The following is a 72,089-nucleotide window of genomic DNA, read 5'->3' as shown; positions in this document are numbered from 1 at the left end:
AAAAAAAAAAAAAAAATGCTCTCCGGCTCACTTCCAGCTCTCCTCACGTCAGCGGAGAATTCTCAGCCCCGCCCGCTGACTGTCACTATCAAATCAGAAGAGGCGGGCGGGGCTGAGAATTCCTGCTGACATCAGGAGAGACGTGAGCCTTGAGAGCAGAGAGGCAGGCAATGTCAAGACACAGTAGGGAGGGACTAATGAGGGAACTTGAGATACCCATTGGCAGAGGAGCTGCTGCCTACTCAGCCAATGGGTGCACAGGGTGGCCTGTCCATCACATTATTTGTACCGTGATCTTCCTCTGCTGGGCTCTGCAATAGATGATGTCATCAGTCAGAGCCTGACAGAGGAGTGAGCAGAGGAAGTTTTCTTTTTTGAAATGTCTGAGCTATCACTGCACTGGCATCCCCAGCATCCCTTTATATGAGAAAAAGCAACAGACAAGAAAAGTGAGAGGGGGATGATTCTTCTATAGAATTCCATATGGATCAAGCAGCCAGGTAAGGAGCACCAGTGCCCCCCTCCCCCACTGACTGGCAGTGCCTCCAAACTGCCCTATTGGGCACCAGGACCCCTATCTCCCCTCACTAAGCACTTTAGCCACCTATCTCTCCCCACAAGGCCCCAGGAACCCTCCCATCTCCCCTCACTAAGCACCAAGACCCCATCTCTTCCCACTAATCACCCCCATCTCTCCCCACTAAGCACCAGGACCCCCATCTCTCCCCACTAATCACCCCAATCTCTCCCCACTAAGCACCAGGACCCCCCATCTCTCCCCACTAATCACCCCCATCTCTCCCCACTAATAACCCCAATCTCTCCCCACTAAGCACCAGGACCCCCCATCTCTCCCCACTAAGCACCAGGACCCCCCTAATTGAGTACCAGTGATCCCTTTTGTCCTCCTTGAAAAAAATGGGATATTTGTTATAGCAAAAAGCAAAAAATATTGTGTTTTTTTCAAAAGTGTTGCTTTTTTTTTTGTTTATAGCGCAAAAAATAAAAACTACAGAGATGATCAAATACCACCAAAAGAAAGCTCTATTTATGGGGTAAAAAGGACATCAAAAAGGACGTTTGGGTACAACGCCGCATGACTGCGCAAAAAATGGCCTGGTCATTCAGCAGCCAAATCTTCCAGGGCTGAAGTGGTTAAAGTGGTTGTAAACCCTTACAAACCACTTTGACCTACAGGTAAGCCTAGATTAAGGCTTACCTATAGGTCCCCTAAGCTGCAGATATGCCGCTAGTGTCGGCTCCCATGCACATGCTCCCATGCCCATGCACCGGAGCAGTGAGACCCACGGAGACCCACCAAGAAGATGGGCGCTCGGAACTACAGGGGACAGCGGTGACTTCGCTGGCTCCTGTGTCAGGTAAGTGACACATAATGGACTACTATGCGATGCATAATAGTCCATTATGCTTTACCTTTGCAGGGAATCAAAGAGGAAGTAAACCCATCAGGGTTTACTTCCTCTTTAAGGGAGTGAGGTTATTTTTAATTCAAAGTTCCAGTAAATCTCTTTATTAAAAGTCAGCAGCTACAAAAAAAGTGTATCTTCTTTTAATAAAAAGTCACTTACCTGTCCCACAATCCAGCGACGTGGCCACCCAAACCCTCCATTCTCTCCCCCGTCTGTCCACGGCGCTGGCAATACTACTGTGGGCATCCGGCTGTGACAGCTTGCAGCTTCACAGGCGGGTGAGCATGTCTCACTGCGCTGTCCTGAATGGCCGCGCAATCTTTTGGGACCTGTGATATGTCCCAGAAGATTGCAGGGTGGAAGGGCCGCCCAAGCAGAAATGGGAGTTTGTCAGTAATCGTGATGCATCGTGGAATCGAATCGAATCGTTGACCAGATAATCGTAATCAAATCGAATCGTGAGACCAGGGAAGATGCGCACCTCTAACAATTACTGTATTTTTTGTAAATTTAATTAGAATATTTTTTTATTATGTTCCCTAGGGCAAATCCTAGTCTTGAACAATTCAGTTATCAACATGACTTGATTAAAGTATTCTATGCTATCTTGCAAAGATTCTGTTTTAAAATTAGCAGAGGACACTTTTATATTTGAGGAGTAAGCTTCTACTATATATTAGAAACATAAAACTGATGAGGAGACTGTACCACATTATTATTACCAGGGGTGGCCCGTCCATTAAGGGCCTGCAGGCACCTCCCCCATCCATAGCCGCCTCCCCCTATCCATGTGTCTGACCCCCTGCAGGATGATGGATTCATTAATTACAATGGTGGTGTTTTTTTGAAGCACCTGATTATAGCCAGAGACTCTAATAGGCTTCAAAATGGGATGGACCTGGGGTGCAGAGAATGCAAATGGAGCCCACCCAAGTGCGTTACAACAGTGTATGAATAGTCTCTATTGTAACACTGATCCTCCTCCCGGCCAATCAGGAAGCAGGTTTTGAGAGCCCATAAAGACACCATAAGCTTTCAATGACAGATTCAACCTTAATTATTTAAGATTTTTGGACGAATGCATTTTTTAATGAAACTAAATAAAAACTAATTTCGGGAGTAACTAAATACATTTATTTTTCAGACGAAAATGAAATTCCGAAACAAAATATTTCAGTGTGCACATGTCTAGCTTTCAGCGCTGTCACTATTTAAATGAAAATTGTGATGTCGTGCTACACTGTATCCAAACAAAATCTATAATTTTATTCCCACAAATAGAGCTTTCTTTTGGTGGTATTTGATCACCTTTGCAGTTTTTATCTTTTGCTAAACAAAAAAAATACCCCAAAAAATAAAGTTTTTCTTTGTTTCTGTTATAAAATTTTGTAAAAAAGTAAGTTTTCTCCTTCACTGATGGGAACTGATAAGCTGTATTGACAGGCACTGATAAGGCGGCACCAATGAGGTGGCACTGATAGGCACTGATAGGCGGCATTGATGGGCACTGATATGCGGCACTGATGGGTGGCACTGATATGCAGCACTAATGGGCATTGGTAGGTGGCATTGATGTGCACTCATAGTTGGTACTGGTGAACACTTTTAGGCAACACTGATGGTCACTGAAAGACTGCATTGATTGGTACTTATGGGTGGCACTGCTAGGCAGCACTGCTGGGCACTGATAGGTGGCACTGCTGGACACTGATGGGCAGCACTGATGGGCACTGATGGCTGGCACTGATTGCACTTATAGGCCTCACTGATGGCACTGGCAGGCATTATTAATGTGCACTATTTGGCAGCTGCCTGGGCACTGATTGGCATATCGCTGGTGGTCTAGGGTGGCATACCTGTTGGGGTTCCTTTGTGGGCATCCCTGGTGGTCCTGGCGGCATCCCTGGTGGTCCTGGGTGGGTATCTGCGGGGGCTGTGCTGATAAACAATCAGCATAGACCCCCATCAGGAGAGCTGCCAATCGGCTCTCCTCTATTCGCATCCGTCAGACGCACGTGAGGAAAAGCCGATAAACGACTTCCCGTTTACATCGTGATCAGTCGTGATTGGACGCAGCTGATCACATGGTAAAGAACCTCCGTCAGAGGCTCTTTACTGAGATCAGTGATGCGGTGTGTCAGACTAAAGAATATTAAACTACCGGCGCACAAAGGATTACCAAATTCAATTTTCCTAGTTTGCTGCAACCTGGTATAAGAATGTCACTTTGTGGACCAATCTAAATGGAATATATATGTAGCATGGGTTGCGCTAACTCTACTTTTTATTTGATCTAAAATGCCATACTCAAGCACTAGACTATAACACCTGCTTGCCTGTGAAAATTTTTTTTAAAAATAACAAAAAACCCCTACCACCAGAAAAATACCAGATGTGAACTAAAAATATTCAAACAATATTCAAAATATATTAGGGATATAAATAGGGATGTTGCATCCTCAGGTAGCTGTCTGAAGATGCAACATCCCTATTTTGCAAAACGCGTTGTGGCAGCTTGGACCCCCATTGATCGGGTTCGGTGGAGGAGGGAGAAGGACTTGAACGTATGTTTGGGAACCATGGATTATTACTGAGGACTCCTGACTATAGCAAGAGGTAGACCCCAGCCATACTCCCACGTGCATTGCTGGACATGCTTAGTGCCGGCTCTGGCACAGGCATATGTGAGTGAGCATTTAGCTGTTGTTTTTAATTCTATTTTTTAATAAACCTGTCTTGATTTACTGCACCATGATGGTCTCCTATTTTTTGTGAGCCAAATAGCATAGAAGGTTTCTACCTTCCTACTTGGAGAGGCTGTTGATGAGACCCTTAAAGGAGTGGTTATCCTTAATGAACTAAAGGCGCAGATACAGACTAGGTCTGGTGAGTGGCCATTTTATCTGGTTGTGGTGTAAGCACGTGATTGGTGATTGCAAGAAGCACTTTAAATTTAAAACAATAAGCACTTTTGAAACAAGAGAAATCAACCATTATTGAAGTGATTGGTTATCTTTATGCACTGTGCACTTTCTTCACAAATGATTACTCATTTGGGACATTTTTTTTTATATACTGTAATTTGTTTTTTATATTGTGATTAGTTTTTTACTATGTGGGTGTCAGACTAACTTGGGCGTGGGATCACGGCTTATCCTGCTGGATGTCATATAAAGCCCAATAAGGATTACTGAACCACCGCCCGGCCGTCATTTTGCTATAGGCCGGGTGGGAAGTGGTTAAGCAAGTCCACAGTAAAAGTAGTTGATACTGAAGTCCTATGAAGTCCAAATAATGTGACTTTGTGATGGTGCTCCTAACAATGGTACAGTGACTTCACACACATGCTCCCCCTTGTGTGATTGTACTCACCAAAGGGTTAGAGTTGCCACATCATCCCTTTAATCCAGGACACACATTAATTAATTAAACAGGTTCTCTAGCTGATTAAGGTGGTAATTAAACTCACTTAGTGCCCTGTCTGCATTAAATCAGGATCAGAACCTGTGTAATTAATATGTGTCCTGGATTAAAGGGATAATGTGGCAACCCTACTCAGGGTATGTGATAACAAATAACAAAACAGTAAAGTTAGCCCAATTTGTTTGCATAATGTGAAAGATTATATTATGCTGAGTAAATGGATACCCAACATGTCACACTTTAAAATTGCGTACACTCATGGAATGGCGCCAAACTTCAGGACTTAAAAATCCACATAGGCGACGCTTTAAATTGTTTTACAGGTAAGCAGTATAGAGTTACAGAGGAGGTCTAGTCCTACAATTGTTGCTCTTGCTCTAACACATGTAGTGATGCATATGTAGGCGGGACTTACATGTGTATTCACTTCTCTGCGTGAGCACACGGGGACAGGGGCGCTTTAAATTTTAATTGTTTTTATTATTGTTTATTTTACTTTATAAAATATAAAAAATTATTTATTTTTTACATTTTCTCTTTAACTTTTTTTTGATCACTTTTATTCCTATTACAAGGAATGTAAACATTCCTTAAATAATAGTAATAGGAATGGTGCGTGACAGGTTCTCTTTATGGAGAGATGTGAGGTCTAAAAGGCCCCACATCTCTCCTCCAGGTTGGAAAGCATGAGATAAAAAAATAAGATAAAAAAATTAACAATCCCATGCTTTCCAGCCACGATCGTGGCTTTGTTTACAATAGAAGCCCGGAGGTGACGTCATAACGTCACACCCGGTCTTCTGACGGTCATAGAGATGACTGGTGACCATCTGGTCACTAGAAATCTCTATGGTCCTCATCCGGCGGCAGCAGATTCTTTCTCTGGGTCCCCAATGGCACGAGAGAGCCCAGAGAATCACCGGAGAAGCATGTCACCTCCCGTTTGCCTGTAAGAACGATCAAGCGGCAGAACTGTTGCTATGATCATTCTTATGGTGCACAGAATCGCTGGTACTAAAAGATGATATCTGGATGATGCCTGTAGCTGCAGGTATCATTCAGATATCCCCACTGAAAGTTAAGGACGTAATATGACCTCCTTAGGCTGTAAGTGGTTAAACCTTGTATCTATCAACAGCTGCTCAAAAAGCATGTATGCTGTCTCCTCCACCATACTGGCACCTCCTCTACGCGTGGTGACACAGGACTGTTAATGACCGTCGACAGTATATATTTTAGCATTGTCAGCCATCCAATCATAACCCCCTGAGGAAGACATGTGACAGCCCTCTGTCACCACATGTAGGGGAGGGGCCAGGTCATATTATGATGTCCTCCCAGAATCACGCTCCTCTATCCGTATCATGGATCATGATAAATGGGCGATGACAGTGGCCATTTCCCATGTGATCGCTCCGTCAAATGAAAGAACGATCAGTTGTAAACAAGCCGGCGCATGCCCAGCTTAGCTTCCCCTCTCCATACCAATTGGTACAGTGTGGGAGGAGAAGGGAAGAGATTGGGTGTGGGCTGGATCTGTAGTGGCCACAGTGCTGATCTATGTCCATTCCTGCCTTATCCATCCATCCATACTCAGCCATCCCCATCTATGCTCAGTCATCCTCATCCATACTCAGCCATCCCATCCATACTCAGCCATCCCCATCCATACGCAGCGGGTGAACACGGGAGGTCCGCGGGTAGTCCGCGGCTACGCGGGTGGTCCACGGGCGGCTCCGCAGGTGAGAGCGGGCTGTCCGCGGCTCCGCGGGTGAGAATGGGCGGTCAGAGGCTCCGCAGGTGATAGTGGGAGGCGGTTGAGAGTGGCCGGTCTGCTGGTGAGAGAGTGGGCTGGCCAATCAGGGAGCTGACGGGTGGGGGAGCATAGAGATGACATCATCTCTCGCCGCCCTGCATCCCTGCAGTGCAGTTCCCCCCTCACTGTGAACGCAGCCAGGAAGCAGAGAGATGACATTATCTCTCTGCTGCCTGACTGATAATCTGCTGCCTGACTCAGCAGGAAAGTGGCAGAGCAAGTGACAATCCATAATGTGTGGCAGGTGACGTGGCAAGTGACAACCCGGGACGTGGCAAGTGACAACCCGGGACGTGGCAAGTGACAATCCATAACGTGTGGCAGGTGACATGGCAAGTGACAACCTGGATGTGGCAAGTGACAATCTATAACATGTGGCAGGTGACATGGCAAGTGAAAACCTGGATGTGACAAGTGACAATCCATAACATGTGGCAGGTGACGTGGCAAGTGAAAATTTGTGACGTGACAAGTGACAATCCGTAATGTGTGGCAGGTGACGTGGCAAGTGACAACCCGGGACGTGCAAGTGACAATCCATAATGTGTGGCAGGTGACATGGCAAGTGACAACCTGGATGTGGCAAGTGACAATCCATAACATGTGGCAGGTGATGTGGCAAGTGAAAATCCGTGACGTGACAAGTGACAATCCATAATGTGTGGCAGGTGATGTGGCAAGTGACAATCCATAATGTGTGGCAGGTGACATGGCAAGTGACAACCTGGATGTGGCAAGTGACAATCCATAACATGTGGCAGGTGACGTGGCAAGTGAAAATCCGTGACGTGACAAGTGACAATCCGTAATGTGTGGCAGGTGACGTGGCAAGTGACAACCCGGACGTGCAAGTGACAATCCATAATGTGTGGCAAGTGACAACCTGGATGTGGCAAGTGACAATCCGTAACATGTGGCAGGGGACGTGGCAAGTGAAAATCCGTGACGTGGCAAGTGACATTCCGTAATGTGTGGCAGGTGACGTGGCAAGTGACAATCCGTAATGTGTGGCAGGTGACGTGGCAAGTGACAACCCGGGACGTGGCAAGTGACAATCTAGGACGTGGCAAGTGACAATCCGTAATGTGTGGCAGGTAACGTGGCAAGTGACAATCCGGGACGTGGCAAGTGGAAAATCCGCAACATGTGGCAGGTGACATTCTGCAACGTGTGACAAGTGACAATCTGCATCTGGTGGCAGGCGACGTGGCAAGTGGACAATCCGCAACGTGTAGCAGGTGATGTGACAAGTGACAATCCTTAATGTGTGGCAAGTGACGTGGCAAGTGACAATCCAGGACGTGGCACGTGACAATCCATAATGTGTGGCAAGTGACAATCCATAATGTGTGGCAAGTGACGTGGCAAGTGACAATCCATAATGTGTGGCAAGTGACAATCCAGGACGTGGCAAGTGACAATCCATAATGTGTGGCAGGTGACTTGGCAACTGACAATCTGGGATGTGGCAAGTGGACAATCCGCAACATGTGGTAGGTGACATTCCGCAACGTGTGACAAGTTACAATCTGCATCTGGTGGCAGGCGATGATGGCAAGTGACACGCTCAGGGATCCCACTGATTTTGCATTATGGTGAGTTGAACTATTTCATTTTATATAACAGAACAGAAATTGGTTAGAAGGCCTGTAGGTCTGCAATGTGTTCCCTTCAGGGGCTGCATACAGTATACTGCATACTTTGTTGTTCAAAATTAATATAAGCTGTTGCCTGGGTACTGCACCACATGGGTGTGGTAGTCTGTTGTTCAATGGTTCAATGGCATTAGTTCATTTTTTTTTTGGTGGGGGGGGCCCATACAACATTTTGCTATGGAGCCCTGTGATTTCTAGTTACGCCCCTGGGTTACTAATTTGCTAAATTGTATAACAGAAACAAAGAAAAATGCCTTTTTTTTACAGAATTTCTGGTCTTTTTTCATTTATACCGCAAAAAATAAACAAAACCCAGCGGTGATTAAATACCACCAAAAGACAGCTCTATTTGTGTGGGGAAAAAAACGACAAAAAATTCATACGGGTACATTGTTGCATGATTAAGTAATTGTCAGTCAAAATGTGAGAGCACCGAAAGCTAAAAATTAGTCTGGTTAGTGGTTAAAGCAAACCTTTACAATCAATGAAGATTTTAGAGCAAAAGTACATGTGCCAGCACACACCTTTATCAAGTATCCCATAACGCCCAGTACCCAAGGCTATCTTGATATTCAAATACTGAATTCAGGGTCCTTCAGGAACCCAGGACGCTCTACAATAGATTGAAAGGAACATGCTTCATGTCTCTATAACTGATTTACAATCTTTATTGATTGTAAAGTTTCCCTTTCACTGTTTTTATGAGAGAATTTAAAAGGTTTCTTATCAAAGCAGTACAGAATGTGCAGGGTTTTTTTATGTCTCAATTTCAAAAATAAATAAACCACTGAAAAAAATGTAATAAATTCTTTCAAACCTCAATTTTTTTCTTCTAGTGAAAATGAAGGGCTTCATTTCTAAAGACCATTTTCTGGACTTTGTTTACTTAGATTAGAAAATAGCCTTTAGAAACAAGCTTTTGAATTTTTGAAGTTTAGATGCATGTTTTCATGTTTCATAATGGTACATTATTCATAATGCACTGTATTTACTCTCTCACTTATATTCATGCACCTTTCATTCCATTTTTTCCATATTCTGTTTCTCCTCCTATTGTTCCAATGTTTAATGTTTTGCATACATTTCTATACACATTAGTGCCCCTTTTGTTTACAGAAAATGGTTGCTGAAAAGCACTTCCAGGCATGCACAGCACCCTTAGTAGAGGAGGGTACTATTATGGAGTTATTAAACAGATACAATAACTCTATTTGTTTATGGTAATATTGCTTTGCTGGTACTTCCTGTTTCCTGTTTTTGCCTTGACCAGGATGTAGTTATACAGTTCAAAATGACTCTTCAGACTAACAGTTTGCAATGTCTTGATTTCTTTACTTCAAACAAGTACTGGAATGTGCAAAGTTATTAAGAACAAATTGGTAAATGCTAGGTGCATAGAAATATGTGTAATTGCCACGCTTTTCTATTTTTCAGGGCAGGAAACCTGCTGGCTACTCACTTTTGTGGTTTACTATTAGCAGATATAGATTGCATCTTTAATTGCCGGGCACATTGGTAGCAATACTGCAGCTTTGCACACATCAAAGCCAAAAAAACGTTTCCTTAGTACTTGAGCTAAGACCCAGAAACATTGAGCTATCTCTTGATTGTCTCCAGATGATAGATCAAAGCTCGTACATGCTGCAGTCAGTAGCTAGTTTATGTGGAGTGGTGGCACCAAGGCAATGGACACCAATTAAATTGAGTTTCTTCAGACAAAGCTTAGAGAGTGAATTGGATTCTTTGAATTAGCAGCATCATGTAACAAGTATGGAACAAAAGTCACTTAAAGTGATTGTAAAGGATTGTTTTTTATTTTTTTTTAAATAATATACATATCATACTTACTGTACCTCCATTGTACAGCTCATTTTGCACCCGAACATTCTCTTCTGGGGTCCCCCAGCAGCTCTCGCGGCTCCTCTCCACATCAGATAACCCCCTAGGATTACAGACACGAATGTCAGACTCTGCCCCGCCCTCCGGTGCCCATGTCACTGGATTTGATTGACAGCATTGGGAGCCAATGGCTGTGCTGCTATCAATCTATCCATTCAAGAGCCAGGACCCTGTGGTGAAAGGGACAGCACATCCCTGCTGAGGAGGTGAAGGTGCTCAGGTAAGTAAAACGGGGGCCTGGGGGGCCGGTGACTGCCAGTTGTTTTTTCAATACATAGGATGCATTAAGGTGAAAAAACACAAGGGTTTGCAACCCCTTTTTAAGAGGCTAGTGGTTGGCAGCACTGTGCACAAACCTGGACAAGTGGATTGAAAAGAGTTGGATAGTAGTGCATGACCAAAGGCCCACAGGGTTTCTCCATAATGCAGAGTGTGATAAAGTATGAGCTATTATGTTATATTTACACACTCCAAACATAACACCTGATCTCCACAGAAGTCTAAGCCCTTGTACACACGGTCGGAGAATCTGTCAGAATGAGTCTTATCGGACCGCGTCGTCAGATAATCCGACTGTGTGTGGTATGCATTGGACTGATTCCGTCCGAATCTCCGTCCGATCCAAATTTCCAACATGTTGGAAAGATTTCCCGACTAACTGGGCCGGACGGACCTAATCCGATCATGTGTACAGCATTTTAATCGGACCAAGTGCCACGCATGCTCAGATCAAATTCCTACATGAAAGCTATTGGCTACTAGCCTGAATATAGTCCCATCGTAACGAAATTACGTCATCACGTTCTGAAAAATCGGATTTTTCGCCAACTTGGCCCGACCGTGTGTATGCAACAGTTTCGGACATAATCCGTCGGACTAAATTCGACGGGCAAAATCCGACGGATTTGGTTGGCAAAATCTCCGACCGTGTGTACGTGGGCTAAGAAAGATGAATCTTGTTTTTTTCTGGTCTTTTTCAATGCTCTTTTTTAAACACTACTATCACCTGCGCTACCCCTCATTCTCACCTCAAAGGACGGCAGGGCGGTGCAGCACTTGTTCTGGGATGCCTCCATGTGACGGCATTACAGAATGACCGCTCTTGCGTGCCTGCGGTGGCACGCAGCATGGAGATCTCGGCCGCACCACATTGTTAGGACAGCTCTATAAAGAGCTGCATCTGCAGCTCTTTAACCATGTGATCGGCTGTGTCCAATCACAGCCTGTCACATGTAAACAAGGCAGTGCTGGTAATCAGCGTTCCTCACCTCACACTGACAGAGTGTGAGGAGAGGGGAGCCGATCAGCGGCATCTCCTCAAAGGGGGGCATTTAGGAATGTAATCAGGCCACAGATCATCAGTGCCCTGATTACAATAGTGCAAAAAAAGTGTCACAAAACAATGCCCACAATTGCCCACCAATGTCAGCTATCAGTGCCCACCAGTGGCAGAAATCAGTGCTCACCACTGCCCACAAGTGCCACAAATCAGTGCCCATTAGCGATGCCAGTCAGTGCTGGCAATCAATGTCACCTATCAGTGCTGCCCATCAATGCCCATTACTGCTGTCAATCAATGACCATCTGTAATGCCTATCACTGCCACCCATCAATGTCCATCAGTGCCCATCAGTAACGCCTATCTGTGCATCTTTTCAGTGCCCACCAGTGCCGTCTATCAGTCCCCACCAGTGCTGCCTATAAGTGCCCACCAGTGCCACCTATTAGTGCCAACCAGTGCCACCTAGAGTACCTATCAGTGCTGCCTGTCAGTGCTCATCTGTGCCACATATCAGTGCCACCTATCAGTGCCCATAAGTGTGGCATATTAGTGCCTCTTCATCAGTGTCAACTAATCAGTTCCCATAAGTGTCACCTCATCAGTGCCCATAAGTGCCACCTCATCAATACCCACCAGTTCAGCCTAGTGCCTATCAATGCCACCTCATCAGCACACATCAGTGAAGGCGAAAAATGTACTTAGTTACAAAATTTACTGACAGAAAAGAAGTAAAAAACTTTTTTTGCAAAAAATAAAAAACCCAGCAGTGATTAAATACCACCAAAAGCGACAGCGCTGAAAGGGCAGGAAGGGGGTGTATATGCCTGGTAGGCAAGTGGTTAATAACCAGGCCATTTTTTGCGATACGGCACTGCGTCACTTTAACCGACAATTGCGCGGTCGCGCAAAGCTGTACCCAAACAAAATTGATGTATTTTTTTTCACAAATAGAGATTTCTTTTGGTGGTATTTGACCACCTATGCGGTTTTAATTTTTGCGCTATTAACAATAAAGACTGACATTTTTGAAAAAAAAACAATATTTTTTACTTTCTGCTATAATACATATCCAAAAACAAAATATTAAAAAAACAAATGTATTCATCAGTTTAGGCCAATATGTATTCTTCTACATATTTTTGGTAAAAAAAAATTGCAATATGTATATATGGTTTGCTTTGTGAAAATGTTATAGCGTCTACAAACTATGGGATAGATTTATGGACTTTTGTTATTTTCTATTGTTTCTACAGGTAATGCAGTGATCTGCGATTCTTAGCGGGACTGCAACATTTTTTTACACAAAGTTGTCAATTTATATGATATTTCTAACACATAGCATGTAGCTAGCAAAAATGACACCCCAAAATGCATTCTGCTACTCCTCCTATGTATGGCAATGCCACATGTGTGAGACTTTTACATAGCCTGGCCATATACAGAGGCCCAACATCCAACAACCCCAGGCATTCTAGGAGCATGAATTACACATATAATTTTCTGACTACCGATCACATTTTTGAAGGCCCTTCATATTTCCAAAAGATAGCATGTACATACAAAATAACAAAAGCTTACCTGTGGTTTTAGTGGTGCAGTGGTCCAAAGATGAGAGTGTCGTCCAGGCAGCAGGAAAATATGTGGTCAGCGACAGCAAAAGTTATCGTCCAGGCAGCAGGCAGGAATACTGTCCATAATTAGTACAGGCAGAGATACTGTTAGCACAGCCCAAGCATTGGTCCAAGTAGCAGGTAGAGATGTGGTCAACAGCAAAAGCAAGGGGAATTGTCCAGGCAGAAATACTGTCCATAGCCAGTAGAGGCAGCAGGCAGAGATGTGGTCTTCACAGCCAAAGTATTGATCCAGGCAGAAGGAAGAAACATGTTCCATAAAGTCCTGGGTCATTACAGGCAGCAATATGGTCAGCACAGAAAAAATATTGGTCCAGGCAGCAGGACTATCAAGATTAGGGCCATTGGGAAGGGGGTAGAAGAGTCTCACACCCAAATCTCTTCGAAGCCTCTGGACTCCAGACCCTGTTCTGGGAACACAGAAAAACAAAAACCTGATTTTCTCTACTCAGAATGCTCTTTTGAAGCCCCTCACATATGTGAGACCCCTGTGTACTAAAATAGAAGGGCAAAAGCTCAGTCCAATTGGCAAGTCAAAAAGCATGGTCGATTAACAGGCCGAGGTCGATGCACGTGGAAGTAAGAAACGTGGTTTAAAATGCAGGCAAAGGCATCGTCCGTAAACAGGCCAGGGTCAGTAAACGTGGAAGGTAGGAACATGGTAGCAGGCAAATGATTGGCCCAGGTATTTAAAAATGGGGAAAGGACAATCTGTTAAAAATAAGGGGATCTAATATCTCATGGATGTGTGATAATTTCTGAAGCAATCTCTGATGCACAGGCCAGGTTAGAAGGGACATTGGGGACAATAATAACTGGTATCTCTTCTAACTCCTCCTCTGCTGCATTCATAACATTTATTTTGGGATCTACTTCCTGATTCTGTAGAGGGAATATTATAAGGAAAATGTTGCTCATTAAGTCGATTCACACTATCAAAACAAATGTTTCCTGGGGCGGATTCTTTGGGTTGGGTGTGTAATTTCAGTACTGGTACTGGGCACCTCTTCCTGGGGTGTTACACTATTGGTGGTAGCCAGGTCTTCTGATCGTGGTCCTGTTCTCCTTATTCTTTTAGGAGGGGCAGTTTCCTACAATAACTCGGCCTCTGATCCACTACTGTCTACTGGCTGGAATTCCAAACCAGAATCAGATGGTGAGAGCTCCCCGCTGCTCTCTTCATCCGACATAGTAAGGAGGATGTTATATGCCTCCTCAAGTGTGAAAATCTTTGGGACATGATGGCGGGCCTGTGTGATGGTACTGATGGCGGGCCTGTGTGACATACTACTGGTGGCATTGACAGGTCACTGATGGGGGGCCTGTGTGATGTACTGATGGCAGTACTGATGGCGGGCCTGGGTGACGGAACCGCTGGTGGTACTGACGGGTCAGTGATGGTGGGCCTGTGTGATGGTATTGATGGTGGTATCAGTGGTGATACTGATGGCTTGGTGTGACAGATCCAGATGGACTGTGTGACAGATGGGCTGTGTGACAGCTCCAGATGGACTGTGTGACAAATCCAGATGGACTGTGTGACAGTACTCTGGTGACAGGTTCTCTTTTTGGGGGGAGGAGTGTGGTGCACAGTAAAGTGTAACAGTAACTGTAAAATAGCAATCTACTCACTGATCTCCTGCTCTCTCATCACACACTCGATGTGTGAGAGGAGAAGAAGCCGAGATCTCCTAGTAACTTCTCTTTGTTTACACTTGTGACCGGCTATGATGGGACACAGCTGATCTCGTGGTAAACAGACAATTTTATTCAGCTATGTCCGAGGAACACGCCCCATCCACCAATCACTGGGGTGCATGCATCTCTATGTTGACAAATGTGACAGCTGTGATTGGACACAGTTGATAATGTTGTAAACGGCCACATTCATTGGCTGTTTACCCTGATCAGGGATGGGCTGTGACCAGTGGATAGCCACACTGCCCCCTCCACGTAGGCACGTGCTAGCGGCTTATCATGCTGGTTGCATATGACGCCCTGTCAGGATAATGCAACCACTTTCTGACCATCATTTTGTTAAATGGCGGGTGGGAAGTGGTAAAGGAGTGAAGGAGTATTGTAAATCTCTGGTGGATATCGAAAGGGGTGGTGGAAACCTCTGGTGTAGATGAAAAGGAGGAGTGAAGGAAATGTCTGGCTATTGAGCCCAAGCTGACCCAGGATTGGTGGGTGAGTAGAATTGGTGAGTGAGCTGTGAAGGTAATTCACCTGGAATAAACAACCAAAGATAATTGCTGGTTATGTGAAGTAGAACACCATGGGAGTTATTTACGAAAGGTAAATTCACTTTGCACTGCAAGTGCACTTGAAAGTGCACTGAAAGTACACTTGGAAGTGCAGTCACTCTAAATCTAAGGGATAGATCAGAAATGAGGGGAAGCTCTGCCGATTTTATCATCCAATCATGTGCAAGCTAAAATGCTGTTTTTTATTCTCCTTACATGTCCCCTTTGGATCTACAGCGACTTTACTTTCAAGTGCACTTGCAGTGCAAACTGGATTTGCCTTTAATAAATAACCTCCCATGTTTGAACACTAAATGTGAAAAGTATACTATAGTCCCATACACTTTATTGGGACATTGGGCATGATCACTACACACATTTTTATTATACGCTTTACAGTTTTTTTTGCTACGCACTTTGTAGTTTTTTTGCTACATACTTTTTGCAAAGCACTTCATATGGTTTATTAGGCACTTTATATATCAGATTAATTTGATATTTAAGCATGTATATGAAATTGCTATTTATTATTTTAGGTTCATTTAATTATATATGAAATTACTTTTTCAAAGCCTGCTTCCAAGTCTTAAGTAAATACAGAACATGGGTATGAGCGCTGCCATTGTAAGACTTGTACCAATAAAAAAAATATTTTAGTTTTTTTAGATGCTTTTCAGTATAAAGCAGGTCCTTTAATAAGTTTTAAACATTTAATGTTTAAACAGGGCAACATTGAACATACACAATTCCTTTATAAAAAATGGATGCCTTAAGGCTGGGTGCACACCATTGCGAATTGGATGCGAGATTCGCGATTTTGACTGGATCTCTATGGAGCTGTTTCACATATCTCCGCAGCAGGTCCGGTGCGTTTTGCAGAAAAATATGGTGCATCTTTTGGTCTGTTTCAGGTCCGAATTCAGCCCAAACTTTGGTCTGAAATTGGACCTGAAACTGTGAACCAGCATGCACCGGACCCCTGCTGTGAGTCAGATGCAGCTCATATGTGAACCAAGCCTTAATCTGCATGAGAAGTGTTGTACTTGGAGGATGTACTTCAGCAAAAGTGACATTTAGAATAAAAATATGATTGTATACTGTATAGTCAATTAAGTCAGCTAGCATCACTGGGTGGAATATTATTATTGCCATTCAGCAGCAGGACAGGCAGGGACGTGTCAATTTTTGGCAAGAATGATGTGTGTTTATTTACTTTCTAACTTTTTTCTTGAAGGTTCTAGGAACTAGAACTTTTCTTGGAGGTTCTAGGAACTCCTTACTCATTTACATAGAGGTGGGTCAGATATCTGTGGACTAACTTATCTCTCAAAGTGACATCAAGATCACAATAAGTCTTCCCTACAGACCCCCACATCCACCAGCCAGGGATGTGAGGAAGAGGTCCTTGCCCACAATAACATGGTATGCTTCCCATGTTGATCCCATTTGGCCTGGCATGGTTCAGGAGGGTGGCGCACACACTCCCTTTCCTGGCCAACCAGACAACCTAGCCATTATGGAAAAATTGATGCCAATACCCATATCTAGGATCAAGGTCTGGTATAGATTTTGTCAGAAACCCATATTAATTCTTTTTTTTTGTAATCCCCCTCAAAATACACCCCAGTCCTTGTTAGAGGCATGCAGCTTGGGTGGTGTAGAAAGGAGTGGGCAGGGAGCATACCCCCGGTATGGATTTTAAAGGGGCACCCCACAGAAATAAAGGATACAAGATCTTTATTATAGATATGGTATGGTTTGTCAGGGGGTCCCTGGAAACCCTTATCCTGGCTTTCAGCTTGGCTAGCCAGAAATAGGGAGGAGCAGGCATGAACCATACCAGACTACAAGGATGCTATCCTGTCCACATTTTGATAGTGACATGCACTTCTTTCCCACATTCCTGGCCTGGTGAATGTGGGGGGGGGGCTTTAAAAAAGGTGACTCTCTTATACCCACCCCCAACCTGAATGAGCAAAGGGTACATAGTTCCCCTTGTTACATAATCACAAAAAAATTACAACATAAATAAAATAAACACACCCACGCATTGTAGAAAAAGTTTAAAAACATTAAGTACCGTGTTGTAAATGTAAATGTGATGTAGATGGCATCATCTGGATGCCACTGACAATCATTGACCACATATTGTCATGACCATATTTTGTCATAAAACTTTAGCTGATATGCCTGAAGCTCATTTATAATTTTAAATGAGCTGGCGGGTCAGTGGCTAGAAGCTTAATTTAGTAGTAATTACCACAGTTAAATGAATGACTTCTGGCTGAAGGTTCAGGTGGGCAGGCAAATTGGTCACATCTGGTCAACTATTTGCCCTTTAACAGTTCAGGTTTTAGTCGAACTTAGTCAAGCATCTTACTAATGTTAGTTAGGCAAGCGCGGCCCCCCTGGCCTCAGACCTTCATTAGTACTGGGCCCCGGGACATGAATTAGGAAAGCCCGGGGCTCCGGCCTTGCCGGTGGCCATCTTGGTCCACCCATTCACGGTGGAAAATTATCAACTTCCCACTCCTGTTTCAAGCAACCCTGAAGAACCCTTAAAGTGGCCACACCGCAGCCACCCTGTCATCACCCAGAATGGGCTAAACATTTAGCCATGCATAGACTGGTGGCTGCGGCAGAACTATATCAAAACAAAAAACAAAACAAAAAAAACAAAAAAAAAACATTTTCTCCTCCCGCTATCCTACCTCCATCCTCCCCTCTATCTTAAAGATCTCACTGCAAGGGGAAACCGGACCGCTCTCCAGAAACATCAGGCTTACAGGAAGCCAGATTCACCGGAACCAGACAGTTAACGGGGACCACCGCAACCAGGTAAGCTCGCACCTCCACTCCCACCCCCCCTAGTGATTGTTCCAGGGACTCCGTCCGACCGCCTCCAGGGGTCAGGAAGGAATTTTTGCCCCACTGGTGTGTTTGGCTGCTACTGCCAGGGTTTTTTTCGCCTTCCTCTGGAACAATCAGGAACAACCGTAGGTTAGCATACCCCTACCTCCAGCCTCCATTCCATTTTTCACGATATCCTAGGACGACGACTCCAGATCACAGCCAGACTTCTTTTCTGAGCTGGGATCTTCACCTCAAGTAAAGGTAGCTGGAACAGCCAGCAACCCAATACAACAACTCCGTCCGCATCCATATAGGCATCCCCCGATCAACTTGCGCGCTAACAGCCTCAAGCACGGCGGCAAGTCTGATACCTAGCCCCTCCTCAGGGTCAAAACCCTGACCAGGATCATCATCTTTAGGCCCATAGTACCATCAACCTCATCGACAAACCATGTGCTACTTTAAATACTCAGCAGAAGTTCTCCACAGACTAAGGGACATCAACACCACATTGCCATCTTCAATACAAAAACTTCAAAGAGAACAATTATTAAAAACCGGAAGACAAGCAACTCCCAACCACAGGAAGAGATCTACTCAACCACTACAATTAGATTGCACCTTGATTAACGCCAGGTCTGCAGTCAAACACAGACTGGAAGTACACGACTTCATCATCGAGAACAATGTAGACTGCCTCTTCATCACCGAAAGCTGGCTAACCTCTGACTGCAACACCATCCTCACGGAATTGGTGCCGAAAAACTACGGGATCCTAACCGAACACCGGATAGGGAAAAAAGGAGGAGGCCTAGCAGTGATCTTTAAAGCTCACCTGGGGCTCACCAAACCATCATCACAGAACCCAGTGCCTTTTATGGAAACCCTGACACTACATCTCCAATCAACACCCCATGACACCACTCATATTGTACTGTGCTACAGACCACCGGGACCAAAGTCCAATCTTCTTTCACCCCTCACGGAATCCTTCGCAATACACACCCTAAAATTCAAAAATTTCCTGGCACTCTGAGATTTCAACCTGTGGGCAAACGAGCCCAAAGACCCCATCGCGACTGCCTGCATCAATCAACTAGAAGAATTGGGTCTCCAGCAACTGATAAAGACTCCCATGCCTGGCTCAGGACACACCCTGGACCTCATTTTCAAACAGAACATTGACGTCAACATACTCGACAACATAACATTGCCATGGACGGACCACCACGCCATCAAATTCAAAATCGCTACCAACATCACCCACAAAAAATGGAAACCTGTAACAACAACGCACTGGACCAGATAACATAAAAAACTGTACTCCGAATCCTTCAAAACCACTCTATCCAACAAGATAACTACAATAACCTTAAACCACTCTGCGGAGGAAACACTCAACTCCCTGAACAGGGCATTACTGCAATCAGCAGACTCGGTAGCTCCAAAACGCAGGGCTCTCATCAGGAAGAAAAATTCTGGATGGTTTAATAGCTCACTCTCCCTGCTAAAACAAGAACGCAGAAGAGCGGATAGAACATGAAGAAGAAATCCCACAGAGGAAAACCACTTTAACTACAAAGGTCTCACAGAGAATTATCGGAAAGCAATCTTTAAAGCCAAAAAGGATAACTTCTCATATACAATCTTAATGGCCACAGACCAACCACAGGAACTGTTTAAACTAGTCAATCAATCAATGAATCCGGTATGCCTAGAACCCCCAGAACATGAATCCCAGGATTACTGTGACAATTTCAAACTGTCTGATTTTTTCATCGATAAAGTCAAAACCATCAGGGGATCAATTTGTCAGAAGAAAACATCCAACCTCAGTCAGCAAATACACAAAGAGGATGTCTGCACCAACATTCCCCAACCGACGAAATTTTCACTAACCCCAATTACCGCAGACACCACAGAAAATATCATTAATAAACTTTGTAATAAACCGATCATTCCAAGAAGGGATTGTTCCCAGCATCCTCAAACAAGGCATTGTCAAACCTCTACTCAAGAAACCAAACCTGGACCCTCAGGACCCAAACAACCATAGGCCAATTACGAGCCTCAACACCATTTGGAAGATCATGGAGAAAGCAGTAGTACATCAGCTACAACTCCACCTGGATACTCACAAACTCCTGGACCCACTGCAATCAGGCTTCTGCCCGGGTCATGGAACAGAAACAGAGTAGAACAAGTTCCCCCACAAACGGGGTTTTAGGCAGCAAACAACAGTAATAGATGCATGTTAAAGTAATATGAAAAGTATTTTAATGTTTGGTAAAAAACATGAGCTCCACCTGAACAATTAAAAACGGACTCTTATATACAGAGTACAATGGTATCGATGGACGTACACTAACAGACACAGCTATAAATTACACTGTATAATATAATAACAGTAAAAATATATATAGTCCTAACGCGTTTCAACCCCCTGGGGGGTCTTCTTCAGAGAGATGGTGGTCTGTTGATAAAACAAAATTACACTGAATAAATAAAGCAGGTGTTATTTGTATTGGGAATACCTCATATTTGTTAGTATAATTTACCCAATGGTGTACTTCCAAAGAGATAAAATGAGTTGTAATACTTTTGATGGAGTTCCCCCATAGGATGGTGCCTCAATTTCCTTCACACGTCTGGAATGTTACCCGGTCCATATCTACCGCCAGGATGCCAAGGGGAAAGAAGGTAGCGTCAGAGAACCAATGGAGTGGCTCGCGAGAGGTCACACGGATACCACACCCCCCATAAATATAGGAAGTGGGTGCAGATATGGGTAACCGGATAGTGTGGTAAGTCACACCTGCAGTAGAATCCCAAGATAAATAGAATTAAGAACATATATTTTTTGATATATGAACACAGGGTGTATATATGGCATGAAGTTATTATCATCATATCCATAATCTATGTATATAAAGAATACAACCCTGAGTATCTAAATGCCTATGTAAGGTGCTTTAAAAAAGAAAGAAAAAACAAGAAGAAAGGAGAAGACCTTACCCAGATACGGTTTCTAAAGTGCCTGAGAAGGGATATGTGTTTGTGGGTGAACCTAATATTGACAGTGCATGAAAAATTACAGGATTAATGTGATAAGTAAAATACTGAAAGAAAAATAAGTGTATAATGAATGAACAATGTTCCTAACTGTGTGTGAAAGATAAATTGACAGGTAAGGGAGTGCAAAAGATAATAGAAAAAAATATAAATAAATAGATGACTCCAAATGGTGAAACAAATGAAAAAAAACAACAAGAATGCATGCATAAAAGAATAACCAACTGAAAGAGGGGGGGAATCACTGAAGGGGTGATGTAAAAAACAAAACCACCATATACATTGCTAAAGTAAATAGGTGAAAAAAGGGATATGTGTTGGTGAAAAATACGTGAAATTGAAGTGCCAAAAAAAAAAAAAAAAAAAAAAACAACCGAGCGGGTATGTTAGCCTAATTTAATAGACAGTGTCAGTGGTAAGGATGGAGGCTATTACCTGAATTGTTGGGATTGATCAAAAGTTATCCGAGTAGAGAAGGGAAGGACTGCGACCGAAAAACTAGCCCAAAAGGAGTGACAGGCGCAGTCGCTAACTCGTATTCTATAGAGTCACCCAATCTGAAATTTAATAAGTCAATCAGAATGCTGCTCTACAGGTTTCAAGGAATTATTTGAATGCAGTAAATCAACAAATACAGATCAAACAAAAGGCAAATAGCCATGCTTACCATTACTTGCAGGTGTGGGCCGCCCACCTAATGACCGGTATTTGCCCAATACCGCATGGCCGCCTGATCAGGTCAGCCACGTGTGGCCGCCCCAGCGTCCCGGAAGGCCGCAAGACGGCCCCGAAATGACGTCACTTCCGTCGCAACTGCGTGACGTCAATATGTATGCGTCCGGAAGTGTCCAAGGATGCCGCCGGCAAGGGAGTACGTATCCCTCATACCTGGGCGGGACCAGCCCGCCCATTAAAAAAAGGGAGACATGCGGAGAGGCTCGTGTGTAAAAACAAACAAGAGCCTCTCCTACCCTTGCCGGGGAGTCATGACAGAGCGCCAACCCACCCCCCTCCCCCCCACCATTTAATGCAGCTGGCGGAAGGACCATGCTATTTAGAGGAAAGCATTCACCCAGGGGGAAAGAGAATCCTGTGATGCAAATGCCGAGACATGCCGCATCCGTCCAAAACCCCCCCCAGGAACCACTGGGACTTGGATAGGGTTAGGGGGTGTGGGAGTGAGGGACATGGGGAAGGAAAAAAAAAAGGGGGGGAGGGAAAGGGAAACCGGGGGGGAGGGGAGGGCGGGCGGCAAATCAAAGCACAACATCACAATAAACTACATTTATTTCACCAGTCATATTATATAATTACACAACACTTCACATATATGACATGCATTTATTGACATGCAAATGCATGTCTTTATTTAGAACACAAACACAGTAGATATACAACTACAGCAAATATGTATAGCAACTAGATGAGTGACATTTCTAGGTAACTGATCGTATAGGGGTACATTCCATTACAAAATGGCCATGAATGGTGCATTATCTAGAACCTATATGATCATAATGGTTAGAAGTTTCAATCAATTTGCAAATGGGGTATAATCGGGACATATTGCCTTGAGAGATGATAGAGAAAAAGAGAAAAAAAGAGAAAAAGAAAGGGGAAAGATTGTTTCAGAGGTGATGGTGAGGAGAAAAACCAAGCAAGGGGGGGGGGGGGTCAATGAATGGTCTCTACTGTGTCCTTCCAGAGGAGAACCCCTTTAGGAAAGGAGCAAAGGAGACCAATTCATTTAGACCTGGAAAAGAGGTGGCATCCAATTTATGTATCCACCTCTGTTCACGTTGTAATAAGGTCTTATTCCAATCACCCCCCCGAGCTGGTATATGTATACGATCTAAGGCGGTGAATGTGAATTTGGGCATTCTATAGTCGTGTGCTGTTACAACATGTCGTCCAATTGGTAAATAATGATTACCGATTTCCATGCTATACACATGTTTGGATATACAACGATGGAATTCTTGTTTGGTTTTACCCACATAGTATGCCCCACATTCACATTCCATGAGGTATACTACACCTCGTGTTTGACAATTTACAAAATAGATAGGTCGAAAAGTACCACCATTCGGTAAGCAAAAGATCTTATCACGTCTAATGTATTTACAGCACGAGCAGTGATTGCAAGGAAAAGAGCCAAAAACTGAACAGTGTTTGGATCTTTTAGTTTCACTTTTGTATTCACTCTGCACTAGTTTGTCATATAACAAAGAAGCCCTTTTAAAGGAAATAGAGGGGCGTGCAGAAACAAAACATCCAATTTTGGGATCGTCTTTTAGAATGGGCCATTATTTCTGAATAATATTACAGATGATATTATGTTGTTTAGTGAAGCGCATCGTGATCCTAAGTGGATCCACAGTAGGATCGCCGCGTTCCCTCTTGGAAAACAAGAGGTCCCTGCGGGGTAGAATCACAACTTTGTTATAAGCCCTGCGCAGGCATGAGCGGCTGTACCCTCGTGCGAGAAATCTGGTCTGAAGCTTGTAGGCCTCTTCTTTAAAGAGACTGTCATTTGAACAGTTTCTACGGAGACGTAAGTATTGGCCATAGGGTATAGACCGTTTTAAGGCAATGGGATGGAAACTATCCGCATGTAGTACCGTGTTTCCCGCGGTACTCTTCCGGTACAGTGAGGTATAAATTAAATTTTCTGGGGTACGGCCTATTACAACGTCCAGAAAGGTGATGTTCTGGGTGTCATATGTCATAGTGAACTTCAGATTGTATTTGTTTATATTGATATAAGATTTAAATTCCAATAGAGCAGTCTCTGATCCCTCCCAGATGATGAGGACATCATCGATATACCGCCGCCACATAGCAATGTGACGCGTGTACCCGACAAGATCCCCATCATCCAGGAGGGATTTCTCTCACTCCCCCAGGTACAAATTGGCGTAGGCCGGGGCACAACAGGTACCCATGGCCACGCCTTGCACCTGGAGGTAGTGGGAGTTGTTGAATAGAAAGAAATTATGATGTAGGATATAGTTCAATCCATCCACAATGAATTCATTCACCTCATGTTTGTATCTCCCACTTGCTTGGAGTAAACTCTGTATAACTTCAATCCCCTTAGTGTGTGGGATGGAGCTATAGAGTGCCTCCACATCGATGGCCACCAGGATGGAGTTTTCAGTTAAGATGTAATTCTCAATTGTCTATAGTAAATGTGTAGTGTCCTTCACATAGGAGGGAATACACATAACAAATGGTTGTAAAAATGAATCAATAACTTTGCTGAGATTTTCAGCTATTCCCCCTCTCCCTGAGACAATCGGCCGACCTGGGGGTCGTGATTGACATTTATAAATCTTCGGTAAACTATAAAAAGTGGCTGCCCTTGGATATTTGGTTCTAATAAAGGCATGTTGATCCTTTGTGATACCTCCCTTGACAAGGGCTGTATCTATCAAGTTGTAAAATTTATTATAAAAAGTCTGTATTAATCTACTTGGGATAGTCTTATACCACTCTTTATTGTCTAAAATGTCTTGACACATACGTACGTAGTCCGAGTTGTCTATAAGGACCACATTACCCCCCTTATCGGAGGGTTTTATTGTAATGTTGACATTTTTCATCAGCATGTCAAGGGCCTTAGTTTCATCTTCACTTAGGTTGTCAGGATGGAATTTCCTATATGACAGCTTACGAATGTCCCTCGATACTTGTTTTACAAATATATCAATGTTTGAGTTTAAACTCAGGGATGGAAATTTACCAGAAGGTTTTTTGAAAGTCAACCGAGTCGTGCATGTGGGTTAATTTGCATTGTCTAATAACGTTTCCAGATCTATCTGATCTATCAGGTCCAAAGTGTTATTTTCTTCGTATAGAAGTGTCAAGTCCCGCAGGGCCTTGAATTCTCTCATACTAAACTTGGACCAATCAGTGGCATCGATGTCAGTGGTATTCCTTGCATGCAGGCTCTTTAGTAAAAGCCTGCGTGCAAAAAGTTGTATATCTGTAATGGCCCCAAAGGCATCAAAACTTTCTTGTGGGCAGAATGTTAGGCCGCGCGCCAGAACCCCAATTTCAACCGGAGATAGAACGTGGGACGAAAGGTTAATCACACTGAGGGATTCACTTGAATCCGTGTGACAAATGCGTCCAAGTTTCCTATTCCCTTGTTCAATCGGGGTGAGGGGAGTCCCCGCTTCAAGTTTAAAGAGCTCTGACATGGTTCCAGACTGGGTACTGGGATTTCCCTTTCTCTCTCACTGCGTGTCGCATTACCACGTATGGCATCAACGCTCTGACTTGGTTCCAAACGGGGTACCGTGGTTTCCCTTTCTCTCACAATACATGTCCCATTACCACAGATAGAATCAACCATCCCATCGGGGTGCTTGTATGGGAGATCCTCCGGCATAGTCACACCGTATGGATCTATTTGCAGATCCATATAGTTGTCAGGTCTCTCTGTTGGATTACTATCAGTAATACGTTTCTTGGTATTACCCTCCGGGGAGTCCTTATTGCTACGGTTTCTGGAACAGAAACAGCACTCCTTAAGATTTGGAACGACGCCCTTGAAGCAGCGGATGATGGAGAGCTATGTCTCCTCGTACTGTTAGACCTAAGCGCAGCGTTTGATACAGTAGACCACAATACTCTACTTGTCCGCCTCACGGAAGTAGCCGGAGTCCAAGACGTAGATCTCCAATGGTTCACGTCCTTCCTAGGAAATCGGTCATAGACAGTGAAACTAGGAAAATTCCTCTCTGAATCCCGGGCAGTCATCTGAGGAGTCCCTCAAGGCTCTCCTCTGTCACCTGTTCTCTTCAACATGTACATCCGCCCACTCCTCCAAATCATCAGATTCTCAGACCTTTGCTTCCACTCTTACGCTGACGACACACATCTTTATTTCCGGATCAATGGAAAAAAAGATCACCAACAACAACTTGAAAACTGCCTCAAATCAATAGAGGACTGGATGACCACTAACTCCCTCCAACTCAGCAAATCAAAGACAGAGCTTCTTATCTTACACCCAAATCATAATCCCGTAACCAAAACCTCCTGGTCTCCACCCACCGTCTTTGGGCAGACTATCTCCCCAAAGACCAAGGCCAAGAGTCTCGGGGTTATTTTAGATGCACAAATGTCAATGGATGTGCAAATAGGAGCAGTAGTCAGTGGATCTCACCATCTGCTACGCATGCTTCGTAGACTCATCCCTTTTATCCCAAAGAATGACAAAGCAATTTGAACAATCATTAACTCACGACTGGAATATGCAAACTCGCTTTACATAGGATTATCACAATATCAACTTGCGCGATTACAACTGATCCAAAACACGGCGGCAAGGCTGATAACAGGGAAAAAACCCTGGGAATCCATCGCTCCTTCGCTGAGGAGCTTACATTGGCTAACGGTAAAAAATCGGATCACGTTCAAGACCCTTTGCCTCACCCACAAATGCGGAGCTTCTCTATGCATGCAATACCTAATGGAGAAAATAAATCATTACACACCAAACCACAGTCTTCGATCAGCCAACAAAAACCTCCTCATCGTGCCCAAAGCCCCGTATAAATCCAAGGGGGATCGGAGATTCGCTGTTCAAGGTCCTCGGCTATGGAATGCTCTACCAATCAACATCCGCCTGGAAGAAAATCACCTGGCTTTTAGGAAAAAACTCAAGACCTTCCTCTTCTAGCTGATGATCAAAGCTCGCCACAGCGCCTTGAGGCGATTCAGTTTGCATTGTGCGCTATACAAGTATTTCATTCATTCATTCATTCAAGTGCACATGAACCCTGCCTGTGAATTACTACATTGTTGTTGCTGAGGTGCTAATATCTCATAAAGGCTTTTTAGCTTCTTATTTTTAAAGTATTATGTTATTGGGCAGTGTAGTGAGGAAATATAGAAGAGTGCCATTGTTCTACTAATAATTTACTCTGCCTGCCTATGTAGCCTTTCTAACCATGCATCTAAAAGAACCAGACATGATGGGGTTATCCAGACTTTATTATGTATGCTTTATCTGGCTCTAAATTGACTGCCTAAAATGACAAAGGGGCATACAAAATAGCAGCCTATCAAGAGAACTTATAAGTGCCGTATGTCTTTTATCTAGCACAAAACGGAGATCCTAATCCACTAATTTTCATTTAGTTCTTCAATAAATTTCAAGTTCAGAAAGCCCTGAAACATTATTCCAGGTGCTCGGCTATAAAATCAGGCTCTATTCAACTTCAGAAAGAGGAAGTATCTATTGATAGTTACTGCTGTCACCTGTGATGAAATTGATCATCACACATTACAGCATACACAGATAAAGACCATAAATTATAATCAACTTGTATTCAAGAGTTTTAATGGTGCTTTTCACAGGAGGAACAACAGTGAACTATTTCCAAATTCAGAACCTGCCTTAAAAACAATGCAGCCTTATTTCATCAGACAGGGATGAAAGATTTCATATTTTAGTTATAAAATCAAAGTTATACATAGCAGGGGAAAAAAAAGAAAAAATGAAAGAAGAAATTTTATTTTATATATAACATGCATGCTAATTTGGTATGGCATAATTGTATTTAACAGTGTAAAGAAACAAATACACCTTAAGCCCCATACACACTATCAGAGTTTCGGCTGAATTTTGTCTTCAGATTTGCCAAAACCATATAGTGCAAGGGCCTGCCTGATTGCATACAAATTTAAACTATTAAGGTTTGACCTCATATTATATGGTTTTGGTAAATCTGAAGACAAAAATCAGCAGAAAATCTGATAGTGTGTATGGGGCTTAACTCTTAAATGCCCACACACATTAGATGACAGGCTCATGATCAGGGCAAAAAGGGTTATGACAGCACAATTGTGAATGATTGTTTTCGGGGTACAACTAGATCAGGCTTGTTAGAAAACCTCATCTGATCTGAACTGTGATCTGAACTGTGTTTCCTTACACCGAAACTGTCTTAAGGCCCATACCCACTATGGTACTTTTTGACAACAAACATGCAAATTAGCTGTTTTGGAGATACATCTGACTGTGTGTACGCTCCATCGCTTCAAATGCTGTTACTACATACAGTCTAATATGAGAGAAAGAGCCATCTTTTGGGATCCATACAACCATAGAACGCTGAACCAGTGCCCGTGAATTTGGAATCTTAAGCGATTTGTGACCCCTTAGATATATGTCTAATTGGGTCATTTTCATCTGATAAGCCTGCGCTTCTTATGGTGGCGGGACTCACACAGCGGTGAATTTTGTGGATACATCTGATTCGGATTCCTCTTTTCACTATACATTTTTTGGGACTTCTAATTTTGCACTATTGTTTTAGGATATGGACCTTACCTACTTATTATCTATGTTTATATTCTACAACTAATTCATGGGTACATGAAACACCTATAGGGTTTCTTATACCCCCTTCAATATTTATATATGTACACTTCTTTTTTCATTTATGTATTCTTTTATTTTTGTACCACTTTGGATTTAATTATCTTGTTATAATATATTTAGCGCTTACACTTTATATTTAACACTGTACGCTCCATCGGACAAACTTTTTTGGTTTTTATCTGACTTTTGTTGGCTGTGCGAACAGACAAACTTTCTGGCAACAAAAGTCAGATGGAGCAAAGTCTGATCGTGTGTACAGAAAACCATAGGACTTTTGTACAAAGTACAAACACGCATGCTTAGAACCAATGCAAAAGATCAGACAACAATACAGAAGTTGATCAAAGGTGGCGGAAAGGGCAGAAAAAAGACGTGATTTGGTGAAAGTTGGCCGAAAAAGTCCTGCCGTGTGTATGCAATACAAGTTCTCGGCCGACGGCCTTTGTACAAAAATCCACGGGAAAGTTTGTACAAAGTCCGTTTGAGGCTTTATGCTGGCCATACACTATACGAAAAATCTGCCGAACCCATTTTAGAAAAAACAAACATTCTCCCATGACCGCAAACCATAGTGCCATCATGTAATGACTGATACATCGTTCAGTGGCCATAAATGAATGCATTTTTTGTTCGTTTTTTTACATATATTTAGTGCAGATAGTTCAGAAACATATTAACCTTTCAATTTATCATTTGTTCGACATAAAATTTCCAAACTTGTCCTTCGTTTTTTAGGCTCAAAAACATCCCAACGATTATTGATTTCATGCTCGTTAACTGGCCGAAAAACAAATGAACTGTCTAAGTGATCGAATTTCGGATAATTTTTTCATATAGTGTATGGCCAGCATTAGTATTGATACTCCTTTCTTCCTTATCATTTTCGGTACACATGTCCAAACTCATCTAATGTCTCTAAACATCTTTACAGTATGACTACCAATCAATGATCTAATTGTATCCTTAATCAGATTTATGATAGAACTATTGATGTTCTATATTTATGTAGAGAAATAATAAGTTGAATGGGGTGCACAGAACTATGTTAGAAGAGTAATCATTGATGATCAATATGTTTCCCTGCAAACTGGTTCATCTGGAGTCATCTGCTGTAGTATCATTATTTCTTCATACCTTACTATTTGTCAACAGATTTACAGATGCATCTCATAAAATTATAATAACATGAAAAAATTTATTTATTTCAGTAATTCAATTCAAAAAGTGAAACTCATATATTTTATACATAAGCGTTACACACAGGATGATATATTTCAAGCATTTCTTTCTTTTCATTTTGATGATTATGGCTTACAGTATGTGAAAACCCCAAATTCAGTATCTCTGAAAAGTAGAATATTACATAAGACCAATAAAACAATAAAAAATACATTTAATACAGAAATTGTGGCTTACTGATAAGTATGTCCACATACAGCATATGCACTCAATACTTAGCCGGGGCTCCTTTTGCATAAATTACTACATCAATGTGGTGTGGCATGGAGACAATCTGCCTGTGGCACTGCTGAGGTGTTATGGAAGCCCAGGTTGCTTTGATAGCAGCTTTCAGCTCATCTGCATTGTTGGGTCTGGTGTCTCTCTTCTTCCTCTTGACAATAATCCACAGATTCTCTATGGTGTTTAGGTCAGGCAAGTTTTCTTGCCCATCAAGCACAGTGATAACTTGATCATTAAACCAAGTATTGGTAATTTTGGCAGTCTGGGCAGCTGCCATGTCCTGCTGGAAAATGAAATCAGCATCTCCATAAAGCTGGTAAGCAGAGGGAAGCATGAAGTGCTCTAGAATTTCCTGGTAGAGGGCTGCACTGCGTTTGGACTTGATAACACAGTGGACCAACACCAGCAGATGACATGGCTCCCCAAATCATCACTTTGACTGTGGAAACTTCACACTGGACCTCATGATGACTGCGGGAGATATGTCATCTGCTTGTGTTGGTCCACTGTGTTTTATTAAGTCCAAAGTCAGTGCAGACCTCTACTGGGAAATTCTAGAGCATGTAATCCTTCCCTCTGCTGACTGACGTTATGGAGATGCTGATTTAATTTTCCAGCAGGACTTGGCACCTGCCCACACTGCCAAAATTACCAATACCTGGTTTAATGATCATGGTATCACTCTGCTTGCATTCAAATGCACCTGACTTAAACCCCATAGAGAATCTGTTGTGTATTTTTAAGAGGAATATACGAGACACCAGACCCAACAATTCAGATGAGCTGAAGGCCACTATCAAAGCAACCTGGGCTTCCATAACACCTCAGCAGTGCCACAGGCTGATCGCCACCATGCCACGCCACATTTGATGCAGTAATTCATGGAAAAGGAACCCCAACCAAGTATCAAGTGCATATCATACTGTACTGCATTTGGTCTATTAAAGATCAGGTGTTTTAATTCTGAACATCAGTTGCTGTCAGTATGGCTTGTCAGAATGTGCTGAGCACTGACCCCCCCCCCCCCCAAAGCAGGGGTCATCCAACAGGGAAAACACCCCATTAATGGAAAGTTATTCCAGTTTATCAGATTATCATGCTGCATTGATGTAGTAATTCATGCAAAAGGAGCCCCAACCAAGTATTAAGTGCATACTACAATACATGGACATACTTTTCAGTATGCCAACATCTCTGCATTAAAAATCCTTTTTTATTTATTTATTTTTTTATTGATATGTAATATTAACATTTTCTGAGATACTGAATTTTGGGTTTTCTCTAGCTGTAAGCCATAATCATCAAAATTTAAAAGAAAGAAAAGTTTGAAATATATCACTTGGTGTGTAATACATCTATATTATATATGAGTTTCACTTTTTTAATAGAATAACTGAATTAAGGTTTGTATATCTTTTGTTTCTCTTTGGAAGTGTCTATTTGTGTTTATTAGGCTAGTATTTATTTGTTTATTTATTTATTCTTGACGAGAACTCTGAGTAACACACAAGCATATCTGAATAAAAAGGCCTAAGATATGTACGGTTCTCCAAGGTAATCACAGCACCTGCAAATATTAAGCAAGAGAAAACCATAAAAAAGACCCAGTCAGAGATGACTAAAAAAATCTGTTTATTTGGGCAAAAAATGCTAATTCAGTGCCCAACATTACCATGGGTCTTACTTTTCAGTAAAAATGCTTCCATAGCATAAGCAGCTTGGAACGTATAATACATACAGTACACAAAGCAGTTTAATTCTCTTTATCCAAAAAACGACGTGATTTAAAATTGATGGTAGACAACCATTACTGAAAGGGTTAGTTTATACCAGCAATCCAAAAGCAATCATTTATGTACAGTAAAGCCCCATACACAATATCAGTTTTTCTGCAGATTTTTGTCTTCAGAGTTTTTCCTTCAGATTTACCAAAACCATATAATATGAGGTCAAACCTTAGGAGTTTCAATTTGTATGCAATCAGGCAGACCCTTGCACTACATGGTTTTGGTAAACCTGAAGGAAAAACTCTGCAGAAAAACTGATAGTGTGTATGGGGCTTCATACATCCCTGGCTGGGAAGGGGCAATCTAGGGGCAATCAAGGGGTTAACTATGTGCCTAACAAAGTGTAATATGCAGAATGTATGCTGCTTTTACATTCTGATCTGGCTATTTTTTCCCCTGCTTTTCAGGGGGAAGAAACAACCAGATTGCTGTTCTCTCTGTGCATGATTGCAGCCGATCAGCAGGTTTTAGCCAAACTCATTGACTGGAATCTTCTGCCAATCTCATGCTTTTTCCAATCATGGCATAGGTTATTAATATGGGGTGGGGGGCTCATGCATGCTCCAAACCCAGAAGAAGGAAAGTCCCGTTCATGTACGTGACTGTGCCTGTACCTGCTGCCCGCTCACAGTATATTTACTGTCAGCAGGTGGTTAAACACAAGACGATGTTTGTCAATGATAAATATATCCAATCACCCACCGTATTGACCACAGAATGGGGCTTATCAAACAGCCAAAAAGGATACAGCACGGCAAACAAAGGCCTTGTATAATGGTATTTTACCAGGCTCCAAAATTATTTCCTTAGGCCTTTTATTAAAGATCCCTCTAACCTCTGATTGTGTTACCTATCCCACTACATTATTAAAGTTAATTTGTCATATCATATACTACTACTTTATTTTATATTGTCCTATTCTTAAGAAACTCTGTAATGATTACATTAGCCACTCACAGGTGGTTTGTCAATGTTGCCACGCACAGATTTTAAAGGTATCGGGAAAAATCGGGAAAATCCCGTTGCGCATACCATATACTAATTAAACATAGAAATATAGGTGGTGTGACCGTACCTGATCTACAGGATTATTATGACGCAACTCTTTTGACCCAATTGCAAGAATGGTTCTTGCCTACTCCTAAAACTTTATGGGGACAAATTGAGAAAGACATCACATGACAGCCTAATATGCAATTCTGGTTACTTAGTAGGAAAATTAAGTCCACAATTACAGCTCAATACCCACCAACGGTGAGAGCGACGCTACACTCTTGGCAGAGAATCATCACATACAAATGGGATAAAACTCCAATCACGGTGTTAAACCCTCCTCTGACAATTATACCAACATTAATTCCTGGCGTACAAATACACGACTGGAATTTGGGTGGGGATATCAAACTTGGTTCCTTCTTCCAACAGGGCTCATTAAAGTCTTTTTCTCAGTTAAGTAATGAATTACAGCTTCCGAATTCTGAGCGATCTACATATATTCAAATAGAAAAGTGTCTGCTACACAATCCACAACTCAGAGCTTCAATCCCGGTTAAAATATGGTCTTTCCTCAATAACCATGCCACCTCACAGAAAGGAGTAGCTACAATATACCCAATTCTAGGGGAAAAAAAAACATACCCAGCAAACTACCTTCCTTCCTTAAATGGGAACAAGATTTGGGGCAAGACTTTTCAATTAAACAATGGATGGCTTCCCTACGAAGCATATATAGGGCCACTGCATGTGTTACACTATGGGAACTGGCACAAAAAATTGTTCAAAGACAATACCTGACTCCACATATCCTAGCAAAATTCAAGGGGAACTCGTCTCCTAATTGCTGGAGAAATTGTACCCAATTGGGGACCCTATTTCATATTATGTGGGACTGCCCAAGCTTACATAACTACTGGCAGGAAATCTCCCATTTACTCACTTCCGTAACAGGTATTGTCCTTCAACTTTCACCAGAACTAGCCATTCTGAATATGAATTTACATACGATTCCCAAACAATATCGTAAAGTAGTAACACATATACTTTTAGCTGCGAGACTATCCATAACTAGAAAATGGAAAACTGACTCTCTTCCTACTATGACAGAAGTTATAGAATTAACCCAACTCCTATGAATTGCTATTTCCTAATGACAAATCCCTATATATTAAGGAACAACAACTATGGGAACCTTGGAGTACATGGTACAAAAATTATACTTCCACAATTTAGATAATGCTGATTCTTTAATCATATAGAAGAAAGAACTCCTGTGCGTTTTAATATTTTTTTTTTGGATGGCTTTAAAAATAATTTCATAGCAAAGTGACAAATATATCACATATTTGTTTATCTGAATTGAGCTGCGGAGTAAGAATAGATCTTTATTTTCCTTCATAAAAGATAACTACTGTGTTTGAATTTCCTTTAGGATGTTGGCCTAGGTACTCCAAGACACAGATAGATCCCTGTGAGGGGTGTCTTGGGGTCCAGAAGTGGCCATTATCCATATCGCTATTTATAAATCTTACAATAATTATATTACGGACTTTATTATACAAATTCTAAGAGACTTACTCTTGTTCGAGTCCCTATATGACTATGAATATTAGATACTTAGAAATACTACTTTATTCTTTATTGTGGATTATTTGTTTCTATGCTATATTATGCTGAGAAAACCCTGTCACTACATTATACTGCGTTATGTTACTTTTATTACTACGGTATATATATTTTTTTTGTTTGTTTTGTAACCCTTGTTGTAACTAACTCTGCTAAAAATCTCAATAAAAACATTTGAAAAGATTTTAAAGGTATCAACTCATAACAACATTATGTAAAATTAAATTTTATTCACATTATTAGAAATATTCATATAAACTACAGTACAAGTTAAATGTTGCCACATACATCTGAGAATTTTCATACAGATTAAAAAAAATTATATTCTCAATGGTGAATACATCCAATCAACCAGCATATTGACCACAAAGGAGGGGCTTACCAACTAGCCAAATAGAGGACAGCATGCATTAAAAAGGCCTTTTATAATGCTATAATATTTAGTCGGGAAAACCATCAGAGCTTCTTCTGACAAGAATTCCGTTCGTGTGTACGCGACATAACTCCTCTCCTTATCTCAACAACAAAAGGCATACGTAGCTGTAGTTCCCAAATAAGCACCAATACGACTGCTTGAGACAACACTGCAGAGGGCACAGAACAAAAGGCAGAAGTGGATTTCTGGCAGGGTCAATGTGTTTGTTTTTGTGATTGTGAACCCCAAGGGAGAAAATAAATAAAGTTTATTGTTGGGGTTTACATATGCTTCTATTTTTTTTTTTTCCTTTGCATTTTCTTGCCTTTTTTGTCATATATAACATTCTACCATATGTAACATTTGCATTTTTCATACTTTATTTTGTCAATGAACTCCTAAAAAGTATTGTTTTGTAAATGCTATTTTTAGCAGACTGTATCCCTATCATGTTTTTTTTCTGTTCTTTTATGTAACAATGCACAAGGTAGACTAAACAATGCACAAAGTAGGATAAACAATTGTTCAATTTTTTAAATCAGCTTTTTATGGTAACTTGTACAATGAATTTGTATATTGGTTCACTATTGTAGCACAGTCAAAGAGCTATTTTAAATGCTCAAAAAGGCAAAAGAAAACACATACCAGTATGGCGCAAAAAAAAAAAAACCTTTATAAGGTCTAAGATATACCAAGGAATACCTCCAATAGGTAGCTGAAGAATACATTACTGATAGAAAAAAGTTTCATTCTATATAATGTGGCCAGCACCCAGAAAACAGCCCATACATTATTTCCTTGAATTGGCATCCATGTGAAGTGAAGATAGTAAAAAGGGAGGCTGGCTATTGGAAAGTATGAGATCTTTTATAAATATGAATGTATTCAGTTTTGACAAAGATCGTTAAACAGTCTTCATGATAACGTTCGGTTTGATCTCATTCACAGTAAAATCATAGAACAAAGTAGTGCATTTTCCCATAAATGTCAAGGACTGCTTTCCGTCTTTTTGTGTTGATCATTACTTTTCATTTTAGGGATTTTTTTTTTTTTTTTCACATTTGTGCTAGCATGAGGTGAAGGCTTTTGGCAAAAAAAATGGTATCCGTTTTTAATCTTGTCAAAGTCAAATTCTGTTCTTTAACATGACCTTTTCACTTTCCTTGTCAATCTTAAATATATGTGATTAAAACAGATGTGTTTGGGAATTTGATCTTTTTATCCTTTCTCTTGTCCAAGCCTTTGAAGTATTTCAACATATGACTGAATGAAACTGGTTTTTGTCAGATTTCTACTGTGTAAGCATTACAAACTATTTCTACAGTCTGTGAATTATTTCTTTTGGAATATTCATGGTTAGAAAGATACGCATCCCCTGCATTACAGATACCCAAAATCTATGATTTAATGGGCCAAATGCTTCTATAGGAATGCTTCACAAATGCTTAAGCAAGTGTAAATAAAATAAATTTGATAATTTTGATAGTTAAGTCAATTTGCTACTTTCGATGCATAAAATGTGTTTTAATAAAAGACGTGTTTCCCTCTAGTTTTGGACAAGATCCAGTTAATCAGCCACATGATTCATTGCATTGCTTGCTTCTCAGCACTGCAAACTGAATAAAATGACAGTTAAAAAGTGAGTATGCACCAACACGTCCATGGAAATCATAATCATTTATTCATGGTCTATCACCCTGAAAGCTCATCTATACACAAAGACAGTTAAATGTGGCATTGCTCTTATCCTTCATATTTTGAGGACCTTCTAATCTGCTGCTAGTGCGAGCTGCAGCTCTGCTCTTGTTTGTGCACTTGTCAATCATGCATGCAAAAAGCTCAATTCACAAAGCTGCACACCAGGATAGGGATCGTTATTCTAAAAAAAAGTGACACTTATTTTTAGCTGTGTTCTGTGAGATTTCAACATTAGCGTTATATGGCTAAAATAACAATTTTGCATTGATTCTATGGTAACTTAAAGAGACACTATCAACTTACTCATACATGACAAAGTGATAGTGTCTCTACATATGGCATCCCCAACCCGCTTATACGCACCCTGCTTGTTCTTCCTCTTCCCTCCTACCAATTCATATGCCAACAAGAGTAATGTGCCCTGCTCCTCTGGGGCGATGTTTGGGCTCATTTGCTCGATCCAAACACTGTCACATATCTTAGTGATGTCACCTCTCCCCTTGGTCATCAACATTGCTGATTTCAAGGCTGGCTGTGGAGAAGTAAGGATCAGTGAGGGGAGTGCAGGTAAGATAGTATATGGGACAGTGTGGAGGGGGACTTTTGCAGAAACACTGTCACTTTTCCCTGCATTGGCCAGGTGGCAGCATCTCTTTAATAATTTGTATGTTTTGATTTATTATTATCACATGACTGCCTGTTTTATGAGGTCATTTAAAGTGGACCTATAGTAAAAATCTGGATGTCTAACAGGAATTAATTAGCACAATTTAATGTGATAAATCAGGGAATACAATACACCTGTTGCGGCCAGAACTCTCGATCGGGCGGCCTTGACTTTTGGGCTTACCGGTTACCTCTGCTTGGCTTGTTCTTCCACGTCTAGGGGTTCCCAGGGTTATTACCTAACAACTTTGGACGCTGACACCATAAAAGTCCTTTAGAAATGTTTCTATTTGCAGGGGTAACATCCAACAAACACAGTCTCACATGGGAACAGAGGGCAAGGGTGAAGAAACTCAGGCACCTTGAACTGCTAATCACTTGCAGCTGGGTGCTTCAAGGCTGACCAAATCTCTAGCCAGAGATTATGGCAATCAGCACTTTGATCCAGAACTTACAAAGTCTTTGACCTTGAATAAAGCGTGCAACCGAAAATTAACAGGAACCTTTCCTCAGTACTTGGAATGTTCTCTGTCTCCTTGGCAGTACTAGAAAAGCGTGGATTAGTGTCCTTGACAACGCAGCAACCAGGCACTTCTTGGAATGCCAGCTTGTTGGCCCTCCTCCGAAGAGTCCTCCCCCGATCGCTTACACGGGCTGCGGTGCCCCTCCAAGTTGAGAGCACACCTGGGCGCCTTGAATTCTCCTTCAGTTATTGCACCTTGGACCAGCCACTTCCGAGACTCGGAACAGATGGATCCTTACCACAGACCATGCAGGTCTAATGGGGCTAGTCACACCAACCATGTTGTGGGGCAGCGCACTCTCCCGTGACTGGGACCCCTCACGGGGCTACCCCGGTCCAGATCCAGGAACGGGCAGCTATGGCCTCACGAACAAACCCCAAACATGTGACTTGAACATCTTACGTACCCTTCCCCAGACTCCTCAGCGGGGCCAGACGCACCCACTGATTGGCTCCGGGGAACGCTGATACCTAAAGCGTCCAACCAGGCCTGGTTCTGGGCCCGTCATGTGCACCTAATTGTACACATGACCAGACAGAACTCTAACACAGCCCAGCCAAACTGATGCCAAAGTTAAACCTACATAATCAGCCCTCAGAACCCCTTTACTGTTCTGAGGAAAAAACTAAATTTGTACATAGCAGACACCTTGTCCAAAGTGTCGCCGCTACACACCTTTAACATAAAATACTTGATTAGAAGCAGAAGAGCAATTTTAAACATGACCGTGCATTGTCACTATGAAAATTTCTAGGCTCAAAAAAGTTTGTTGGGAGCTTCATCCGAGGCATATCTTGGCCACATTTCTGTGACCATTCCTTACAGTGATGGCATTATCACGGTTCAGATCTGGAAGGTTTATTTACTAATGGTAAATATACTGTGCACTGCAAGTGCATTTGCTCTAGATCAAATGGGAAGCTCTGCTGATTTCTATCATCCAATCATCCAAAATGCTGTTTTTTTTTATTTTCCTTGCATATTCCCCTCAGATCTACAGTAATTACACTTGCAGTGCAGACTATTTGCCTTTAGCAAATCAATCCTTAAGAGCTGAAAAAGCTGTCCAGTGTTAGCTTGAGAGTCCACTAATATTGCTGCCTCAGTTGACTTGTCTCACACCATCTGAAATATTATAAAACTTGCATGACTCACTATAATGCTACCAGTGATGGTGGGGCTTTAAAGCTGAATTATATTTGTATGTTTTCAATAGAGGGAAAGGTTAGACTCTCTATCAGTGTTTTCTTGTTGATTTTTTTCATTATAACATAATAGAATACAAGAAGTACAAAAATGCACCACAACCAACTCAGAAAAGACAATTATCATAACAAATGCCTGGGATAAACTATCACATATTATCTATGCTGTCATCGCAAGAAGTCTTAAATGTTGTTGAAAAGGCATTGGGGGTAGGAATGAGCCTAATACCCCTGGTTCAGTTTGCACCAGAACAAACCGAACAGGAAAAAAATTTGGAAGAACACATGAACACCGTTAAAGTCTATGGGACACGAACATGAAAAATCAAAAGTGCTCATTTTAAAGGCTTATATGCGAGTTATTGTCATAAAAAGTGTTTGGGGACCTGGGTCTTGCCCAAGGGGACATGTATCAATGCAAAAAGTTTTAAAAACGGCAGATTTTTTTAATGCTTAAAGTGAAACAATAAAATTTGAATATTGTGCCTGGGGGTGTCTATAGTATGCCTGCAAAGTGGCACATTTTTGCCATGTTTAGAACAGTACCACGGCAAAATGACATTTCTAAAGAAACAATTGTCATTTAAAACTGATCATGGCTGAAATGAATTTTCGTGTCTCAGCAATATAGATCAAACTCATTGAAAAAAAGAGCATGTGATCCCCCCTATCCATTACCAGGCCCTTTGGGTCTGGTATGAATATTAACCACTTGACCACTGGGCACTTAAACACCCTTAATAACCAGACCAATTTTCAGCTTTCGGTGCTCTCACATTTTGAATGACAATTACTCAGTCATGCAACACTGTACCCATATGAAATTTTTGTCCTTTTTTCACACAAATAGAGCTTTCTTTTGGTGGTATTTAATCACCGCTGGGTTTTTTATTTTTTGTGCAATAAAAGAAAAAAGACCGAAAATTCGGTAAAAAATGAATTTTTCTTTGTTTCTCTTATAAAATTTAGCAGATTAGTAATTGTTCTTCATAAATTGTGGGCAAAATTTATACTACTACATATCTTTGGTAAAAATAAGTACAAATTGGTGGATATTATTTGGTCTTTGTGACAGTTATAGAATCCACAAGCTATGGTGCCAATACCTGAAAATTGATCACACCTGAAGTACTGACGGCCTATCTCATTTGTTGAGACCCTAACATGCCAGAAAAGTACAAATACCCCCCAACTGACCCCTTTTTGGAAAGAAGACATTCCAAGGTATTTAGTAAGAGGCATGATGAGTTTTTTGAAGTTGTCATTTTTTTTCCTACAATTCTTTGCAAAATCAAGATTTTCTTTTCCTTTTTTTCACAAAATTGTCATATTATCAGGTTATTCCTCACAAACAGCATATGCATACCACAAATTACACCCCAAAACACATTCTGCTATTACTCCCGAGTATGGTGATACCACATGTGTGAGACTTTTACACAGACCGGCCACATAGAGAGGCCCAGCATGCAGGGAGAACCATCAGGCGTTCTGGAGCATCCGGGCCAATTCTGAAATTTCTCTCCTACATGTAAAAATCATCATTTATTTGCTAGAAAATTACATAGAACCCCAAAACATTATATATGTTTTTTTCGCACAGACCCTAGAGAATACAATGGGGGTATTTGCGCAGCAATTTTTTGAACGCTTTAAAAAAACAAAACAGTAAAGTTAGCCCAATGTTTTTGCATAATGTGAAAGATGAAGTTATGCCGAGTAAATAGATACCTAACATGTTACCCTTCAAAATTGCACACGCTCGTGGAATGGCGCCAAACGTCGCTACTTAAAAATCCACATAGGCGACGCTTTAAATTATTTTACTGGTTACATGTTTTGAGTTACAGAGGAGATCTAGGGTCAAAATTATTGCTCTCGCTCTAACGTTCGCAGCAATACCTCACATGTGTGGTTTGAACACCGTTCTCATATGTGGGCGGGACTTACGTATGCGTTCACTTCTGCATGCGAGCACATGGGGACAGGGGCGCTTTACATTTTTATTTTTTTTATTGTTCATTTACTTTATTTATTTTATTTTGACATTTTTTTCCCCAAAAATAAATTTTTTGATCACTTTTATTCCTATTACAAGGAATGTAAACATCTTTTGTAATAAGAATATGGCATGACAGATCCTTTTTACAGTGAGATATAGGGTCAATAAGACCCCAAATCTCACCTCTAGGCTGGGAAGCCTGAAATAAAAATAAAAAAAGGATTCTGGCTTTGATCGTATTGGTGAGTCGGTAGAAGCACCGGAGGGCAGCGGGAGGGGGGGAACGTCCCCTTTCTCCTCCTGTTAGAACGCTCAAGCAGCGGAACAACTCCTATGATTGATCTTATAGTGTAGGGAATCGCCGGATGAAAAAGCTGATATCTGAATAATGCCTGTAGCTACAGGCATCATTCAGATATCCCCGCACAGTCAAGGATGTCATATGACAGCCGGCGGGTGGGAAGTGGTTAAAACGCATTTTTTTTAACACAAAGTTGTCCATTTATACAATATTTCTAATACATAGCATGTACATACCAAAAATGACACCCTAAAATAGATTCTCCTACTCCTCCTGAGTACGGCGATAACAAGCATGGCTGAGCATGGTTTGGTATCACCGAGTATTGCAGGGTATCACCTAGTATTGCTGGGTATTGCAGGGTATCAGAGTATGGCTGAGCATGGCCGAGTATGGCTGGGTATTGCAGAGTATCATCGAGTATGGCTGGGTATTGCAGGGTATCACCGAGTATGGCTGGGTATTGCAGGGTATCACTGAGTATGGCTGGATATTACAGGGTATCACTGAGTATGGCTAGGTATTGCAGGGTATCACCGAGTATGGCTGGGTATTGCAGAGTATGGCTGGGTATCACCGAGTATGGCTGGGTATCACCGAGTATCGCTGGGTATGGTAATTTATGGCAGAGTATTGGCAGGGTATTGCAGAGTATTGCTCGGTATTGCAGATTATTGCTGGGTATTGCAGAGTATTGGCAGGGCATTGCTGGGTATTGCAGAGTATTGGCAGGGTATTGCAAAGTATTGTAGGGTATTGGCAGGGTATTTCAGATTATTGGCAGGGCATTGCAGAGTATTGCAGAGTATTGGCAGGGCATTGCTGGGTATTTCAGAGTATTGGCAGGGCATTGCAGAGTATTGCAGCGTATTGACAGGTCATTGCTGGGTATTGCAGAGTATTGGCAGGGCATTTCTAGGTATTGCAGAGTATTGGCAGGGAACTGCAGGGTTAATTGTTGCTGAGCAGCGATGTGGGCACTGTAGATCCAGCCCACAGCACTGCTGACACCAATCTCTCCCCTCTCACTGTACCGATCGGTACAGAGAGGGGAGGGAGGAACATGACGCAGGTTTGTTTACAAGTGATCGCTTCATCATTTGATGGAGCGATCACGTGGTAAATGGCAGCGATGAGTGGCCGTTTACTGTGATCAGTGATGCGCAGGGTCCTGTGGACCCGGCGGCCACGGATGCTCCTGAGTGCGCGCCCCAGGGGGCGCGCGAGAGCGGGATTCTGGGAGGACGCCATATGACGGCCTCCTAGAGTTAAGCAACTGCCCTGTAGCCATCATTCGGCTATGGGCCGGTTTTTAAGTGGTTAAGGGGAAGCCTGAACCAAAATAAAAAAAAATGGTGTAAGGGCCCCCCAAAATCCATACTAGACCCTTATCCAAGCACGCAACCTGGGACGCAACAGGAAAAGAGGGGGGATGAGACAGCACTCCCCCCGAACCGTACTAGGCCACATGCCCTCAACATGGGGAAGGTGCTTTGGGGTCTGCCCCCAAAGCAACTTGTCCCCATGTTGATGTGGACAAGGGCCTCATCCCCACAACCCTTGCCCAGTGGTTGTGGGGGCATGCAGGTGGGGGCTTATCGGAATCTGGAAGCCCCTTTTAACAAGGGAACCCCCAGATCCTGGCCTCCCCCCCACGTGAATTGGTAATGGGGTACATTGTACCCCTACCATTTCACAAAAAAGTGTCAAAAATGCTTAAAAAAGACAAGAGACAGCTTGGGACAAGTCCTTTATTAAAAAAAAAATTTAATGTCCTGCGATGTAAATTTATGCCACTTGATGGACCAAAAAAGGAGAAAAAAAGATGCAACCATTTCACCTCCATGGGAGGCTGCTGCCAACTTACGCTTCTTCTCTGTGACAGTTCTTATATAGCTATGGGTGGGGCCACCCGATGACATAAATGAGTGACCCCCCCCCTCTGACGCCACGGGGGCTTTCCCATGACTTCCTGGTGGTGTCAGTGGGGGGAAGGCTCCCCATGTTGAGGGCATGTGGCCTGGTATGGCTATGGATTTTGGGGGGGCTCCTACACTGTTTTTTTTATTTTGGCACAGGGTTCCTCTTAAAATCAATACCAGACCCGAAGAGCCTGGTAATGGACTGGGGGTAACCCATGCTCTTTTTTTCAATGAGTTTCATCTACATTGTCAAGATCCGACAATTCATTATAGCCACGATCAATTTTAAATGACAATTTTCCTTTAGAAATTAAATTTTTCTGTAATACTGTTCTAAACACTGGAAAAATGCACCACTTTATAGGCATACCATAGACACCCCCAGGCACGATATTTAAAGGAATGTTTAATTTTTATTGTTTCATTTTATAGCATTAAAAAAATCACTGCTGTTTTTGCGTTCATTCAGACACGGAGCTGAAGCTCAGCCCCGCCCCTCCCCGCCCTACCCCCTATCTCTCCTGATTGGCTTGACAGCAGCGAAAGCCAGTGGCACAACTTCTGTGCCTCAGCCAATCAGGACGGAAAGTCCCGGACAGCTGAGACGCTTGTGAACATCGCTGGACAGATTTCCCTATAAGTGAAACTTTGTCATTTACAGAATGCCTTGTATTTTTTTCATTGAGTATGCTGCATTCTCTGTTTGGACAAGGGGGAGATCGCAATGCCATTGCCCTGCCTCTCAACCTCGGCCAATTAGAGAATGCCTTTTAATTGTCAAGAAAAGGTTTTCTCTGAATGGCAACAACGCATAGCGAGTGACCCCCCTCTGGTTACTATGCAAAAGCGCAGCTGTTCAGCAGTGACTACTAGAGTGATTTGCCGCTTACAAGTCACTGTAGTGATCATTGGTCAGCTATGACATATGCATATTTACATTGGTCCAAGCAGGATATGTGTAAGTATGCAATAAAAATCATACCTAAAAATCATCTTTAAAGCTCAACTCCCAGGAGCTAATAAGTCCTCTCTTGCAGTGGGGCTGCTCCCGCACTTAGACCCCTTTCACACCACACCGCACCTTGCGTCGCCGGTAAAACGCCGCTATTTTTAGCGACGTTTTACCGCTGGATTTGCGGCGGATTTGCGGCGCATTTCGGCCGCTAGCGGAGCGCTTTTACCCCCGCTAGCGGCCGCGAAAGGGTTAAAACCGCCGGCAATACGCCGCAATAGCGGCGTTTTGCCGGTGGCATTACAGCGCTGCCCCATTGATTTCAATGGGCAGCAGCGGTGGAGGAGCGGTAAACACACCGCTCCTTCACCACTCCAAAGAAGCTGCTGGCAGGACTTTTTTCTGACGTCCTGCCAGCGCATCGCATTTTATTTATATTATCTGCCACTTTCCTAGCAAAACGCGAAAGAGGACTGTCCTCCTGTATCCGTTTTGATGACATCAGAGGAGACTGCTCTAGTGCAAAAGAGAAGACTCTGCTGGGATCAGGTTAGCAGCGCACAGGAGTAGAGCATCAGGGAAGTAAAATTGGGCCTCATGTCTGTAAGCATACATGAACAGTTCATTTTTACAGTACAGGTACAGTACAGTCCAACTTCAAGGTAGTTTTTTTTTTTTTTTTTCAGTTTTCTGGAGTTCAGCTTTAATGGGTGTGTATTGCTGTCAGTCTTAACGTGTAAAATATAGCTACGTAATGAAAAAATCCCACCAAACACCCCTTTGTCCTGCACTCCTTCCTCTAAAAGTATTACCCATTTACTATACTGTTTTCTGGAACTGTGATTTGGTTATACTATGTAGTTAAAGTAATTCTAAAGGCTGAGTGTTTTTACCCTAATGCATCCCATGCATTGAGGTAAAAAAAACACCCCACTAACTATTTCCCTTCCTCCCTTTCTAAACCCTTACCTGAACCTGTCAAGGATCCAGTGCTATACCCAGCTGCAGACTTATCCCCTTTCTCTTCTTCTTCTCACAGGGACTCGGGCAGCAGCAGGAGTCATTTGCTCCTGCTGCTGTCAATAACAGGCTGTAAGGAGAGAGTGGAGGGGCAGGGCCCAGCCACACTGTGTGTGTCTATGAACACAGGCAGCGCTGCTTGGAAGCAATCCTGCAGGTGAGAACCCATAGAAAGCCGCTTGCTATAGGTGCACACAGAGAAGAAGGAGAGCTTGGAGGGCTAGCAGGGGAGCCTAGAAAAGGAGGTCCAGGGCTGATCTGTGCAAAACCATAGCACAGATCAGGTAAGACTAACAGGTTTATTATTTTAATAAATTAAAATTCTAGACTTTACAATGACTTTAATTAATCTTATCACTGCTATTCAAGGTAACTCACTTTTTGTTTAAAGAGGAAGTAAACCCGGATGGGTTTACTTCCTCTTTGATTCCCTGCAAAGGTAAAGCATAATGGACTACTATGCATTGCATAGTAGTCCATTATGTGTCACTTACCTGACACAGGAGCCAGCGAAGTCACCACTGTCTCCTGTAATCCGGAGCATCCATCTTCTTGGTGGGTCTCTCTGTTCCGCCGCTGTCATTCGGCGAAGCCACGATGACGTCAGGGGAGCCGCCACTTGCGGCATATTGCCGTTGACAGCCGCGCGCTCAGTGCGCCTGTGTGCCGCTGTCTATGGCGCATGCGCCGTAGACAGCAGTGCCAGTCTTTCGAAAAATATCTCCTAAACCATGTAGGTTTAGGAAATATTTCTTGGACCTACAGGTAAGCCTTAATCTAGGCTTACCTGTAGGTCAAAGTTGGTTGTAAGGGTTTACAACCACTTTAACAATTGGTCTAACAAAGTACTTATTATTACTCATAAAAAAAAAAAAAAACATTATCATAGTGCTCTGTACCTGTTGCCCTATCTCTTAAACTTTAACTCAATAAACCCAGTCCCTATAAAATATTGAAAAAGACCCTTTTAACACAGTTTCCTTAATTATACCAATTATACCACTGAAAAATTATGAATTCATTTATTTGGGAATTGCCTTTGCCTTGACTTAACTCCTGTTTCTGAATTGGGACTTATGTGGCCACCTGTCCTTATTCTATCTTTGCCCTACTTTTCTTTCCCGGACTTCATTTATTAAGCCCCATACACACTATCAGATTTTCTGCTGAGTTTTTCCTTCAGATTTACCAGAACCATATGATATGAGGTCAAACCTTAGGAGATTCAATGGGGATGCAATCAGGCAGGCCCTTGTACTACATGGTTTTGGTAAATCTGAAGGAAAAACTCAGAAGAAAATCTGATAGTGTGTATGGGGCTTTAGTTGACCATATTACAGAGTTTTAAAGTGTTTAGCGTGTACATTCTACTTGTTATAGAACATAATTAAATGAAGCTTTAAGCTACATTTAATTCTGCTAAAATATATCTTTAATAATTTTTTCCTTTCAAATACAGTTTTCATATTTACATATTATAATATGGTGTTATTTATAATACATTATGACTGTAGGATTCTATATGGTGGAACAGTATAGTACAGGCAAAAAGCACAGTGTTAACCACAAAGATCTGTTTATAGGAAACTGATTCACAATTTCCAGAGCTACCAATATTCTGCTGTCTTTCATCTTCTCTCTTTTCCTAAAAGCCAGAGGATGAAGCCAGTAGCATTTTACTCAGAAAAATTACTTTAGTTGCTCTAGTTTCTAACATCAAACCGGAGTTTTCAGAATTATGGATCCAGGTTTCTTTCCACTGCGCTTATGAAAAATCATTAAATTTTCAGCTTTAAATCTCAAGAACGTGTGTTCGCTACTTGTAGTTGTTATGATGCTCCAAACCTTTCAACTGTAGATGTGCATTAGATGCAGGCTTAGAAGCACTTACTTAGATTTTAGGACTATTGCAATGAAGTCTTGTGATACAACATAAGATGAGGTGTGTATCATTTCCCAACATTCTTAGCCAATAAGCAGTCACATATTTCCAAGCAGGTAAAAATAGAAAATATTTGTTGCTTTGACCTTTTGGTATTTCAAACATGCATAATCTATCTCCAGTTTTTTATCAGAAACATTCAAGACAATTTCTCAGAAAATAATTTAATTTCTTTGAGTTACAGAATGTAATGATTCAATACACATTGAGCACCATGATCGGTAAATAGTGTATGCTCTTACATTTAGATGGTGTATACATGGATTTCATTTTATGTTATTTGTGATTCTAAGCAATAACTGTAAATCTCCTAACTAACATGTATGGAGTGCTCTGTATGCATGGAAAGTAACATGCTGATTACCAATGTTCTCATAACATGAATATATACATATATACATATATACACATCGGGTAAAACAAATATTGAACACATCCCCATTTTTCTAGGTAACTATATTTCTAAAGATGTTATTGACATGATAGTTTCACCACATGTAACAACCCATGCAATCCATACATACAAAGAAAACAAAACAAATACATTCAGAAATTAAGCCATGTGTAATAAAATGGAATGACACAGGGAAATAGTATTGAACATATGAAAAAAAGGAGGAGCAAAAGGCATGGAAAGTCAGGACACCAGCTGAAATCTATCAGTAATAAAGCAATCCTGCCCTTTGTCAGTGCAAGTTAATATCAGATGGTTCAGTCAAAACTGATTTCCTATAACAAGGTGTCTCATTACCAAGGTGTCACACAACAAACATCACATGATTGGTAAAAGCAAAGAGCTCTCTCAAGACCTTCGCAACCTTATTGTTGCAAAACATACTGATGGCATTGGCTACAGAAGGATTTCTAAACTTCTGACTATTTTCAGTGAATGCAAAATCATATGTAATGGAGGTGCTTTATTTTTTTAACAGGTTGTGCTGGGGTTTATACATGTCAGCGAGGCTCTTATTAAAAATAATAAAACTGTAAAAAATAAATTATACTCTGTCCTACTGACCTAAACCTCTGCCCTATTACATACAGTAGTTACATAGTAGGTGAGGTTGAAAAAAGACACAAGTCCATCAAGTACAACCTATGTGTGTGATTATATGTCAGTATTACATTGTATATCCCTGTATTTTAAGGTTATTCAGGTGCTTATCTAACAGTTTTTTGAAACTATCAATGCTTCCCACTTAAACCATATCTGTGGAAGGGAATTCTACATCCTTGCCGCTCTTACAGTAAAGAACCCTCTACGCAGCTTAAAGAGGGATTCCACCTTAAAAAAAATATTAAAAGCCAGCAGCTATAAATACTACAGCTGCTGACTTTTAATAAATGGACACTCATCTGTCCCGGGTTCCAGCGATGCCGGCAGCCGAGGCCGATCAATCGCTCGGCTCTCGGCTGCTGCCGTCACCATTCTAGGTGAGGGAATCAGGAAGTGAAGCAAATCGGCTTCACTTCCCGGTTCCCTACTGCACATGCGCGAGTCGCGCAGCGCAATAGGAATTGTCCGCGCTGCCACTGGGACCCGTGTGTGTCCCAGCAGACAGCGCGGCAGGACAGGAAATGCCTTTGACAGGTATCTCCACCCCCTCCCCCCTGTAAGGTGCCAATTGTGACACCGGAGGGGGGGAGGGCTCCGATCAGCGGAAGTTCCACTTTAGGGTGGAACCCCGCTTTAAGGTTAAACCTCTTTTTTTCAAATTTTAATGAGTGGCCACATGTCTTATTAAACTCCCTTCAACAGAAAAGTTGTATCCCTATTGTGGGGTCACCAGTAGGGTATTTGTAAATTTAAATCATATCCCCTCTCAAGCGTCTCTTCTCCAGAGAGAATAAGTTCAGTGCTTGTAACCGTTCTACATAACTAATGTGCTCCAGTCCCTTTATTCATTTTGTTTCCCTTCTCTGTACTTGCTCCCTTTCCAGCACATCCTTCCTGAGGACTGGAGCCCGGAACTGGACAGCATACTCCAGGTGAGGCCAGACCAGAGTCTTGTAGAGTGGTAGAATTATTGCTTTATCTCTTGAGTTAATCCCTTTTTAATGCATGCCAATATTCTGTTTGCTTTGTTAGCAGCAGCTTGACATTGCATGTAAGTACCTCTCATTAGTGACCACCTATGTCATGGTGGAGACCTCATGTTATCCCATATAGAGGAGTATAGCTCCCATGGTTCAGAGAAGCAGGATCTCCTAGTCTATGGATAGTGTAGGACCCACTAATTATGGGGTACTTTGTCGCAGTAAGTGGGCTTAGGCACCGTATAGCAATATGGTGTGACCAAATCCCCATATTTTTTGATAATGTTTTTGAAAATGTCTAGGTGTTTTTAAAAAAAAAAGCCTTGCTGGAGGTAAATGTTAGTTTTGCATGTGTGTGCTGTAATATTTCTGTTCTGTTGTATGGTCTTATGGCAGCACCATCTTTATGCATTTTTTAGGGTGTGCCCCCCAAATATCTTGTTTGTCTATTGTATGGATTCTGACCAAATCCTGTTGGGTGGAGCACCCCACTCCCCATTAATTTGTTCAGATGTACTTGCAAGGTTTCCACATCCTGCGGAGAAGTTATTGCCTTGCTTAGCTTAGTATCGTCTGCAAATACAGAGATTGAACTGTTTACCTTCAGGTCCTCCAGGTCATTTAGGAACAAATATAATAGGATTGGTCCCAGGACAGAACCCTGGGGGACCCCACTTTCCACCCCTGACCATTCCAAGTACTCTCCATTTATCACTACCCTCTGAACTCGCCCTTGTAGCCAGTTTTCAATCCATGTACTCACTCTATGGTCCATGTCAACGAACCTTACTTTGTGCAGTTTATGGGGAACTCTACAGGCCTCCCTTTATCTAGATGGCAGCTAACCTCCTCATAGAAGGTTAGTAGATTGGTTTGGCAAGAACGATTCTTCATGAATCCATGTGGATTACTGCTAATGATATAATTTACATTACTAAAATCTTGTATATAGTCCCCTATCATCCCCTCCAAGAGCTTGCATACTATTGATGTTAAACTAACTGGTCTGTAATTCCCAGGGATATATTTTGCCCCTTTTTTAAATACTGTTGATACATTGGCTTTTCTCCAATCAGCTGGTATCATTCCAGTCAGAAGACTGTCAGTACATAGTTACATAGTTACATATTAGGTGAGGTTGAAAAAAGACAAAAGTCCATCAAGTCCAACCTATGTGTGTGATTATATGTCAGTATTACTTTGTATACCCCTTAGTACCCCTTACTATTATCTAATAGTTTCTTGAAACTATCAATGCCCCTTGGTGAGACCACCGCCTGTGGAAAGGAATTCCACATCCTTGCCGCTCTTACAGTAAAGAACCCTCTACGTCAGGGGTCTCAAACTGGCGGCCCTCCAGCTGTTGCGAAACTACAATTCCCATAAGGCATTGCAAGGCTGACAGTTACAAACATGACTCCCACAGACAGAGGCATGATGGGACTTGTAGTTTTGCAACAGCTGGAGGGCCACCAGTTTGAGACCCCTGCTCTACGTAGTTTAAGGTTAAACCTATTTTCTTCTAATTTGGTGGCCATGAGTCTTGTTAAACTCCCTTTTGTGAAAAAGTTGTATCCCTATTGTGGGTCACCAGTATGATATTTGTATATTGAAATCACATCCCCTCTCAAGTGTCTTTTCTCCAGAGAGAATACATTCAGTGCTCGCAACCTTTCCTCATAACTAATATCCTCCAGACCCTTTATCAGCTTTGTTGCCCTGCTTTGTACTCCCTCCATTTCCAGTACATCCTTCCTGAGGACTGGTGCTCAGAATTGGACAGCATATTCCAGGTGCTGCTGGACCAGAGTCTTATAGAGCGGGAGAATTATTGTTTTATCTCTGGAGTTGATCCCCTTTTTAATGCATGTCAATATTCTGTTTGCTTTGTTAGCAGCAGCTTGGCATTGAATGCCATTGCTGAGCCTATCATCTACTAGGACCCCTGGGTCCTTTTCCATCCTAGATTCCCCCAGAGGTTCTCCCCCCAGTGTATAGATTGCATTCCTATTTTTTGCCACCCAAATGCATTTTTCTACATTCAACATCATTTGCCATATAGTTGCCCACCCCATTAATTTGTTCAGATCTTTTTGCAAGGTTTGCACATCCTGTGGAGAAGTTATTGTCCTGCTTAGCTTAGAATCGTCCTCAAATACAGAGATTGAACTATTCACCCCATCCTCCAGGTCGTTTATGAACAAATGAAATAGGATTGGTACCAGCACAGAACCCTGGGGAAACCCACACCCCACAGTAAAAATTAGGAACAATGGTCTGGCAATTACTTGACTGAGACTTGACTGAGACCCTCGGGTACAAGCCATCTGGTCCCTGTTACGTTTTTCAAGCCTATTTCTAATTATGTCCTCTGTTAGCCATGAGGGTGCTTCCTGTGATGTGTTATGAGGATAAATATGGCAGTTTCAGTTACTGAAGCCCCCAGATTCCCTTGTGAAGACGGAGGAGAAGAAGAAATTCAATAGCTTTGCCATCTCACCATCCTTTGTAACCAGATTCCCTTCCTCATTCTTTATGGGGCCAATACGGTCTGTCCTCCCTACTATTTATATACTTAAAGATTTCTTGGGATTTTTTTGCTTTCCTCTGCTATGTGTCTTTCGTGTTCTATCTTAGCCGCCCTAATTGCACCCTTACATTTCTTGTTGCATTCTTTGTAAAGTGCTGATGATGATCCCTCAGCCTTGTATTTTTTGAAGGCTTCTTCTTTGCTTTTATATGCATTTTTACATTGGAGTTAAGCCACCCGGAACTTTTGTTCACTCTTTTAAATTTATTTCCCCCTGGGATGCACTGGCTAATGGCCTTATTTAATATGCTCTTAAAGCAAACTCATCTCTCCTTCATGATCTTCTTTGCTCCTAAGATTTTATCCCAAGTAATATCTTCTAGCAAGGTTCGTAGTTTAGGGAAGTTGGCTCTTTTGAAATTCAGTGTCTGTATTCCCCTTATGTTTCCTATTTGTATGATTTATACTAAAGCTAATTCACCTGTTTCCGAAATTGCTCCATATTTCCACATCCATGATAAGGTCTGTATTGTTGGTCTGTAATGTTGGTCTGTATTGTTGTATTTAATGGGTCTAGTAATGCTTTGATTCTAGTTGGTGCATTTACCATCTGACCCATGAAATTGTCCTGCAAGACATTTAGGAACTGGCAAGCCTTAGACAAATGCATGGTTCCTTCTGCCCAATCTATGTTTGGATTAATAAAATCCCCCAATATGTTGACTCTTCCTATCCTTTCCACTAATCCAAATTGTGATAGGAGGTCTGTCTCCCCCTCCTCCCCTAGGTTAGGGGGCCTATAGTATACTCCCAGTATTACTTTCCTGTTAGTTTCATCCCTTTGGAGCTCTACCCATAAGGATTCCACCTCCTCCCTAGCTCCCTTAGTGATGTAATCTCTCACATTCAAGCCTACATTATTCTTGATATACAAGCATACCCCTTCTCCCTTTTTACCCACTCTATCACTGCAATAAATAGAAAACCCTTGAATTATTGCCAGACAATCATGAGAGCTGTTGAACCAAGTCTCTTAAATTCCCACAAAATCGAAGTCCAACAACAGTATCTCTAGTTCTCCCATCTTATCCGCCAGGTTCCTAGCATAGGTGAACATGCCACGTAGTTTAGACCATTTGCATACTGTCTTCTTATTGGGTGTTCTGAGGTTGCAAATAAGACTTGTTACTATACTCACCTCAGGTTTATGTGCTTTAGTTGACCTACCACTAATGCCCCCAATACTACCCTTTGGAATATGTTCAGCGCTGACTATCTCTACCTCTGGACCCTCCCATCTCCTAGTTTAAAAGCACCTTTAACTTTTTGGCCATCCTCACTCCCAGCAGATCTGCACCCTCCTCATTTAGGTGTAGTCTGTCCGACAGACACCGTCCTCTTCGGAAAGGAAGGCTGGGGGCACTGAACTGAGTCTTTGCCCTGGGTGAAAGAATTTCTAGCTTCACCACTGGTCCCATTCCTCTACCAGATACATCTGCAAGACAGTACGTTCTTTTGGAAAACAACAGACTTACCTGTCAGATCATCATATGAAAATAGAAGAAAGAAAGCCTAAAGAAGAAAACGAATGTAGCCATCACATCTAAGAATTGTTAAGCTGCAATATAATATTTGCTTTTGAGTTTAATACTGCTTTAACTGGCTCCCAACGAATCTGTTTGAGGAGGCTGTGGGGATGATGAGATTCCCATTGTAATGTATTCAGTGTCTTTTCAGTAATGTATTTAACTTCACTGATATAGAACTCCTAAACATAGAAGAAGAAAAATTACATTGGAACCTTGTTCACACAAACTTTAGCATGTATGAGAGCAGTGTGTACTGGCAAGTTTGAGGTGGCTTTGTTGAATCATTTAACCCACTGATGCCAGCCCTTTAACTTACGTGTAACATGATGGTTGTGATTGGTAATCACTGGGATCACAAGACCAAGACCCCATTTCCTATAATAAACAGTAACCAAGAGCTGTCAGTGACAACTTGGTAGGTGTGCTGACAATGCAGGTGCTTACTGTATGCTGTTATTTTATTGTGTTTGTTTAAGCTATTTTGATTTTGGTGTACTGTGACTTTAAATATTCTGGATTGTTTCTGAGGTTTTGGGTCGTGTATTACTTCTTCCTCCAGATGTGCCATATTCAGTCTCCATATTGGAGCATGCTGTGGAACAAGGTTGGCTTAGGGACCTAGTCTAGAGAGTCACAAGAACAAGACCAATGCCTTGCATATGTAGAAGTGCAGTACCTTCCTGTAGTGTGTAACCATGGGCAAGAAGAATATAATGTACAGAGTGATATTAATAACAAGATGTGTATGTCAAAGGAAGACACAAAGGGCTGGCGAAGAATAGGAGGTGTTCTGTATTCCCTTCTTGTAATGCTAATCAGTTAAGAATGAGGGGTCATAACTATGGTGTCCACTGGTTCTCAGCATAAAGAGGTTAATATTTAAAGAACAGAGATGTGGAGTGCTGTTAACAAGGCTTGTTTCTAACCTGCCCTCTGGGAGGGGAGCTGACGTTCTCAGAATAGATCAATGGACATTCTCAGACTAGATCAATGGACACATATACAGTATGTGGCAGCCTCAGAGGCACATCATATACTGTATGTCTGAGGCCAGCATGAAGAGGTTATAGTAATTCAGGAAATTCAGCTCCAGTTTAGGAGTATTAGGCCCCTTTTACATGAGCGGTATGATCAGGTCCTCCTGTTAATTTTTCAGACAGACCTGATTAGACCCTCCATTCTCCTGATAAAGCTGATAAATGGAGCCGTGGATATAAACAGACTTGTGTCTGTGTACACCTGCCTATTTACAATCTGATCTGATCCAGCAAAAACAAATGGAAGGGGATCCATTTCCCTTTGTCTGGCCAGATCGGATCAGAGAATAGTTGGGTATAATTGGACAGCTGGTCTGCTTACATCCAACCGCCCATAGAGCAGAGCAGGCTGTGTCCATGTCTGCTTTGCATAATCAGAATATACATGGACCAGTCATCCGCCCACTCTATTCAGCTCAGCAGGGGATCAACACATAGACTGACAGGACAAATATGTTAAACAGATCTTAAGAAGAGTGCTGACTGTCATTTTAAACAAGCTGCTAGTAGACTTCAGCAGGTTTTCAACAAGCTTCAAGTAGAACTGAAGCTTGCCAGAAGGCTTGTTCAAAGTGACATTCAGCACTCCCATCAGGATCTGTATTAACATTCTTAAACTGGAGCAGATTGGTACTTTAAAAGAGTCAACAAAACTCTAATAATACTTATTGCTGTACCCACTGCTTTCATAGATGCTGAAGCCCATGTGAGTAAGGCCTTAGATGATAAGCCTTTCTTACCACAGGAGGATGCTACATATAAAAATCCATCCAATGTAAATTTTCAGAACTCCTCTATGCTATGATTTTATTCTAATGAATACTTCCTGGTTATTGATGGTCTACCAAGATTGAGGAGGTAGCTATAGAGCAAACTTAATGCAGAGAATACCTGGAGTGCTAATGATACTAGTGCTACAGTGCCGCTTCTGCCTGTATTGTGCAACCATTAAAAAAAGTTGGACTGTTGGCTTTAGATCCCCCCCCCCCGCAAAAAAAAAATCCATGCCAGACCCTATGCTTGATGAGTGTCTGATATGGATTTTAAAGGGGAATTACATACAAAAAAGTGTGGGATCAAATTAAATTTTCTGTTTTGTTAAAATCTTTCTGTAGCTTTTTATTCTCCATTAACTTGGGTTTCTCAGCAAAAAAGGGAGACATTACTATCTATTTCAGATTGGTAATACATAACTAGAGAAAACTGGGCCCAATACATACCCCATGTGATTCCACAGCTAAGTTTAGTCTATTTGCCATTAACTGTTGTCTTTATCCTTTTAATTATTTATCCATGTACAAACATTCTCCTGGAACTCTTGAGCAGGTGATCCCTTACGAGGCAAGTATAAGGTACAGTGTCAATTACTTCTATCAAATGTATCACCTTAATGTAATTTCCCAATGTATACATTTAAATTTATCATCTCATAAAAATTGATAAAGATACTTAGACTTATATACAGTATACCCCCATATGTTTCTCCCAGCTGGCAAGTATAGACCATCGCTTTGTGTTTTTTCCTAGAGTTGTAACTGCGAAGTAAAGCATACTAGTCAACTTGTGTGTATTTTACTTTCGTGTTTCAGTAACAAAGGAATATGTCTCTAACAATGTTGGCCATGCAGCGAGCTTCAGTGTCTCAATCAAACGCAGGCAATTCCTCAACTAAGATGTCAAGTAAAATAAATAATAAAAACACAGACCGAGAGAAACACAATGAAGGGTGAAAGGCACTGCAGCAATCACAAGCTGTGCTAACAACAGAGGAACACCCAAGTACCTCAACATTAGAAATCCAAGTTGAAAGTTGCAGCACTCTTAGGTTCATTTATTTTAAAATTCACTATTGTACATAACTGTAGCACAGACATCAGTTTTAGATAAACAGTGTACTGCTCAAGCCAAGCAGCATACATTCAAGCAAAGCTTTTTTTTTTTATTCGGCATGATGAATGAATAAGATAAAACATACATTTAAGCACTAAGACATCAGATACTTGGTTACTATGGTTACAGCATAAACTTAGCCAGCAGTTATGCTAAGCATCTAATAATATACATCAGAATAAAACATAAATGTATTCACTTTCAACTATCTTGCTATGTAGTTACCAAAAAATAATACACAGACTAAAACACCATAAATAATTGCTTAAAAGCTGTACATTAAACTTTATTTTGGAATAATTGTGTATTTTGTATAATTTTTATTATATACAGTACTTTAAAAATATGTTCAGCTGGAATTTTGCTGCAACTAACTATTGTTCAGTTATTTGTTAGTTTATCAGTCATTGTAAGTTTCAGCTTTCAGGATAATCCATCAAGTATGGCTTTGTTTGGTGAGTAAGAAAGCATTAATGTGCTGGTCGGAAGAAATGCTGCTCATCCTTGCTGGCAGCATGAGCTCAGCTGTAAGTTTTGGACTAAGCCCAATAAACCCTTGCTTTATTTTGCACTTATAATTTTTTGCTTTAAAGCCATTAAGCTTATCACCACAGGTGAAGATAGAATCATCAAATGAACAATAAGCTACAAGCCTCATACAAATTCAGCCACAGTCCAACACAAGAGCTATAAAAATTAAAACAGAAATCCAGGATAAAGGGTTAGTTCACCTTTGTCACTGTAAACCTAATCTTGGCAGTGATTAAACATACCAAAGAAGGCAATCACCTTGTGAATCATCATTTTTATAAAAGCTTTGCTTACCCCTCCTATCTGCTATCCTTTGTTATGTCTTTTTCTTTTTTTTTAAGATGCACCCACAGAGCTTTATATTCCTGCTTCCTGCTCTACAAATGATCTAGAACTGTAGTTTCCTGGTGCAGCATGGCGGTATACAGTGGGTTAATGCTCCATCCCTGAACCCCATATGACAAGTTATCTATAAATTTGCCTATCCTGCTGAGAAAACCTATTCTTGTTGCTGTCCTTGCCATGGACAGGTTGTCTCTTTTTTCAATTAAAATCCCTATTTTGCCACTACCTGTTGTTTTTTTTTGTTGTTGTTTCTTTTGGCTTATAACATTTATCTTCTCTTGGTCTGAGATGTCCAGCAACATGTCTCCAAATGAGGCATTTGCTGGGGAGTCAATTTCTCAGTCTCTCAGGACTGGATTACGTTAAAGGCATTTGTACTTCCTCCTTGTCAGCATCCATTGACATTTCTGAACTTTTCTCTCCCCATCCATGATTCCTTCTTCACTTACTTTTTGCAAGATGAAACCCGAGTCCTTGGATTGCACTCTGCATGTGTGGGTTAATGACTCTTGGCCATCGCAGGAGTTTAGCTCTCACTCAAGGTGATGACCAATCTATCGATAGCGATTGCCACTTCACAAGTGACACATGGTAACAATGGGACAAAGGTTTGTGTGGCTCTGTTTTTAAAGCATACTGTTGCTCTCTTTTGTCCTATCCTATCCCAATTTCTTACTGCTGACGTTGCAACTGTCACTGCTTTACTCTGCCCCTGCTCCAGCTCAGAAATTCAGAAATTATCCTCTGGGTGAATTTTTGATCTTTCCTCTGTCTGTCTTTTCTTATGGATGATGGCTCTTACCTGACTTATCCTGTTCCTGCAGCCCTTTAATGGAAAACACTGCTTTAAAAGATACTGTATCCACCAAAAGGTAAGAATAGAGTAAGTAAAAACACTATGTCAATATGATTGACTGTGAAGGGAAGGGACATTAATAACAATGTTATGATTACTTGCAGCCACCCTTACAAAGATGGACCACAAAATCATCATCCCTACTCAAAATCACAGTTGAGACAAAGACACTTTGACAAGAAAATCTACTAGTTTTGCATGAGTTAGGCTTTCCTGGAAAGCTGGTCTGTCAGTCTTGCCTTATGAAAATCACACAGGACAGAATAACGGTGACACCAGGAGTAGTCTGTTTTATTAAGCAATCAGTCCATCATAGAAACAATTCAATTGGAGGAACATTTTCAAGAACCATCAAGTTCCAGAAATGATTATCCATACTTGAACAATACCAGTAACACCTTTCCATACATGGAAGAAATAAAATATATAATAACTGAAGAACAGAGGAGCGTAGGAAAGAAACCTTGGCTGAGCAATTGGCTCTTAAAGTAATATCATCTTAAACAGAATGAGACCACAAACCTTAGTACTCCTGAGTCAACATTGACAAAGAGCATATCATTACTATCCTTCAGTAACATAGGTTGGTAGGTGAATTTGTTGGTGAAGTGGCCATTGACATTATCAGGTGATTCTCACAAGCAATGTTGGCCGATGGATAAAGCCAAGGTCAACTGATTCTTCCTTCAAGACCAACTGGGGCAGAATACCATAAACTATGTTAACTTTTTTGGGGGAAAAAGATTTAGCCATCATAAAGGTGACAGGTGGAAAGTCTGGTTTGTTTCCACAAGATATAAAAGTCTCACTGCCAACCAGCACATAAAAAACATTGGGGAATAGAGCAACAGATTTTCATTCCTACAAGCATGGAAGAGAGTTCTGTAGAGGTAGGAAAGACACCAAATCCTCCTTACTCAGGATGACAAAATAGAATTCTACTTCTGCTCCATAGAGGGTTAGAAGCAGTTCTGATGGTGTGCCCATCCACTCCTCTCAAGTAGGTGCTCATCTTCAAAAATAGGCCAGGTGTGTGTTGCTGGGCTTCCAAGTCGTGTCCCCCTCAAGATCATTTTAACCAAACAAGCCTGCCAACCAACGTCATAACACAAATCGTTTATTGCAATCCAATACTTTTACATACTTCTTCAAAACTGAGCCATATTTCTTGTGTCACAAACAGAAAGATTTATCAGCTTCTACTCTTCTCTATTCTTGATAAAGAAATTTGAGGGTTTGAGAGTAGTTCTGGGCTAAAGACACTCAAAAAACATTTTTAAATCCCATGGAGTCCCATCAATGCATTATTGAAGCCATTTGGAAGATGTTGTAGGTAGATCTGGCTAACATACACTTACACATTCTGATTCAACCTAAGTTCCAGAAATATTTGAGGTTAGTAGCCCTGTGGTATCACTTCCAGTTTTTATTCCTTCATTTTGGAATCTCCATGGCTCTGAGGATAAACCTTAGAGTGAAGGGCCTCAGACTCACCCATCCTCTGGTTAACATCCTGCTTCTAGTCCAAGATCACTAGACACTAATTCATCACTGAGAAACATTATCCTTGGCACATCAGGGTTTTTGTTGACTTATCAACAAGGACAAGTCTCAGCTTAATTCAATAAAAGATTAAACGATATAATAAAATATTTACAAAAATGTGACAGGTGTACTCACTTTTGTGAGATACTGTATATATTTCCACTCAGTTGAGATCTTTGTTGGGTTTTAAATTTGTAAGTGAAGGTAAAACTTAAGTTACAATCAATGAGATAGATCAAAGCATCAAAGATCTACTATCTCCTGCAGCCAATAAAGCATTGAGCGAACATGGCAAAAGTTTGATGCTTGATTTTTGTTTTCATCTGTGGTAGCTGCTTTCTTCAATTCCATGAGCAATAAAATGATATTCATAGTTGTAATATGAATGTGCATGAAACTGCATATGTTCAACCATCATAAGGCACATCAATGAGACATCAATGAGACACCAGCTAAATAGTCTACATTTGATTGGTTGTTTGCCTGTGTTGCTGTACTTGTGGAATTATGATTGGATAGGGGTATGCATGACTATCAAATTCAGGGTGATAATGTTTGAAGATTAATAAAAATCTTTCAAAGTAAGGTTGTCGCTCCTTTGATACTGTGCCATCTTTAACCTGTTTGGGACTGAGACTAAAAAAAAATCCTTTTAAGCAGACATTTCTTATGTAGTCTTTTCCTAGCTTCACACGGTCCATGGTAACAATAATAGTGCATGCATTTATTGCATAGGAGTATATTTATAAAGCAAATCATTTGACAATCATCAAACATTCACTGCATGTGAATCTTCCTTGAGCATGTGTTTTAAATTAGAGTGATTCTTTACCCTTGAATTTTTGGTGAAAATCACTGTTTCATAAAAATGCCCCAGTGTCGTGCAGCAATGCGGTATAGTCAACTATAGCCTGGGCATATTATCTTATTTCTCCACTGCTTCCCTTTGAAATAAATTAGAATTTTGAAGTCTAAGTGCCACTAACAAAAGAGAAGAATGAAGAAAGTGGCACTTACTGTTTTCTCAGCATATACATTCAGGGAGTTACTTTGAGAGACATACAATGTGATATAAAGCACAGCTAGACTCAGCAAATTATATTTGTAGCTTTTTAGTGACCAAGACAAAAAAAAATAAGAATTGTAAAAAAATGAACAATGTTTGGCAGGTCCCAGCTGTGGGTTTTGTTGGCAAGAACACATTAATCTATAGTGAACAAAGCAGTTAGTAAAGTTTAACAAAAATTACAGAGTAGCAGTTTTAGAGAAGTAGTATAAAATGGCATTAAAATGTTTTATTTGTTTTTATTTTAACATTTAGCATCACAGAATAAAAACTGCATGACTTTATGGTGCGTCGCAAATAAGAATAATTAAAAGGAAAAAATCACCATGCTGTTTTCTGTATATAAGGACATTGCTTGGTGTTTGTTCTATAATCCTCAGCAATACTGAAAGTGTATACCTCTTAATGGAACATATTCATTAGTCCTTGCAAACACTTTTGTTTACCACAATTGACTCTTAAAAAAAGATTTGTGTATTCTAACTTCTGAGTGAAAAAAGCTTTGTGGGTGGTTACTTTCAATCAATTTCCCCACATATTTCTGCCCAGTTTTGTGAAAATTGCCTTAAATATAAGATACTGAAAACTGAAACTTTTGTAAGTGTACCCAGCTTTTTCCATTGAGCAATTGTTTCTTTTTTTTCAGTCTGGATTTTCTATGCCATTGTTTAGTTACCCTTAACCGTCTCCCTTCTCGTTTTGTAAAGATGCTACACTTTTGTTATATACTGTAGCTAATTGCAATATTAGCAACAGTGGTAGAAATCAGTGTTCTTGCTTTGTTTTGTAATGGTAATTGTTGCACTCATCCTCTCTCATTCTGACAAATGTCACTTCCTGCTCAGAGTATCTTTCATTATCTAGTTTCTGTTTAACACAACATATAAGCAAATAGTAAAAAAAAAACTTTAAAATATATATGACTAATAATAGAGTGCAAAAAAGCAAATCATAACTATACAAATAGTGCAAAAATAGATCACTATAAATCTAAAAAAAAAGTGCATCTAACCAAAAAACATTTGTACATTAGAATATCTTGCATAAACATTGCTCCACTATTTTAAATAATTACAGCTTGTATAAAAAAAAGTGCAAAAAGTTCAGTGTATAAATGTGAAATCTCAAGGTCCATCCACTAATGTGAAATGGGAAAATTCCTTCTCCAGTGAAAGGCTCACAACCTCCCTAGTGTCCACTTCACCAAAATCCACCACATGCTTTATAATTGTGACCTCACATTCTTAGATGGACCCCAGACACAAGGAGGTCTAATATAGCTTTAAAACAGGATGACAATTTTTCCTGCAATACAATACTACAATATTAAATCAGAGGGGATGATTTACTAAAAATGGAGAATGCTAAATCTGGTGCAGCTGTGCATGTTAGTCAATCAGCTTCTAACTTCAGCTTGTTCAGTTAGGCTCCTTTCACACTGGGGTAGGAGTGGCATCGGCGGTAAGGAGCACTTTAGCGTCGGATTTGCGGCACTATTCGGCCGCTAGCGGGAGAAAGGGTTAAAAACCACCGCAAAGCGCCTCTGACGTTGATATAGCCGTGCTGCCCCATTAATTTCAGTGGGCAGGAGCTAAAAATAGCACCTGCAAACAGACCTGAAATAGCAAACTGGAGTGGTGCACTAGCAGGACGGTAGCTGCTAGCAGCATCTTTGGAGCTGTGAAGGAGTGGTGTGTAAACTGCCCCTTCACCGCTCCAAAGATGCTGCTAGCAGGACTTTTTTACTATCCTGCTAGTTCACCGCTCCAGTGTGCTGTTTCAGGTCTGCTTGCAGGTGCTATTTTTAGCGTGGTAGCGCCTGCAAAATGACCCAGTGTGAGAGGGGTCTTAATCGTTGACCAAAAAAAAAAATGGAAGATGTTTCTATGCAGAGCTGCACCAGATTTTGCACTCTCCAGTTTTAGTAAATCCACCCCAGGATGTAAACCGCTGAAAAGCAGTCTCCACTCCACCACTCCACCAATAAGGATTAATATATATAAAAAAGAAGATCACTGATAGTGTAGTACAGTCCTCACTTTATTAGCAACACAGAAAAAAGTGCACTCACATTACAGCAGGTAAGTATCGACTTCATCAAAAAAAAGGTCTGGTAAAAATATTCACTATTTTACAAATGTTTCTTGGTTAAATGCACTTAATATTATGTGGGATTTATAGTGATCTATTTTTACACTCTTTGTATGGATCCAATTTGATTTTTAGCTCTCTATTATTAGTGATATATATTTTAAAGTTTTGTTTTGTTTTGTTTTGTTTTTTAGCTGTATAAGAAAAATGCTACAATTTTGCTTAGATCTACGTGCACTTTGCATTGGTGATAAAACAGAGGGGAGAGCAGCTTCTCTAGTCAATTGGTTAGGCTAGAGCATCCTTTATCAACCAGGGTGCCTTGAAGTTTCTTCAGGGGTGCCTTAGTAAAATGACAAAAAATTGCCCAAAAATGGTATACAAGCTGGTGGGTGGACGAAGCTTGCCTTTTAGTAAAACAAAGCTACAGGTTTTTATTGTGAACCATTACAAGCTTCTAGCTGCCAGAGTCCTTACGACCAATGGCATCCATGTTTGACCCTCCCCTGTCCCTCTTCATCAGCGATGGGGTCACATTAGCTGAGCGATGAAGAAAAACTAAGGTAGAAGAAAAACATTGGAATAATAGTCAGTACCAGTTTGCAAAAGTTTATTTGCTTTGGAAGAATAATTCCCCTTGAATGTTGGGTGTCCTACATGTGTGGATGTTGCTGCGTTATGTAAAACTATTAGCCCTTGTACACATGGTCGGACATTCCGACGGAAAATGTCCGATCGGACCATGTTATCGGATAATCCGACTGTGTGGGGGCTCCATCGGGCTATAAAACTTTCCGACAACATGATCCGATCGGCCTTTGTCCAAATGTGTGTAGACAATTCCGATCGGACAAAGTGCCACGCATGCTCAGATCAAATTCCTAGACCAAAGCTATTGGCTACTAGCCTGAACATAATCCCGTCGTAACAAAATAACGTCGTCACGTTACGTACGATCGGATTTTCCGACAACTCTGTCCGACCGTGTGTATGCAACACAAGTTTCGGCCAAAATCCGTCGGACAAAATGCGATGGATTTTGTTGTCAGAATGTCCGACCATGTGTACAAGGGCTTAGAGTAATTTTGACATTTTAGAATGGGGTGCCTCAAGATTTTAAAGGGTGCCTTGAGATTGTCCATAATTTTTAAGGGTGCCTTGGCTGAAAAAAAGGTTGAGAAACACTGGATTAGGGCAGCATTAGGATGTATTTAACATAACATAAACTATATTGTGTATTGAACACAACATAAACAAATCTGTGAAACTATTTCTTCTTTGTCTACTTTCAAAATATTTTCCTTTTTTTTATTTTTTACAATCTATGAAGATAATGAGTTCTATCTGTGCTCTGTTTTTTTGGATATTTGTGCTTGTATTAGGGTTAGTTAGTAACTTAGAAATGATTAAAGTGGCATTAAACCCAAAACCAAAAATGCAAAATATTGTGGCTTACCAATCATAAAATGTGGTGACTGCATTCGTTTTCTTCTTTTTTTTCCCCCCTGGTGATCCGACCAGTAACACACCTCCTGTATTAGAGTACTCCCACTCTGAATGAATAAACACAGGGGCAAAGCAAAAAACAGCATTGTTAGTCTGGGGAGAGGGGAGTGGACTAGCAGATTTAGATTGACCCTTCCCTCCTAGATTGTAAGCTCTAACAAGCAGGGCCCTCTGATTCCCCCTGTCTTGAATTGTATTGTATTGTAATGTCTGCCCTAATCTTGTAAAGCACTGAGTAAACTGTCGGCCCTAAATAAATCCTGCATAATACTAATAATAATAGATTCACTAACAAACTGAAGCCAATGTCCTCACACTGCAGTTACACATGCAGTTACATCAACAGTTGTTTTTCTTTTGGGATAATGGTTTTACATAAATAAAAACTGATCATTGTAAGGCACCCCTGTTAGTAGTAAATGGTTTGTCTCAATCCTCTTAACTGATAAATTAGTAAAATAGCTTGCCCTTTAGGAAAACAACAGACTTACTGACCAGATCACTCGCCGGAAATAATAGAAAATCTAAAAAAGAAACTGAATGCAATCATTACATTTAAGAATTGGTAAGCTGTAATATAATAAATGTTTGCTTTTGGGTTTAATACTACTTTAAAGCCAAAGGATTACTATCACAGCAAAGAAGCAGGTATTGTCAGTAATAAGAGTCCCCAAATTTCTTAAACTACCCTACCTCCAGGCCATTATTTTAAAAAATCTTCTCATAAGATCATATGTTTGTTTACTATATATAAGAATGGACTAAGAAGGCTTAAGGCCCCCTCCTTCTTGTAAAAAAAATAAAAATAATATAAATAATAAAAATAATATAATATCTATCTATCTATCTATCTATCTATCTATCTATCTATCTATCTATCTAATTCCCAAATGTCATGTGACCATGTTTTCCCACCCCCTATCTATCTATCTATCTATCTATCTATCTATCTATCTATCTATCTATCTATCTATGTATATATATATATATATATATATATATATATATATATATATATATATATATATAGATAGATAGATAGATAGATAGATAGATAGATAGATAGATAGATAGATAGGAGGTGGGAAAAAATGGTCACATGACATTTGGGAATTTCTCAGAAAGTCATGTGACCCCTTGGAATGTTCTGGAAAGGGTCTTATTATATATAGGACACTCTTACAGGAATATTGCCACCAGTGTCAGCTAATCAGTGTCGGTGCAAAAAGCTCCTCAGAAGGGCTATATTACTTTTAAGTTACGGCTGACCTGACTATGAAATCCCTAATGTGGTAAGTGCTGGAGCGAGTGGGGGACAGTGGCGGGGAAGACTAGCTTAGGAGGTACTTCGCCATGGCTGAAGAGAAGAAAGGGAACAACTGGTGCAGAAAGCAGTTGACGCACCCAAAGTTTCACAGGGAGGCAAAGGCAGATCAGCCACAAGAAGCCCACATAAGCACTAGCCATGCCAGCACAGCCCGCCGACAAAGCTGTCCGTTACGATGGAGAAGAAGGAAACATGGCGATGCAGGAAGAGGCAGCTAATAACAAGAGGCAGAGAGCCAGCCTAAGGGAGAATAAGAAGAGGAGGGTTCGGAGGAGCGGCATCAAGGAGAAGGACAGAAGCAGTGTCAGAGGTAGGAGGTTCGAATCGGCAAGCCCTGCCCAGCGCTTCACTAACACAGCAAGAAGCTCCAGGCTGTGAAAACCTTCTAGACATCCCACTGCTGTCCACTGGAGGCACTTCAGCACTATCCAATGCTCCAGCGCCAACTGGTGGTCTAGGTAAGTTAGAAAATACTTAACAGCATTATGGAATCTATCAATAGATTGGCTGATGCTTGGTCTAATGAAGGAAGAAATACTGTCACTATGAGCAATATGGACAATAATAATAGTTTTTCTTCCCCAACAGCTAATGTTAATCCTCAAATTATGTTACCGGTCAAGGTTAATATGTCTAGCTCATCGGTTCCTGAGGCATGTTTAAAAGAAACATTGCCATGCAAGATTTCGCCGTTAGGATATCACCTTTCTCTTCAGATCAAAATAAAACAGGTTACACCAGGCAGCAGCCACAATTTACAGTGTCCCCTTATAAAAGAGGATATTGCTTCACATACAACAAGAACCAGTGTAAATGGGGGGGGGGGGGGGGTTCTTGCAAATACAAGCATGAATGCTCACGCTGTTCAGGACCCCACCCTTTTTTCAAGGCTTCCCGAGAGATCATTTTACAAAAAGCATACACACCCGTGAAGCTAACAAGCATGCAGCAATGGTTGGAAATATAGCCAGACCAGGAGATAGACAAGTTTTTAATTGAAGATTTGTCCAAAGATTTACCTTTGGGGGTTTCAGGGTGAGGGGTCTGAATTGGTTAAAAATTTAAAATCAGTGGCTATTTACACACATATATTTAAAGAGACATTAGATAAAGAAATCAAATATTGTAGAATAGCAGGTCCATTAAGCTCCCCCCTCCTTTTGCACATTTTAGAATATCTCCATTAGGGATCATACCTAAGAAGGAGCTAAATTATTTTTGCCTAATACACCACCTATCATTCCCTAAGGGCACCCCTTTAAATGATGAAATCGATGCTCGCATGTCATCCGTCTCTTATTGTACTTTTGAGGATGCTACTCAGCAGATCAGGAGATTTGGGAAAGGTGTGTTGCTTGCAAAAGTGGACATAAAGGCTGCCATTGCTGCATGCTTGTTAGTGAAAACTAACAAGCATGCAGTAATAGTTGGAAATATATCCAGACCAGGATTGGTTGGAAATATATCCAGACCAGGAGATAGTCAAGTTTTTAATTGAAGGTTTATCCAAAGATTTACCTTTAAGGGTTTCAGGGTGAGGGGTCTGAATTGGTTAAACATTTAAAATCAGTGGCTATTTACGCACATATATTTAAAGAGACGTTAGATAAAGAAATCAAATAGGGTAGAATAGCAGGTCCATTTAGCTCCCCCCCTCCTTTTGCACATTTTAGAATATCTGCATTAGGGATCATACCTAAGAAGGAGCCAAATTATTTTTGCCTAATACACCACCTATCATTCCCTACGGGCACCCCTTTCAATGATGAAATCGATGCTCGCATGTCACCCATCTCTTATTGTACTTTTGAGGATGCTACTCAGCAGATCAGAAGATTTGGGAAAGGTGCGCTGCTTGCAAAAGCGGACATAAAGGCTGCTTTTAGGCTACTACCTATTGGTCCACTGGCATTCAATTCCTTAGGTATGTATTTTTAAGGAAATTATTATTTTGATAAGTGCCTCCCTATGGAATGTTCTATATCCTGTGCCTATTTTGAGAAATTTGCATTCTTCCTCCAATGGGTAGTAGCGTTTGAAGCTGGTTATGAAGGTATATTACACTACCTTGATGACTTCTTATTCTTTGGCCCACCTCATACCCCTTTTTGTTTATTTATGCTCCAACTGTTTAGTGTAGTCTCTCAGCATTTTAGTACTCCATTAGCTAGCGGAAAAACAGTTTTTTCGTCCATAGAATTGGGTATCAAGATAGACATTGAGATATTTGAATTTCAGTTAACTGAGTCAAAAATTAACAAAATTAAAGCCATGATTTCTGTGTTTGTTAGGCATAAAAACGTTTGAAGAACTACAATCATTATTAAGACTACTGGCAGTTGTGAAAAAATTATGCCTGTTTGCAGGATTTTCTCACTTCGCTTGTATCTCCTTTTTCACACATCAGATTGACAGCCGCCCTCAAAGAGGACCTGTTAATTGGGTTGAAATTCTTTGATATACATAATGATTGATCATTTTTTTCAGGAGAAATTTGTGTCTTCATCTGACCTTGAATTATATACATAAGCTGCAGGTTCATGTGGATTCTCAGAAATTTGGAAGACTCACTGGTGCTGTGTTAAGTGGACAGATAGGTGGGAAAAAAATTAAAGCCATCAAAAGAATAGTAGTATTGTAATTATTCCATTTAGTGGTAGCTCTAGAAATCTGGGGTGAGCAATTTGCCAATAAAAGAATCCTGATTAATTCAGGTAATAAAGGAGTTATATATGCTGTGAATTTCTTGTCAGCTAGATCCATACCGGTGGTTAATTTGCTTAGATACTTCATATTTCTGTAGCACCCTCTACTAGAAGGTAGATGATAGTAGGGGTTGTTCAGCACAGGCAAATTTAGGCAGGCCTATGCTGCAAGCTAGGCCTGTCTGTTTTGATTCTGAGGCTAGAAGTGGTTAGAGTAGCAGTGGGTGTGACCATCTGTGCTTCAGTCTGAGGCGCCTCCCCTGCTTCGTTAGAGGACCAATCAGTCCCCAGGGCCAGGTCAATGAAGCGTAAACACAGACAGGAGGAAGTGATGTCAACTCTTCTCGTGGAGTCTTTTTGATTCCAGTGAGAGGAGAGATAACATCTAATCTTGAGTTGCACCAACACTACACTAACACCAGTACACACAGGTACACTTGGCACCCCATCAATCATCCACTGATCGCCCACCCCCCAGTTAACCCCTTCACTCCCTGTCACTGTGTCACCACTTGCAGTTTGCAGATTTTTCACTGATCACTGCATTGGTGTCATCTGTGACTGAAATAAGTGTTAGAGCAGTTAGTAGTAGGCCCTGTTAGGTCTAAGTTACCCCCCAAACCCCCCTAATAAAGGTTTAACCCCTTGGTCGCCCCTCAGTTAACCATTTCACCCCCTGTTGCCAGTGTCATTACTTGATCACCATGTGTCACTGGTGACGCTAGTTAGTTGATTTGTTTCACGGTCAGGTTTTTAGAGCATCGGATACATCATCCCCTGTCACCAGTGATCACCGTATTAGTGTTATGAGTGACACCCAGAGGGAGATATCAGTTAGGTTTTAGCATCAGTCAGGGTCTGCGTCACCTCAGGCAGCGTCAGATTAGTGCCAGTAGCGCTAACACCCATGCGTGCACCATACACCTTACTTAGTAGTATAGTGTCTGAACGGATCAATATCTGATCTGATCAGATCTATACTAGTGTTCCCAGCAGTTTAGGGTTCCCAAAAATGCAGTGTTAGCAGGATCTGCTCAGATACTTGCTAGTCCCTGCGTTTAGCCCCTCTGCCCAGCTCAGCCCAGCCAACCCAAGTGCAGTATCAATTGATCACTGTCACTTAAAAAAACACAACACACATAACTGCAGCATTTTTAGAGTCAGGCCTGATCCCTGCGAACGCTAACAGTTTTTTTTGGTAGGGTTTGAATCAGTCACTGACAGTCAGGAACTCTTTTTCCTGTGAGTTTAACTAGTGTACCAGTAAATTTAGAGACCAAAATGTCAAATCGAAAGTACACTAGTGAAGAGGCCTACAAGTTTCTGGGCATGACAGATAGTGAAGAAGAAGTCACTCGTCTGTCAGATTCAGGCTCAGAATAGGATCCTGTAGATAGCAGTGATGACGGAGTTGTAGGCCATGCCAAGGTCAGGTACCAGACCCCGTTCTTCTGCTGTCGTTGAGGTGCAAGAACCACAAGGCTCTCATATTAAGCAGAGAGCCAGTACTAGTGCCGCTCATCCTTCTGGTGAGCTGGCAAGCACCAGCGACCTAGTACACCCTGGTCATTGTCAAACCAGTGCTGCAGTAAAACATGGTGACGTAGTGAGTCCCATACGCACAGTTCAAGCTGGTGTGGTGGCTACCACAACTAGTGTCTCACACCCACCAAGAAGAAGACAAACACAGGCCCATCAAATCCATAGTGCGCTTCCTTCTGCATTTGGTAATCCTAATTGGGAGCCCACCACTTCTGCAGCACCCGTACTTCCCCCATTCCCTAGCCAACCCAGATTCAGGTGGAAACAGTTGATTTTACGTTACTTGATTTTTATTTGCTGTTTTTCATGCTTGTATTTGCAAGTTCTCTATAGATCTATTGTGGACCAAAGTAATTTGTATGCTGGTCAATTCAACACCGATAATTCCCATTTGACCCCTGCCAGAGATAGGAAATCTATTACGGTTTCCGAATCTAAGACCTTTCTGGGCCTATCCCTCCTCCTGGGCATAACTAAAAAGAGTAAGTTGCGGTTATATTGGTCCACTGACCCAATTCACTGTATGCCTGTGTTCTCTGCCTCCATAGTCAGGGCACGATATGAGCAGATCTTGTGGTTTATGCACTTCAATGACAATGAACTCTGTCGTCCTCGGGGTGACCCTGGATACAATCATCTCTACAAAATTTGGCCCCTCATAAATCACTTCAACCAACAGGTTGCAGCCTTGTTTACTCCCCATCAAGTTGTCTGCATTGATGTGTCCCAGTTTTCTAGCCTCTTGTTTTTCAAACAGTATCTTTCCAGCAAGCGTGCCAGATAAGGGGTCAAGATGTTTCAAAGTTAGTAAGGTTGAATAAAGACACCAGTCCATCCAGTTCAACCTGAGTGAGTGTCTACAATTGTCCTTATCCCTGTACATTGCACACTCACATCGGCCCATACCCTCAATGAGCCCACGATCCAAGGTCCCCATTCATATACTAAAGCCAATTTTTGGACAGAATCCAATTAACCTACCTGCATGTCTGTGGATTGTGGGAGGAAACTGGAGTACCCAGAGGAAACCCATGCAGGCACAGGGAGAACATGCAAACTTACTGCTAGGTGAGAGTGCTAACCACTACACCACTGTGAGCATATATGTCGAAGCATGGGGGCAGGGGTGGAGGGGCGATTTGCCCCCAACATTAGAGGCGGATTACCCCCATATTTCGGCATACATTTTTTAGGCACAGATTGCGTTAAAAAAATGTTTATTGTATTTGCTTTGCAGGTAATGTTACATTGTTTTATTTTTAACCATCATTTTGCTTAGCAGGTACACCATTCAGCTGCAACACTAATTTATTTATCTTGACAGCAACAGTGTTTGCTCTGACGATATGTAAAGCTGTGACTCCAGCGGTGTTGGAAGTGATTTCACCACCACAGTTAAAAAAAAAAATGGTGCATGTATGCCCATCATCAGAAGTGGGTGGATGAAGCGCGGTATTCTAATGGTGGGCTTAACCACTGATCAATTTCTTTTTTCAGGCAGCCCACAGGCTGCATGAAAAAAAGAAAATTATGATGTATGCCCAACAAGGACCAGCAATGTACTGGTATGTTGCTGGACTTTGAGTGGTTATACCAGAATTATGCCTGCAGGTTTAGGGATCATCTTGGTATCATTCTTAACAGCCAGCGGTCAGCTTTCATGTAAAAGCAATCCTAGCCACTATTTAAACTATAGACTGCTTTTACAAGCAGTTGGAGAGAACAACCCCCCCCCCCCCCCCCCATTGTCTTCCATGGTTTTCTTGGGCTCTTCTGTCTCAACAGGGAACCCGAGAATGCAGCCGGTAGTTCTGCCAGGTCAGCATAGAGCTGATCAGAGACCAGAATGGCTCCAATCATCTCTATGGCCTAAGAAACCAGAAGCTATAAGCATTGTATGACTCACTGTATATAACAATTTATCACACCAATCTTGGTGTGGTCAGATGCTTTGAGGGCAGAGGAGAGATCTAGGGTCTAATAGACCCCTTAAAAAAAAGAGTACCTGTCACTATCTATTGCTAAAAATGATAAAAAAAATTAAAGAACAGTTTAAAAAATATAATTAAAAAAAAGCAAAATAAATAATAATAATAGTAATTGTTGGTTATCCTCGCGCTACAATGGTAAAGCAAAGAGAGCTAGTATGGTTGCAGCAAACCACCGACAGAGGTGCAGACCCTCCCCTCAGGTGATATTAGTGAAAAAGAATGGTGTTGCGCTCCACACGAAATTAATTAAGTCTAATAACAATAAATAAATAATCGCA

Source organism: Lithobates pipiens, unplaced genomic scaffold (genome assembly GCF_037356315.1).
Source record: "Lithobates pipiens isolate NorthernLeopardFrog02 unplaced genomic scaffold, aLitPip1_a1.2 Scaffold_13, whole genome shotgun sequence".
Classification (NCBI taxonomy): Eukaryota; Metazoa; Chordata; class Amphibia; order Anura; family Ranidae; genus Lithobates; species Lithobates pipiens.
The sequence above is the reverse complement of the archived record's forward strand: the minus strand, read 5'-3'. Positions refer to the sequence as shown.